The sequence below is a fragment of the Syngnathus typhle genome, linkage group LG21 (assembly GCF_033458585.1).
Source record: "Syngnathus typhle isolate RoL2023-S1 ecotype Sweden linkage group LG21, RoL_Styp_1.0, whole genome shotgun sequence".
Lineage (NCBI taxonomy): Eukaryota > Metazoa > Chordata > Actinopteri > Syngnathiformes > Syngnathidae > Syngnathus > Syngnathus typhle.
Genome location: NC_083758.1, coordinates 3895864 through 3956811, shown reverse-complemented (window position 1 = coordinate 3956811; position 60948 = coordinate 3895864). Strand labels below are relative to the sequence as shown.

Sequence of the window (60948 nt, the reverse complement as noted above, 5' to 3'; positions counted from 1 at the left end):
GCATGCTGAGCAACGTTTGCATTAATATTCAGATTGATCACATCCTATGATTTATCTCTTCACTGGTGGGGAGCATTGACACCGCGCACGAGTGGCCGCCCTGTTGTTTGATGAGCATGATAATTATCTCATCCATATGCCGCTCTTTCTCAAGCACCTGATCTGAACCCAACACGAGACAGAAGTCGAAACCGTCGTTTGCCGCAGACAAACCATCACTGACATTCTCTGTGTTCATTATTTGCTGCTGTTTGCCCCCCCCCCCCATTTTCTCCCCCTCATCTTCCTCATCTTCCTCATCTTTGCCATTCCTTCAGCTCCCCGCTCCTGGTTCCCCCACGCTCGTCTGCAACCCCCCACCCTGGCTCACTTGATTATGTGGAGCCAGAGTCGGGGAAAGTGTCACTATGGAAACAAGGGCAGAGGCAGCGAGGGCTCTCGATGGGAGAGAAGGAGCGCAGAAACCAAGAGATGGGCTGTGGAATTCACCAGCGGTCATTTGGACCGAAGATTTGGGAGGTAACAACTGAATTTTATTCACCACTGAGGCACAGCTGTGAGGTTTATTTTTATCCAAAGCACTTTGCTGAACCTTAAGTGCCTCACTCCTTTTTTTTTTTTTTTTTTTTAATCAAAGCACCATTTCTCAGCCCTTTAGACAGATTCTAACATCCTTTGCACTATATGCAATTCCCTTGCCGAATTATTACCAATATATCTAGCAGCAAGCATATTTTAATATGACTATATTACAAATTAAATACTTTTCCCATTTAATATAACAACATATATTCAGTCATAATGATACAAACCTGGACCCTCAAATATTATGTTTATAAATGAATAATATTGATTTGTATTATGATGAGAACAATGCAATGCAACAAAGCTGCTGAAACTAGTTTTCGAGTTTGAGGAGCAGGGCGGTGTCGGAAGGAGGAGAGAAAGGGGGGTGCGCGGGTAAGCAAGGGGAGGAGTAAAAAAAAAAAGTGGGGGGAGTGTTGGTGTAGGGGGAGTCGGATCGGAAGGAGGTTTGATAGTGAGACGCCAGCCGAGGCAGAGGCAAAGAGGAGGCGACGACGAAGGAGCAACATCTTCCCCCGAGCTGACAAGTTCGTCGCATCTCGACTTGCAGTAAAGACGTCCGCTCTGAGGTATGTATGACCTTCTTCCATTAATATCATAATATTACCAAGCATTACTATAGCTAGTCTTTTTATGGGTTTGATTTATGAAAATGTCAGCCGTTAACCTTTGAAGACTGATAGCATTTCATGACAGCAACACATTCCCGGCGGAAAACTTTGCATTGTGCCTTGAAACTTAACGTGCTTAACTTAAGCGTCTTTGGGTTCTTGAAAAGCGCTATACAAATATAATGAATTATTATTATTATTATTAACAATCCTGCAGTCATGACTAAGACCTGTTTCTTATTTGCATGCGCTAATATTACTCCAACTGATTGAATATACGTCATGCTTTTATTTGTTATCCTTCAATATGTACCTCCTCGGTTCAAATGAGAGAATCTTTGTGCAACCAACAGACCTTCTGTGTGGTCTCACTATCTCGCCACCACTCTCTTCATTAAAGTCACCCTAATGTTATCAGCCGTATCGATTCGCCGACCCGGTTTTGCAGGGAGGCAATCACCTTTATTTATTTCTTGTGCTCATGCTATTCCGCAGATTGCGATGCAATTGTTGAGTGGGCTACCGCCGTGTCTTAGCGCCGATGTCACCATGTCGTCATCGGACGACACACTCTTTTCATGACTTGAGAGTAGTGAAATTTTAAAAAAAAATACTTTATTGAAGATAGTTTTTCTATCTTGCCTTTACGTATTAATATCAGGCAATAAGGGGAACATCTGCATGATTAATGTAGCTAATTTGACGCGTTTGATTGACACGAGGTGGGAATATACGCCGGCAGCTGTTGCGGCGGTCCCGGCACGCCACGTTAACCGACCCGCGTATATCTGTCGCCCGCGGGCAGCATCTGCGTGCGAGTGGACCGGGGCGCGCAAAGAAAGTGGATGGAGATCAATGCGAGCAGCTGCTCGGCACACTTCAAACGCTGCTGTGTTGTCGGCGCTGACGGGCCCTCGCGCCGGGGAATCAAAGGCTAATGAGACAGTCATCGCACAAACGCACCCGGCAGACCGATGAATATTGATACGCGCCAAGAGTGGGATGGGAGTTAGGGAGTGTTTGCGCGCCGTGGGTGTGGGGTGGGTTTCGAAAATACGTTGCAAGGACTCACTGATGGGGTCCTTCGGGGCCTTATACATACGTTTTAGTTAGCGACGCAATCTGTCAATTTGACCCTGGGCAAGAGATTCAGGAGTTGATACCTGATTGGTAAAGTCAGATAGGTCAGTTGTTTGACCAATGTACTCGCCAAGATGTCTTCTGTCAGACAATCAGACTCTCTGATTTAAACGGTTTGACCAACAGGACTAAAAGAATCTGCTAAGAAATGATAGTCCAGAGTCTGGACTGTGAGTATTTAACAAGAGATGTTTGGTAATCCTTAAAAGTCTCAGGGTTAAAAAGATTGAATCAGCAGGATTATCAGAATCAGCTAAGAAGCGACGACAGTCCGGAGTCGTGACTGTCAGTCGCTTGATTTCCAAAGTTGCCTTCCATCAGGCAACCCGAAATTCATTCAGTCTGTTAAAATGAATCTTTGACGTCTATAGCTATCATAGCAGTGAATGAGTTAAGGTTGAACCTCCATGACTGTCGGAATCTGCCAAGACGTGACCATTCGGGACTGTCAGTTGCTTGACAAATGTACTTGCAAAGAAGTCTTCGATCAGGAAATCCTTAAGAGTCCTAAGATTAAAACGCTCCGACGACAGTTCAGTAACTCCGCTCGTTTTTATTGTCGTCATCCTCTTGTGCTTTCTGGCAGTCTTCGATTAGCCGAGAGCCAGAAGCGGATCTGCTTCATAGGTTTCATTTCCTTGTGAATGAACACAAGGCCAACGACGAGGTTGCGACTATCGATCGAAAAGTAATGTCGACTATCTCATCTCAGCCTACAGCCGTTGTCAGCAGCCAGAAAAACAAAACGACGTAAGGAGGACGGGGTACAACGGAGGGGAAGACTGATGAGGCAGGAAGACGGTCCACCGTACGTGGGCGACTGTGCCTCCATTTTGATTCTGCCTCGTAAATCAAGCCTCCCTCCCCTCCGGGGCCTATCTTCCATTCGCAGACCTTGGCGGCGGCGTGTTCGCCGGCCCGTGACGAGAAGGCGCGTCGTCCCGGCAGCTATCGATCGCGCGGGATGAGTTTGTCAGGGCGGGCGTTTCACCCGTCTGAGCGCGGTCACTGGAGTGTCCCGCCGTGTCCCCGGCGCTGTGTCTGTCTTTGGGCTACATGTTCTGTCTTAATGTCAAGTCAGTACAGCCGTCAACATCGTGTCAGGTCAAAATAAGATCTTTGCCCACTGAAATAAATCAAGTGCCAGGCGGCTTGTATGCTTTCGATTCACCCGTTAGCTTAGCATTACGATGAGAAACAGCTAGCATGTTTACTACATATTCAGTCTTTTGTAAACCAAGCAAAAAAACAACAACTTTGTATTTCTTTCCAACAGCGGGTGCCCCTTCCTCCATGAGCGTCGGTGAATGTATGACTCTGGTAAGTCCCGATAATATGTTGCGGTGCGCTATCGCGGTTTTTCAGGCATTAGCCGGGCCTATTTGTGAGGTCACAAGTGCAGAAATGTGTTAATAAATCTGCGTTTTTATGCAGATTAACGGTCCAGAAGCACCTGTTAGTCACAGTCCATTACCTTCCCTCTGTAGCTGGCGGTTATGGCGGCGAAGGCTGATATTTAAATCAAATGCAATTCCGTGTAATTTTTTAAAAGCAGTTGTAAAAGTTAAAACTAGCGCAGTAATGGATTTACAGTCCTATTCAAATACTAAAGGCCACCTCGCGGTAGGGAAAAAAAAAAGGTATCAGACTCCTTTAAAATGTAGTTGAATTATTCACCGGCGCGGCGTCCTTTTAAAAGCCGGCGATATGCGGTTGATATGCCGCTGTCATGCTGACTTCAAGGAGGAATAAATTCCAAATTCTTGACAGCTTGAAAATTAAGAGCCCCCTTGAATCTGATATTCCTGTCAGGTGGATTGGTGACAAGCTCAGACTCACAAATATTGCTTGCACACGCCCTCCAGCAATTTATTTTCCCGCACTACCACTGATGAATGACAGTGATTACGAGGAATATGCAATTGATTGCAGAGGGCATCAGACAATAACCGCACACGTTCTCTTTTGGGAAAGTAATATTAACTTCATGTTCTAAAAAGGAGTGGTGGGGGGAGACCCAATCAATTTCCCAGACATCCCGGAGAGACGCAAATCAAATGTATCAACGTCGAACGGCAGCGCCACTCTGTCCGTCGCCAGTGCCGGCACACACTCTTTGTCCTCGGGCGCTTTCACGGCCTTTCTTCATCTTGTTTCCCGAGCCCAGTTTGCGGAACTCAAACTGCAACCTCCCGGCCTGCTGAGAGCACTTGAAAGCAATTTTCTTTTAATCAAGTTCACTATAAAGGCCCTTTTGACGCCAGCCGCAGGAACACGACATTTTTTTTTTTTCCCCCCTCTCACACCAGCCACTGCACAGTATTGATTTCCAGATGAGCGTTTTATATAAAATACTGTGTACCGACGTAATGAGAATTCTCTTGAGCTTATTGCCCTCGCAGACCGATATGAAAATGAAGGCGTCTTGTATGAAAAGCAGACCATCTTTTTCGGCAATTGGATTGTACGAGACCTCATTTTTTCACATTTACAGGAAGCCCTGTTGCTGCAGCGATACCCGTCCTAACTCTTCAGTTTTCCATCCGAACCAGTTAAGTAGCATTTATTGTTAAAATGTCATCGCTCAAATTTCACTTTATATACAATCAAAGTCACAACCTTGGAAATTTCTATGACGTCCAATAAACGGGTGCTTCAATAACATCGCCATTTTGTCCAACAGGTCCAGACGTTGCTACGAAGCGCAAATAAAAGACGCGGAAACCTGTTAGAAGACTCCCCGAACACACAGGTGGGCGTGAACTATCCTTAAAGGCTCTTTAGAAAAAAAGAAAAACATCCCGGAAGGATGCAAAATGATCGATGGTAGTTTCGATGAGCCATTATAGAGCGTGAGCAGCATTTGACGTCTCGGTTGTGACAAGACAAACGATCCTTTACGGAATTTATTACGGTTTATAGCAAGAGTCTCTCGCTTCGCTATTCATTACGTCGTAAATCCCGGACTTCCGTTCAATACCGGTACGGGTGGGAAAACATGCATTTATTATTTATTTAGGTTCGATGTGCACAGTATACCAAAAGGTCATACTGGGAGGGTGAAAAAAAAAAAAACTGCAGCCAACACCCAGGACTTGGGGAGGGACATATTTTCTATGAATTTTAAAGTGGTACAAACTCAAACATCCAAGAATCTTTACTTTTCATTTCACTGGTGACCCCCCTCCAACTCTGCCGCTGCTGCTTGGGATCCCCAAGTGGGAAAGCTGCAGGGTAAATGCAAAAACTGAAAACGTAAACAAATTTATGCCAAGAGAGCTTTAGGAAAGAGACTCCACTGAGCTCATGGGGGGTGAAAGACAAAACTAATATTTATTTTAAAAAGTAAATCTTCACTGGGGAGGGAAAAAAAGCCAACAATACAGAGCTAATATCCACAAAAGTGCTCTGCAACCAAATAAAAGATGAGAGAGAAAAAATATCCCATCGCCGTGTAATATTCTTTAAGCTAATCGAAGTTGAAGCAGCAAAAGTGAAAATGTAATCCTCCGCACTTTTCCCCTCTTAATGAAATCCACCCAAGGAAACACAAAGCACTTAAGGCAGCCAAATAAAGGAAGGGAATAAAGAGCCAGAATATCTTTTAAATTGAGTATCACACTGCCTGTGAAGCAATCCTTGGGAAAACGTAAATCTATTCCACAGTTGCTGAAAGCTCAGTCAAAGTCAATAAAAACGGAATATTTGTTCACTCGGCGCCTTGATGCTACATTTCCTCCACTTTGCCTATTTCCATCTGCTATTTGTAATCTTTCTACTCCCTGTGGCTCAAACTATTTTCTTGCAGCTACTGGCATGAGTAATACTGGCTGACTGAGGGGATTCATTTGTCCACACGATGCCCTTAGGATTTAATAAAAAAAAAAACCCACATAATCCAAGATCCCCTTAGTTCACTATTTTAAGACATTTTGTATTATATTGAATTTTTAGTGAGATGATTCCGGTTCTGGTTCTGAGCTCAATACTTTGATGCCACGATCTCAGGGAAAGCCTTACCTGTTCCTCCTCAAGAGCTACCTCAGTACATTTTATATGCGGCGCTATAAATCGCTAGTCCAGCTTGAAGCCGGACATATATCCTCAGGTAGTTTACCCGAGGTTGTAACTTTTGAAGGAAATAGTGCATTACGGATCACAGCCCAGAATCCTGCGTTTTGACAGCGGCTTAATGACTGCGCCCGAGTTGAGCTCAGGTTGCATCATTGACTGCTGACCCTCGGCGGGCTGCTTACCGGGGACACCTTTCTGTCGGTGTTAATGAGATGACTCTGCTCCGTCTACGGGTCACGGTGATATTTACAGAAAGCGTTGTAGCGGCAAAGATCCGAGCCCCCCCCCCCCAACCCCACCCCCCTGCCTCATTTGCATAGCTTTCAGACTTCCTTTTCGCCGCGCTCCCTCCCGCGTGATCGACAGGCTCTTCGCACTTCTCTTGGGTTTGTGTCGCACATGTTAATTAAAGCCTCTAATTAGCTTTCTACCCACTAAAAGGCTGCATTAAATTTGAGATAGAATGGCAAATGATTCCTGGCATTAGCATAATTGTGTTTTTGAGGTGTAAAGATTTGGGCATTAGGGATGCTAGCTCACTATTTTCTTTCAATGGTTTTTGTCGTGTTCAGGACTCCAAACCCAAGGGGGGGTGGTTGGTTTGCTAGGCAGGTTGCATGGCTGCGGGACCCTACAGGGGCCAAAAACCACTAATGAGACCCGGTCCCCTCTGATGGAAGAGACACAGGAAAAACAAACGGGCGACTCGGTTCCCCCTCAGGTGTTCCTGCGCCTGCCGAAGCGGAACTGAATGATGGTGCCATGAGTGACTTTTGCAATCAAGAATAGTCAGAGGAGGGAAAAGGAGGAAGTTACTCGTGATTACTTGTACCCTTTGCTCGGTGCGTGCTGGGATTTAGTTCGACTAGTCAAAAGGAATGCTTTCTAGACTGCCAGTGAACTTTTTTACTTGATCGGAGAGGACACTTAGGCTCTCACTCAGTCAGCAGTCTGATGTTATGATGCTGATATGTGGATCAGTGGGATACAAAGTACAAAGGAAGGTGGTTTTTTTTTTTTTTCCTTCTTCTCCACCCGCTTGCCTTCAGCGCCTCATCAAACATCTAACTGGGGCCTCTCCTTATTCCGTTTCCTCACGGAATATATCAAACCCATCCAGCGCCTGTTGTGTTTTGCCGAGTTACTTTTTTAACTGTGGCAACGCTGATGATTGAGAAAATGGGATGTCACCGTCCATGGACTTCCTTGCCCGCTCATCTGTGGCGTCACGTATTTGGATTCATTATTGTCCGGCCGTCAAATAGTCTCACCATCCGGTTGGACCATCTCTTCACGGGCAAACTAGCTCTTTGCGGGTGGATTATTCAGGGGGAACTTGTCTTCCCGACGGCTCCCTACGGTGACCGTTTGGACTATGGATGATAACTGAGAGTGTTGTCATATAAGTTATTATGGAGACAGACAGATATACCATAATGCTGAAGATTCTCCGCTCTGGCCCTGAAAGTGCTCCAGGCATGAAAATCCATTAAGAGGCAGCAGAGGAAGGAAAGGGGAGAAATGATGTAAAGAGGAAGAGTGAAATTATCACCCGGTCCACGCTAGGACTCTTTTAATTTGATAAATCTCATTCCATTTCAGTCAAATCATTTCACTTTTTATAGACCATAGCCGGGCGCATAAGCACACGCCATCATATTCCGCAGGCCACAGATGAAATTATATGAAATGATTTTCTAGCGGCACACAAAAATATCTTTTTTCATGCTTTTAAGTGGGAGAGTAACCGAGCTGGAGAGCACAAAGAAAATGGAACAAGTAGAAGAAGAAGAAAAAAAAAAGGGCTAGGGAGAAGCGGACAACAGAGCCAGAGGAGTCGAAGAGATATTGAGGCTGCAGGCGGCAAACGACTCTGCTTGGATGTCAAACATTCATTATGTCTGTTTGACTGGCGCTTGTAGGCAGCCGAAAGACGGAGAGCTCAGCTCAGCCAGATGAAGAATCAAGGCTATCACCAAGGGATTTATTTAGACAACAAAAAGCCTTTCACCCATTGCGACCTAGATGTTTGGCAAAGTTTTGCCAAGTTTATTTCGCTGGTCTGAAAAGATTGATGCACTTGGAGTGGGTGTCAATGCGGCTGACTGCAATGTTCCTTCAATATCTAGTCTTGTGTTTACTTCTAGTTTTTTTTCTAGCAGACACTCAGCTTTTAAAAAAAAAAAAAACGACCTTTTGGAAATGTATTGCTCATAAGACAGAAGAACCAGTTTTGGAACTATTTGAAATACTAGCCTGATTCATAAAAACTCTGTCGCTGTCGAAACCTCGCCATTGATATTGAAGTCCCCTACGTGATCTTTGATTAACCAATCCAAAGTGTAAATAGATTAAGAGTAAATCAATTAACTCTACTAGACACCTCAAGTGCCTGAGAAGTGTCTTATTACTTCACCTCTTCTGAGTAAAGGTAAGTTAGCATGCTAATCAATTTCCGCCTATTCCTCCATCGACTATGACTACGTAATAAACTTCGTGGTGAATTTTTGGGAGGTGTTAGATAGGTACTAGAGTATAAATTAGCAGTATATGTTTTTTTTTTACATGTATACAAATACGAGGATTCGGCCCGACAGCGACGTACAATAAATTGAAATTACCTTTGACTATTAGTCTGAGTGCGGTTTTTAGATTTCTCAATATAATCTGCTTTTTTTTTTTTTACGGTTGCCATATCTGTCAACATATTCCACAAGTGAATCTAATAGCATCTCCAACAGGTATGAGCTTTACCCTAGATGCGTGATGTATTTTTAGAGAAGCTAAGAGGTGCTGATGGGCTTTCAAGGAAGAAAATGACTCCATGTGATTGCTGCCTTTACTCACACATTTATTTTTGCCTTCGCTCTAAAGGCAATAACAGGCGCGTGTGATCAGCAGACCTCCCATAATTACAGCGATGATCATTTCTCACCTTCCTCTTCTGTCTCCTCATTAAATGAGATGTTAACGTATCAAACAGTAGGTATGCCGCAGCCCCTCTATTGTTAATTGAACTAACAAATCGCCGTCATTTGCATAAACAGATTGGTCAATCGGGTGCGTGCAAACGAGACAACAGCAGATATATATATTTTTTTTTTAAAGTATCCACCGGCCGTTAAAGGCAGGGGGCCCCTTAATATCACCACCTAAATATGACAGGTACACACCGGGCGACGCACACACAAACCACGCGGCCTTGATTGAGTGTAAGTGTCTGCGTTGGCGGTCAAGGTCAGCTGATAATGGGAGAGATTGAGGACAGGGTGAGGCAGCGGCGGGGGGTTCGCCAGCCGTCTCAGGTAATGAGATTTACGACCCTGAGCTCTCACCCCCACCCCCTCCTCCTTCCCATCCACCGGCTAACATGATTTATAGATCTAATAGACGTCACAGCTCCCGCCTAAGATAGAGGCTTCATGTTATCACCGAGGCAAAGTCATCTGTTCAACAGGGTAAAAATATACGACAACTTTACCAAGATGTCGGTGTGGGCGTGTGTGTTTGCACTTTAAAGAGCACGTTAGCGTTGTCAGCATCATTTCTATTCATTGGGGGGGGGAAAAAAGAGCTTTCCCAATGATAGCTTCAAAGAATAACAGGTGCGGCTGTCGGAGTAGCTCGCTCGGTTAAAAATAGAGACATGACATTTATAACTACGATACGTTTTATCTCGCAGTTGTCTCTTAAGATCAATGGCAGGGTCTTCATTAGTTCATCTACCTCCCGATTGTGTTTCAGCACATAGAAACCTCGAAGGAATACTCTTTGTTTGATAGATGAAAAAGATGTATGACCTAAGGGAAGGGGGTAAAAATGTAAAAGTGTAATTAAAAACAGTCCAGGGAAAGTTAAAAAAAACAACAACACTCAAATAAAACGCGATTAGCTGCCACACAAAAATAATGAGATTACCCCGCCAGGCCGCCCTCCACGGCACTAACGCTCTAAATAAAATGGCATTCAATAGAAAACAACGCACAAACGCTATTGTTCCGGGGGAGCCGCGCAAGAAGCCAGACATGCGGCAAAAAAAATAAAAAAAATGGAAGGCATTGAACCGACTACTGATTTACCAAAACAACAGAGCCAATGCTTGCTGTCTGCTCAGCTCTTGTTTGCTTCTGCAAAAACAACAACAATATGGTGTCGGCCAGATTGCCTCCCAATAGATGCAGTGTTAATATTTGCGCTCGGCCTTCTGTACGTGTTGAAAAATATGGTCGATTGGATTTTGAGCACACGCTTACACACATAAACGCTTCCAATCCCCTCGGTTGTTTGCTCTTACGCAGCCTCCCATCTTTGCTTATTTTGAGAATTAAACCAATAACCCCCTCCCGCTAAGCTACAGCCTAGCGGTTATTGATGTGCCAGCCTTCTTATTGTCTGGAGTTTGTTCTGCTCATATTCACTGTGTCTGCCTTTGGGCCAGCATATAGTCACATTCAACAATATGGCATCGGAGGGCTCAGAGCCACACAAGCAGCTGTGGGATTCCAAGCAAGAACATGCTGTGGAAATCATATTCATGCCCTGATATGCGTTTCGCCTGCGAGTATTTTTGTGAATTCTTCAGCTGCTTGGAAACTGGGGTGATTATTTGTTTCATTTTGAGAGAGTACAAAAGAGAAAATGCTTCAGGGGACTAGGACATTGCTGATTGGAACGAGTCGGTTTAAGCTTCAAAATGTGAGACACAAAAGACGTTTACAATAAATGTGTTGCTCAGCAGTTCGGTTTAGAACGATGACATTGTACTGTATTGTACTGCATTGTAGCAATCCATACAGTCAAATATTATTCAGTAAAGCCCAACCCATCTGATTATTTTGTAGAGAAACCCCAATTACAGATTAATCGGCTGATCCATTCTAAGAACGCATACCAAATATATTAACTTAGTTTTTATTCGTCACTTCCAACTTATATAGGAATTAAAGTTAGCATTTGACAGTTTTACAATACAGTAATCCCTCGTTTATCGTGGATAATTGGTTCCAAAAACCACCGTGTTTCCTCAATTTAGATGTTTTATTTTGACTTTTAAATTTTTTTTTTTATTTTGGAAAAAAAATCCACGATGTAGTGAAGCCGCGATAAACGAAACACAAAGTAGCGAGGGATCACTTTTTGAACGGAGAGAAATTTGAAGAAAGGTTATTGTACCGGTGCTGCTTCTACGACTTTTACTCTTGCTCGACATTTTCTATTAATACGCGACAGTCGTGAGAAGGTAAAATCGGAACCAGCTGAGCACAGGCAAGACTGACATGACTGGCAGGTCGATGATTTAAAAGATAAGTACATTCGAGGATCTGGCACTCCAAATGTTTCACTCTTTTAAAACTTTGTTCTTCCATAGCAAACACCCGAAACCGGTCACGCAATCACGTTTTATCCCCTCTCGCATTTTATCTCATCTCGCATGTTGTCTCCTTGTGGGTGTTGCTCGCCGCATCTAGCCCGCTGGCGAGTTTGTCACTTTGATGGCAGGTGGGAGGAGAGGCGCGGTTGCGGGGCAAACCACGAAGCCCGCTTTGTCTTGGAAGGTCTAGATAGTGAAAAAACTACTCAAGGTGATAATCGTCCTTGTGTCGCCGCAAGTTAGATTTGATAGCTTCTTCCATCTGCAAGGAAGACACTAAATCGTGCCTGATTTCCCGGCGACGTAAAAGATTTCGAGCAGATCAATACAGAGTCACTCCCTCGTTCAATTCGAGCGCAGCGTCCTAAAACATCCCCCGTTTTGTTCCGGCACGGAGGAGAGCGAGTGTTGCCAGAGGGAGCTTAAAATGGCTGCTGAAAGTCAAAAGCACTGGATCTGAACCAAACCCAGCAGACGGTGGACAAGCGTGCGGTTGGATGGCTATGTTCGAAGGCGGCAGCTTGTTAGGACGGAAATGGATTAGCGAGCGGCACAATGGGAGTCTTAGGCGTGTCTGCGGTGTTGTGTTAAAGCCCTGCCTGTGTTGCGCTGGCTGCTGGACTCATTTATGCCCAGCGGTGCATGCGGCAAACCGCCACTCTCACACTGGGCTTTTCTAATTGCCACGGCTTTCTCCCGTCTTTTACCGCATCCATCAAAGAACCGAATTAACCTGCGGCGCCGCGCAATTGTTGAGTTTGTCACATGCCGGCGGTAGTGGAATTATTTTAGCGTACTTATTGATGCCTTGAGACAAATACTTTTTTTTTTTTTTAAGACAGTAAGCAGGTTCTGCGACCCCCTGCGGGTTCCGACTTGACATTCATAAGTCGCGGAAATAGCTCAAGCAAAGCTTTATCTCAAGGTCGCGTAAGCCAACAGCTTTCTACCGGGTGTTCTTTTAATGTCGCTGCAGTAGAATGGCACACTTGGAGATTTCGATTAGCCAATTGTACACCCTTCATACATGGATGGTTGGCGCTCAGGAAGTATGGTTCGGTCGGTCGCTCAATCGTTAGCTAAGTTTGACAAGTCAATATATATTTTTTCCCTTTACAATCAATCCCCTGCTTACAAAACTGCGGCGATAAAATAAACAAGCTCACTGAGATTTGCGCTTAAAATCAAATCCAGTTGTTGCTAATAAACTAGCGGAATGTCATTGCAGCAATTTTTACAATTTTTCAACAAAATATTATTGTTTAAAAGTAGTGAGCTGTTCAAGCCTGAATTATTATTATTGTTTTTTTAAATATCTTGTGACTTGACCATACTTTCTGAGAACCACCCACATAATTGTGAAAATTAGCAGTCCTGCTCAAAAAAGCTCATTTGTCTCACCAAAAATTCCTATATCGTATTAGCCTCGGATAAGTCACTTCAGGATAACCGAAAGAATGATGGCTAGCTTTGCTTTTGAAGAAGACACGGACTTACCTCTATCCATCCCTCCTTTATCTACAACCTGTTCTGTGCAGGGACAGCGCACGGGGGTTCACCTTGGACCGGCCGCCACGCTGTCACAGGGCTGCGGTTTGCAGATAAGCAGCCACGGGGCTTCTATCTTTCAGACTTTTGACAGGTCGCAGTTGGAAAAACACAAGTCTAAAAAAGCAAATTAACGATGTTTGAATCCCATTAAGCGGCTTAGACTCAGGCGCTTTGCATTGTACATTCCGGCTCAATGTCACACCGCCGTGGCTTAGCCGGGGACACTTGAATGCGGCCTAATCGTATTATTAACACCTTTTGCTCTTCCTGCTACGACGGCTTAAAGCGTCCGCCGTGACAAAAGCCTTATCGCGCACACTCATTCACACAGTCTGCAGGTAAACTGCGAGTATTTGAGGCGCTTCCTTTCTGCAGTCCCGCTTTAGCTTTCGGGAATGTGCCAGGAGACGCAAGAAAAAAAAAAAACATTTGAATGACGTCTGAGACCGAAAAAAAAAATCTATTAATACCCGCTAACCGTGTTTATATGTCTGGATGAATCGCAAACTAGCATATTAAAATTTTTTCACTCAGGTGATTTTTACGCGCCAACTCACCAGTTGTGTGCTAGCCTGGATAAATGAAGATTGACGTGCCCCCTAATGCCCTCTGCTGCGAACAAATAGATAATCAAGAATCCCGTTTTGACCCGCGCAGCTCCCCCCCCGATGGCGTCCGAGCACTCCGATGTCACTGACGGAGATTGATTTTGTGAGTGTTTGCAAGGGGATGACAGAAAACTGAATTTATTCCGCGGCTGTCACAGTATCAGCCACACTGTTTAAATATTCATTTCTCATGTTATAATGCAGTGGCACTGATATTATTCTGCCATCGCCTTCTTCTGCATATCCTGTTTTGCATTTTCCGGGCTTTTCACGACTTGTCACGCATGTGTCTCGAAGAATTGCAATCCCCCCCCTTTTTTTAAATCCTTCATATATTGTCTCCCTTCTATCGCGCCCGTCACGTTTAAGTTGCTATCGCAAACCGCTGACAGAAAGATTTAGCAGTTTGAAGCAGATTTAATAAAAGAGGTGTCTCGACTAAAATCGAGAAAATCGTGTTTACCGTCTGCTAGCTGAGATTGAGGGCGATGGTGAGGCGTAATGAAATAAAAGCCCGGGCGGGGAAATGGACTATTGGGGCAGGTCACGTCCGTCTGCGACGCACTTATCAGGTGGGGATTTTCTGGAAGTGTCACTCGCTGTAGGAAGCCTTCAAGGCCCCTCGGGGAAAAGGCGACGCTGGGCCGGTGACAGGGCTATCTGCCTCTGACAGCTCAAAGACCTAAAGCCGGATGGCTGGGACAGATAAGGCGGCATCAACACTGGACACACAAACACACACGAGCATCGCCGCACCAACAAACTGGCATTCACTTTGCATTAACAAATTGCCTCGCCGCTCGCTGATTGGTTTGGCCGGTTGGGGCGCGTGCGTGAGCGCAATCACACGCGTTCACACTCGCCGGGTCCCTGTCTGGCAGCCGGTGAGGCTTCCCATTAGTTGTGGTGCAGTGTGCAAAGTGAGGAGCGCTGGGGCGAGAGACATCAATTTGCTTCCTCTAATGCGCTCGCTGCCCCCACAAGACATATTGATTATTTCTTCCCCGCAAAGCGACAAATAGCAATTTCGGGGGTATAATGGAGATAGATGGTTGGTTTATAAGAAGCCCCCCCCACCCCACCCAAAGAAAAGTTGTAAGGGGAATCTATGATTCCACCACCCACTTTTTGTCCCCACCTGTTTTTTTTTTTTTTTCTTTCTTCATATCACACAAAGTGAAGAAATGTGAGCAAATAAATGAGGCAGCGCAGTGGTCAATACAAATCAAGAGAAGCGAGCAGAGGACAGATGTTGGCAAACTTATTTTTTTCCGGGGGTGCGCAGATGTCGAGGCGGTCCGGCAATGCAACATTTGATGCGAGCCCCCTCCAACGGGTGTCACCTCCTCCAGGCTTAATGGTGCTGCCGCAGAGAGCAGCTGGTGCCGCAGTGTTTGCTCTGCCTCAGCCTCTGCTTGATGCATCTACTTCATATCCCCCCCATGTTAGCGTCAGCGTGAATGAGCCGCATTGCCGCCTTATGCTGCAACATTCAATATTCCATTTTCGGGGAGAAAGCAAACCCTGAATTTGAATTTAAAAAGGATACGCTGTGTAAGAGTTGGGCAGATTTTCTCCAAACACAAATGCAAAGGTATTGGGGACTTGAAAAGGATGCCGATGCTAGACAGTAATACTCGAAAATCTGACATTTAGTCTCCCTTGCCAGTAGTTGGTGCTTTTCTGCAGCCATTTGACGCACCTGTGAATATTTTTTTTCACAATTATCTGTGTTAATTGAAAGTTTATGTATCATAAGTACTATTGGTATCGGTACTCGGTATCAGTACGATTGAGTACTTGAGTGAAAACTCATACTGGTAGTAGTCAAATTCAAGGAAATTCAGAATTCATTTTTGGATTGTTCTTGTGTACACAATTTGGCCACTGGGGGTCAGTATAACAAAGTCATGCAGATTATAAATGAAGAAGACTTTCATTTCTGTGCCAGTCATTGTAATATTATAATTGCGTTCAAATATCTATTGCGCAATTAAACTGATATAACCAAGCCACATAGATTCTATTCTATCCGTTTCCCATTATTTGTTAGCACAAAACTGGGTCGCTCATATCTGTGTTCCGTAATAGTCTCATCTACCGAGAGATGGGATGTCAAACCTATTGTAAGAAATATCTATTTCGCACGTGCAAAATGTCCACCCAGGATCAAAAATACAATTTGTAACCCGCTACTGGCGCGTTACCTTGGACAATCATCCGTTGGCAGTGAATGAAGTCAGCCATGACTATCCCCATCCACTGCAATTTAAAGTGTTCAGTGTCACGTTCAAGAGAGTGTCTCTGGAGGAGCCGGGGGGATCGAACAAGCAATCTTCCAATAACAAGATGGCCACTCTGCCACCTGAGCCATGGAGTGAAGGGGGGGGGGGGGGTGACTCACTATCACCTTGACTGGCATGAAGTGAATATGAAATGGAAAACATGTTTTTTTTCCTGCGATGTCTTTTCAAAAAGTTGGAGTCGGTTTACCTGCTGTCATTTATATTCCCAAAATGTTCTGATCGTTTATGAGATTTTTCTTTTTTTCTATCCCATTGCAGACAGCCCACACTGCGACAGCGTGAAGACTGATTTGTCGTCGCCTGCGGGCTATAAGAGCCCAGCGTGGCCCTCCCAACCTCCATGAGGTAAACGAGGTAACGCACCGCTCATCACGCCAAAGACCGACGGGGAATTGGTTTTGTCGCTTATACGGCTTTTTCCTGCCCCCCTTTTCGAAAAAAATGATGTCTGCAAGTGATAACTAGTAATGGACTTTCAGCCTCCTCAAACTTGCGACTCAGGGATTCCAATATGGCGGCAGTTTTTGTTGAGGTACAGCTTCAACCTCCTTAAATCGTTGCTTCCGTGAATATTTCATGCACACACACACACGCCGCCCCCTTCCTTTCCCCTTTTTTTTTTTTCAATTTTCATCTCTAAAGCCACTATCATTGTTTAGTCACCAGCAAATGTTCCAAATCACAGATGGAATTGTTGTTTAGAGCGTAACTATTAATAATTCAGTATTTTTTAGTACTGGTTTTACCGAGCGAAGGGTTGAAGCTGACGCCTCGCCTGCTGCGTGTCATATTCGCACACAACAAACACTTTTATGTTTTTGTGTTTGCACACAATGCCGCTTTGCCAAGGGAAAAAAATGAGTTGGTAAAAAAAAAGGGTGGAAGTTTTGCGGCTTTTAAAAGTTACTTCAAAGTTCTTGCTGATAACAATGAATATGATCTGAGTGTACAAATAGGCATTCATTTCCTCCCTTGTGACCATTTTGTCCAGCAATGATATGGGCTGTTGATTTCAAATATTTTTCAGCCTCATATAAGTGAATAAAGTGGGTATGACAGGCCTATTTGGGATTTTTTTTCTTAGCTGTAATGGATTACCGCTTTAATTGCATGCAACAAGCCTGCAGCGGGCCATTAAACATAGTAAATTATTTCCAAAGCTAGTTTGAAAAATGGCAAAAACTTTCACCATTCTACCGACGTTGATACCCCGCCTCCTCTGGCTGCCGTACTTTGTCAAATGAAGGCACGCCATTACAAAGCGGAACAGCGGCGCTAACTTGTTTTAGCGTAAGTGTAAACCGACACGCTTAATGAAATGGAATTCTTAAACACCCCGGCGGAGTAATAACGCGTCCCTCCCCAGAGATGGAGCTTAAATTATAGGAAGCAGTCCCGACAGAGAAAAGTGACATAGAAGCACATGCGGAATGAGCTTATTATCCATGTTACTGTCAACACAGCACAGCCCGGCTGTCAGTGATCACAACAGACGTGTTATATACGACAACGCCGTTAGAGGCACCGGAGCCTGATAAGAGGAATGATCCATACTGGTGATGAAACCAGACAGGTGAGATGGAGAGGAGAAAAAAAAAGGGAGGGGTCGAGGAGCAGCTGTTTGCGGGGGGTTGAATGTAGACAAATGGAAGGATGGAAGGGTGATGCAAGACTGACTCGTCAGGTGGAAACAAAAGGGGGGGATGCAGAAGTAAGCAAGAATAATGTTGTGGTGCTTTGGATGGAAGAGAAACGGGGGGAGGGAGGTGAGACGGCGGGATGAAGGGGCGCTGGGTATTATCCGCCATCGATTTACTCCAGTCAGGGTTGGCCGGACGGCTAATGAAGTGTGGGATCTTGGGGCTGCCGTGTGCGCTTGTCTGTGCCTTATAGCGTTTAGGATGCACGGTGGCATGATGCGGTACCTGTGTGGAGGTGTATCACGTGTGTGTGTGTGACAAGCAGATGCAAACCACCACATTTGCTGCATGTATGTAGAATAGAATAATAGATTTAAAATAATAATTTTAAGAATTTGAGTGTAAGGAATTAAGCCACAAGGGGGCAGTATGATACAATTGTGTCACAAAGACAAAAATGAAGAAGACTTTCCCAATCCACACTGCACTAATATTAGTTATTCTTTGCAGAGGATAAATAATACATCCATGATGGCGTTTTAATGGTGGGTTAGCATTAGGCGAGCTAGCAAAAGGCACATTTGAGCAAATTTGTTTTTCCAAACATTTAAATCAACACCTTTTTAATAACAAGTTTGACTCTGGCTCTGCAAATTCTCGAGTAATCAAGTCCAAAACAATTAACCCTCATCCACCACAGCATTTTCTTAATTTGCCACCAAATTAGAACAGAACTCCCTCTTGAGAGCCACAAATTCCCAATTACCCGAAAGTCCCAAATAAGAAACAAAAGGTAGAGAAGGGAAATCCCCCCCCCTCCCCCAAACATCTCGCTCCCATCCCAACGTAGCACCTCCATTCCTTATGTTGCCTCTCATTTCACATCCCCTTTTCCCTGGCCTCCACCCACTTCTCTCTCGGTCTAATCCTGTGCTCGACATGCTCCCTCTTTGTTCTGCGACCCTGACAAGCCATCTCATTCCCCTGCTCCGAGGACAGTCCCGGTGTGCTCGGGATAATGGAATGAAATGCTGGTGTGATAAAGCCCCAAGGATCTGGGGAGAAAACACGGGAGTGTGTCAAGCAGGGTGATAACACTCTATTCTCCCTCGCGTCTATCCGAGAAGCAGGGATTACAATTTTACAAGCGGGCTTTTGCTTATTTCCCGCCCCTTGTGCCAGGTTTACACAGGGAGGTGTCACAGCTATGGCAGAATACTCTCGTATCTGTCTCGGGCTAAGGCCTTTATTAATTTTGACGCCGGCTGCCTCGTGTTGGTGGACAGGCAATTTAAAGTCGCCATAGCGAAAGCTAACTGCTCCCAATGGAGGCGAGAACTCTGGAGGTGGTGGAGCTGGATAGTCTCCGTCATGTATTGTGTGGTAGATATCAAAATCCATAGCTCAGCTCACTTGTGCTGTCACATTGGCGACGACTAGTGATGTTATGATTGAATCGTCAGTATACTTCTGGCACCCATGAGACCAATTACTGCAGTTCTGGTCCTATAGATTAATATTGGCAATGCACCAATACGACTTTTTGGACTATGAGCACAATTACGTACATTTACGTCCCGATATTTGGTAATGGCATACGTCTTGTAGTTTTGATGATTATCAAGCTTGTACTGAATATGTCTTAAGTCTCGCTCGACTATCGCGCTTAGTTTACTCTTGGTTAAAAAAAAAAGGTTAAATTCATTTTTCAATTTATTATTTAACAACATTAATAAATGGAATTTAATTTGCTATTTTGTATTTAGCAACAAGCATTAAGCCAATGAGCAAGTTTTTCCTTTACGTATGAGCCACGTAAGATGATGTCATGGCCCAGATTCGGCCCCCAGGCTTTGAGTTTGACACCCGTGGCCAATGGCACTTTTGCTTATGTGTTAGCATTAAGTTTTGCTGCTCCAAGATATGGGTCGGCTAAAATATATTTGCAATTGTTATTTCTCGAAGGGATTTTACATTTTTTCCGACCGATACCAGTGTGAGTACTCTTAGCTCCTGAGTAGTCATTGATACCGATACCAAGTACCGACACCACTCGTACTCTTGATCCATGCATCCCTGTAAGATTCAATATTATTAAGCAGATTAGCCAGTAACTTGGACTGAACCAAGTGTAGTGCCCAATTCGGCTGGTTTATGTATTTTATTTTATGTCTGGCATCTCAAAAAGCCTCCCCAATAATAATTTGTCCAAGCTAGAATTTCGGTCTTTGTAACCTCCAAACAATTTTAAACTCAAGAGAAAAGTTGACCAAAAGTCCAACTTGAAGGTTTTCTAGCTCACACGGTTTGTGCTATCACACGGCCGGCCATCCACCTACTCTTGACCTCAATCTGTTAGCCATCCACACAGACAGAAAAGGCGGAGGGATTCCCGCTTTCAATCTCAGCTGCCACTTGGCCTCGCGACTTCACCTCCGCCTATCAAACCAAAACATTCAACGAGCTGACCTTGGCCACAAAAAGAGGAGAACTAGAGGAGAAAGGTGTGGGCTACCTCGCGGGAGAACCTCCCACCCTATAAATAGAAAAGGTGGCAATTAAGTGCCAATGTAATCGTCCCCGCGGTAAACCAGCCCTGAAAAAAATCCACCCTCATATCTCCGAGTCTTTATTCACCCGACTTCCTCATCATCGCTGGCTATTGGCTTAATTACGCCTCCGCCATCCCAGATAAGAGAGTGATAGCCTTATCACCACAGCTTATTTCCAGATCCATGAAATTAATAAAGTCCACCTCCCATCTCAGTTATGGGGGGCAAACTTATATGAGCTGTCACTGCTGAAGTAGTACTTGCAAAGAAACACAAAGAGAAATTCTTCCCTGGTCCATTTCAGACATCTTCTTTCGGGAAAATGACATGGAGGGTATAATTTTAGGTGAGGGTTTTTTTTTTTTGTGGCTCATTTGTCAGGCGCTCAGCAGTTATTAATTTCATTTCGGTAACTACTTCATTTTCCTTAATATGCACCTAGGGAGAACTGCTAATTTGCAGTCCTGGACTTTGTCGAAATTCTTTGTAAAATATGAAATATTGTGACAAAGCCCAGCCCGGGTTGTAAACTCCCAACTCCTGACTGACTCCTCACCTAATCAAAGAAAAGTGGACACTGAGCCAAATCCACCGCCAGCATCCCCCCCTCAAGTCCTCCAATTCTCCATGTTGGCTCCCGTAATCAGCGGGGAGACAGCTGGTTTCACCACGCTGTTCCACCTGCCGGCTCCTCTGAGTAAACGGCTGTGCTTCACCGACCAAATCCACTCCAAACCTCTCTCGGAGTCACACTCCAGCACACAGTTCTCTCGCACATCGATTTCGGGGGGGGGTGGAAAGGCTGGATGACGGGCGGGCACCCGTCACTGTAACGATGTTGGCAGAGGAATGAGACGAGCTCCCGCGAGCTTTGGGCCTGTCATTTATTTCTAAATGACGGCAGATGGTGGGCTTGGCGCTTGCACTATTCTCTCCTTGTCCCACGATGCACTTCTTTGATGGATGTGGTGAGCGGGAACGCCGTTGAGGAGACTGAGGCACATCTGCGCCGGTTGATAACGGGGGGCAAAGTGTGTCTGGGCTTTCTGGCCGTACACATAATGTTCATTCCCACTGACCGCTTGAGGACTCTATTCTAGTTTATTCGCTTCTGGAGCTTTGTTATGCAGACCTGCATTGACATGAACATCCAGGCCTGATGTTGCTCCCGCTTTTGTTTCCATGGCAGGACTGCTCAGAAAATCTGAATCACCTAAAAATATCCACGTTGAATGACGCAAATACGTACCTTTAAAGGTATTTGCCAATTTTTGACTCCACAATGGCAGTTCCACGCTTGCGTACTTTTTGTACCAAGTCGTCGGATTCATCCATCCTTCACTGAAGAAATAAACCGACACAATAGGCTTCACACCTTCAGGTCCAAAGGCACATTAAATTGAGCAATCACTGCCAAACAACACCCTTGCAAAGGTCATGTCAGCGTCATCATCCTAATCGTCAGCCACCGTCACTTTGGGTGATTTAGGGTTGCAGTAAAAGCATCACGAAGCGCCCAAGCGCATCCGGGCCCATAACCGTAACCGAGGCAACAGGGGTTGTCGGGGGCCGCCCGCCGCCGATGCATCTTTGGGATTCTCCGCGTGGTGTCAAGTCAGGCGTTAAGAGTCGATTTAGCTGCGGCATTGGGGAGGCTCACACATTAGCGGCAAGGAAATAGGAGCCAGCGAATACTTAGTGGATGATTGGCTCCGCAATAACACAACAACCCCCCCCCCCCCATCCCTCCCCCTTTGGCAGCCCGTCAAGCGGATGCCGTTACAAACAGTCGGCCATTAGCAGGCGGGGCAGCTTGGCGAAGCATGTCGCTGTTTCACGCCTTTACGCCACGGGGATGTTTTATGTCATCCATGATCATTTTTGGGGACGGCACACAATCAGGTGACAAAGTTAAAGATAAGTCTGAGCAAGGCCACTTTGATTTGACTACAAAGATAATTGCATTGGGCATGTCCGTTTTGACGACTAAAAAAATACCAGCAGTGATTTTGTAGCCACATACGTTTCATATTTTGACTTTATCAATTAACATTGGCCGTTCTTGATTTGATTTGTTAGCGGTGATGATACATCTGACTTGGCGCATCCCCGCGCAGCCACTCTCAACCCACCGTGGCACAGAGGTGAAATTTCCATTGCTGTCAAATGGAAATTGCATTTACCTAATGCTAATTTGTTTTCCCAATTATGTCTGTGGAGAATTGTAATTACTTCCTGGATTGCGTACCCTGGGAATGTGTTCCGCCATGTTGCGAGTGTTGCTTTCATGCGTAAGACTTCAGTGTTATGATTTGCTTTCTGGGCATAAGTAATCGAGTATGAGAATTATTTCTGCTCATGTGCGAAGCCAGAGCGTTAGAAAGCTGTGAGTAATTAATACAATATATTCTAATTTATAAGTTATATTCCAGTACTTAGCCCAACAAACCGTGTCACCGGTTGCGCGTGGGTTGTAATTGTCTCATTCTAATACGAATGGCTTTGCATTGCTTTAATTGATAGCCCTCCATGTTGAATACAAGGAGCTTTGTATGTTGATATCAGAAGCCGCGGCGTGTGACAAAGTGTTGGTAATCAACAACTTGAGGTGCGTACGTGTCCGATGGAGGCGTCGACTAGCACGCGTCGTATGCTAAAAGCGAGTCTTTTCTGTACAGCCCATGAAATGATGCAAAAACCCCTGGGGAGCATTTATGACTTTAACACACATCGCGCCCCCCCCCCCCTTCATGACTGGCACGTCATTAGCAGAACGCCACGCTCGTGCATCGCTTGCCAGACAGGCCACGCCACAGGCTGCATGCTAATTGTAGAGGCGTAGCCGGCGTGCGATGACCTTGTATGGTAAAAGGATGGAGGCTGATAAGTGGTTTTGTTTAGCGTCTGGTGGGCAGGGGGGGCCTCTTTGCGCTCAAACCGCCTTTGTCTTGACCTTGGGCGGCAAAGTCGGCGCACTCGAGATCATAAAGCCGGCGCCTCATTAAAAAATATGAAGCAATGTAGTGTGTATAATGGCTAATAGACACATCACATCACATTATATAATGCCCATGTAATGAGCAGAGCATCGTTGCGGCTATCACAACATATCTTTTTTTTTTTTGGCCGCACGCCATTAGGTCCGAGTCATATAACGCCAGTCAAATTTATACATTCACCTTTCAAAGCAATAATTTACCTCATGGCTGCTGTATAATAGATGTGAGGTCATCTTCTCAAAGGGCACGCAATTTCCACTAAACAGAAAAAGCCGCTTCATAATCCAGATAAAGCGGCAGGGTACCATTTTTAGACCCGCGGTGCACAATCTCGACTCTTTGAAGCGTCGAGCGTGTCGGGCTTTATCTGTAATTTTATCAGAACCTCTCCAGTCCCCAATAGCGCGACCTTTTTGGCAGCACGCTCGCTCTCTACGCTCGCCTCTGACAGGTTTTCCTCGCGCAGCTAAACCGTAAAATCCTCAGATTAACGTCCAATCAATGACAAAGCACGTACGGATGTGAGAAAGACGAGGCAGATGCAGAAGTCTTCGATAAAAGGTCAAACGTAGCTACAGTTGAGTGACGGGTGGCGGTACGCCTCGAATTACAGTTTTGCAATGGTTGACAGGTAAAATATAGCGTGCCACCGCTTAAACAAACAAAATCAAGTCCGTGCATTTAGAGAGCAAGGGCAAACTGTTTTTGCACCATTAGTTCTTCACTGACACGCATTGATAAAAAGACCTCGTCTCCATCTGTCCTCATTAAAAAGTCGTCATATTAAAAACAATCATTTCAGACCTTGGCTGATGAGCATTTTATTGCCTTCGAGAAATGTTGGAGTCAATACGAGAGAGACGGTGTGAGAGATTAAAAAAAACCTTCAACTGATAATGAAAGAAGCTTTTTCTATTGATTTTTTTTTGTAGACTGAGATATTTTTGGGGTAATTTAGCTACCTTACAGAAACATGATTATGTTCAGTCAATATGGCTGTTGAACAAAGCTAGCATTAGCAGTAGCCGCAATAGCTTTGTTGAACAGAGCTAGCATTAGCTGTAGCCACAATTTTGCTCACTGTGGTCTAATGACCATCACTGGAAAAACTAGACACAGTTGGAAGGGGCTTGCTGAAAAAATTTTTTTATCTTCAATCAGCTAGCTGTATCTACATTGTAGTCTGAAGGATTCTGCCATTTTAAATTCAACACAAATCTGTGACATAGATATTGTGATTTTCTGTTACAATCCAGATTTACTGAATGTTTTGTCATCACGGCGTAAACTACCTCAAACACGTGATGTTTTCTCATGCAAAGTTTCCGAGACTTGGTAGTAAGTCAATCCGCCCTGCGGGCCTGAAAGTTTTAATCTGCATGCAAAAGAGTCTGATTCACTTTTGACTTGTTGACATGCTGCTCCCTCAAATGCCAGAAGGAAGGTTTGCCTCTATGTGGGAGGTGAATCAATCCATCAATACGATAAAAGTTGCTTCTTCAACAACTCCAGTGTAGACAGAAGTTACGATCTTAAATCAAATGTGCTCCAGAAGATTCTGCCTGGTGTTCAGGTTTCTGATTGGCCGTCCATTTGTTAATGGTGCTTCCGCCAAAATAAAAGTCCTTACAATGTCAAGGGCACAAGGTTTTTAGTTTAAATGGACGCCCATTGATTCACAATAAACGACGCTATTAGCTAAGGTAGCACTTATGTTCGGGTTTTGGAAAACCAGATGCCGTACGCAGGCATGTTGAGCCTTTTTAAAAGCCCCTCGCTTGAAGTGCAAATGCTTTTGTTGCACATGATGCCATAATGCTACTTTAATGCCGCCATATGCCAGTGTTTGCAGGCTCCAACTCTGATTAAATCACTCGCCTGCATCGTGATGGAGGGGGTAAAAAGTCGAGCTGATTAATTAATTGCATTTTCCGCCCAAGTGGAGTAAAACTAAAAATAACAGCGTAGCTAATCCGTGAATAGAAGCAGGAGTGCGGCACAATCGCTAATCTATGAAGGCGGGAAAAGCTTGAATAATGAGAGGAAATGAAGCCAATTTCACATGTGCAAAGCGACACACAAACAGACGCCTCACGGGAATACGCCGAGACACCTGATTGGGCCCGGGGGACTCGATATCTCCGATTTAATTTCAGATAGCGAGTAAGCATATCCCGTTACAAGCCATTACAAGGGTTTAATGCTAGCTTCTGTTTATATCGACGTACGTCTTGGGAGTTAGCCATTTGAGAAGTGACATATTTTAAGGCGCATGTAAAATCTTTTAATATTCTCAAAAATTGAGTAAAGTTGTCCGAAAAATACGGTAATTAAGATTTTTTGCTTTTTAGGGTCCACATATAAAAGAGAAAGAATATAGAAAAGTCCCTTTGTTGACTCAGTTCTATTTTGGCTTTTATATTTAAGCAGAAAACTTCCCACTGTGACAAATGAACAGCGGCGTCCTACACTGTGGGCTGCTTGCAATCCACATCTAAAAACCGCCGCTATTGATCATTCCACAACCTGCTGGGAGAAAATGGGGAACGCAAAAATGCGCCAGTCAAAACGGGAACTATCAAACGTTGCCGAAGCACGAGGGGGCGGGAAAAGCGGGTAGCTTTAGGAGAAAATGATATTGGTGTAATACAGGTTGAAAATGTACATTCAGTGGGTGGAAGAATGCTCATTTGCAACTTTTCATACGCTGGCCACTTGGAACAGTTTTTGAGGTGTAATATAGGCCTGCCAAATCAGCAGTAGCCCCATTACTCATCCCCCTCTGTGCTGTCTCCTGACTGGGGGGGGGTGCTCCAGCGCTAATGCAGATTACAGCGATATATGAGGGCTATTTTGTTCGCCGCAGGGTGGAAACCATCCCAGGCAACCCCATCCTTCTCTTGATGCGCCACCTTACATCTGTTCAAACCACCCACCTATTCCAACTAAGCCCATGTGGAGATCCATCATAGCCTACTTCCTATCAGATCTAAATGCGTGTATTGTCCATCAATTATTCACCATGTGTATTAAAAATTGGGTCGACTTGTCAACTCGCTCGCTCCCTCAACTGCGGATACAACCACTGGGACTGGGACTAAATGTGACTCCGCCTACTGGTATCTTTTAGGACCTCTACTGTGGTGCAAATCCGCCATTTTGAGGTCTTTCAAGGTGTCTTCTGTCTCGATCCAGGTTTGTCCTCATCTGACGACTAAATAGCTCATTCATCATGTGATTGGGCTTTTACATCTTGACTTTTGAGCGATCTGCTTCTCAAACAGCCGCTCGGTCCGGCAGAGCAATCCATCATCCTTCAATGGGGATGTCACAGCTCATTGTGTGAGGTGTTCAAAGCCGCTAGCTAGCTCCCCCTCGAGATGATAACGTCAAAGCTAAACTTGCACCCGACCGAGGTTTTCATTGAGTTGTCACTGATTTCAAACGTGGGCGAGGGTTTCCAGCGGAGTCGGTACAACAAGTACTTGCTGCTCAACAAGGGATATAATTAGTCGGCGGGTAATGGCGGTTTTGAAACTGTTAGCCCTGGGTTTATCTCTGAAGTCGCAGTTTGAGCTCTGCGCCAAAAAGGCGTTACAGAGTTGTCTCACATTCACAGCTTGTCTTGAACACTAAGAAGGTCTTAACTGTTGTGTCTTTTTGTTGTTGTCACAGGATCCACCAGGATGGGACTTTGGCTGCCTCACATGAAGCTTGAACGTGGTCCTCTTGAGTTCTGTTTAGTCTTTTTTTAGTCCGATCATCTTGAGCAGAAACCAAACTAGTTTGATAAATCCAAATCACTTTCCAGCACACTTCTTCCCTCCCGTCTTCTGAGGGCCTCGCCGCGGCCGCTCTCCCGCGTGCCGACCCCCACCGCCGCCTCCCCCAACCCCTGCGCGGTCGCATTATTAAACTTGTATAAGGTCATTAGCATACAAAGCAGGGAACCTACAGCGTCGCAGTCATACATATTTATCCGGACGTGCCTCGCTCGCTCTGGCGCCGTAACCCCAAAAGCGTGTCCGGCTATCTATCGCCGGCGACGGCACATTTCGGCCACTCGCAAAGTGGATATTAGTCGAAGCATGCCCCAGTTTGAAGGGGGAGATATTTATCGGGAGGATATGCGCATTTGGGTTCATCGCCGCGCTTTGTTTCAAGCATAGCAAATGTAATTTCCACGCCAGCGTCTGATAATAAAATACATATTCATCTGCCGGCGCACATAATCAAGCAGGGACTTTGATACTACAAGTGTCACCTGTGGGTTAGCCACGCCCGAGTGGGAAAGCGGCTGCGCCTCGGCAAAATCCACTTTGCGCGCAACCACGCCATCATTGTCTGCTTGCTCTCCTGGGTATTACCCAACCCATTTGTTTTCCCGCTTTTTTCCCTCCCCAACCTCTTTTTCAACCTGATTGCGCAACCCCCTCCTTGTTTGTTGAATTCTCTTGCTAATAAGCCAAATCACAAAGAATATGCTTCATCTTTTGGGATTTTTTTATGTAAACATTTTAGCACGCTTGTGAGCACGCGACTATATAGAGCTTCGGAATATTTCCTTTGCATTCTTTATCTTGTTGCTAGGCAGAGTCAATGGGGCTCGTTTATAGCTGCCCCAACAGCCAATGACAGCACAGGAAACAAATCAAGGGACTAGGAACAATATGCTAGAATTCTGGATACTAACACAAGCTACTGGTGGCAACTGCTTCTTCCTCCCCCCTGCCCTCTCTCTTTTTTTCCTCCCTACGAGATTGCTGTTGTGTCTTATGGCTTTTTATTCCTACGTGATGGTCGATGGGTTCATGTAGGAGCAGAAGCCACTAAACACGCGGTGACTGCTCAGCGCGACGACGGAGGATTTTTTTGGGGGGGGGGTTGTACGTGCATAAGCCACAGAGATGAGATGCCTCATTGTTTTTATGTAAAATGGTCTGGAAAAATGCTCACACTGGTCCAATAAGAAAAAACTTTCCACTCAATTTCCATTTCTTACATAGTTTTAATACTTCCCCCGCCCCCCCCTAACTTATCCAACAGTGGCATTTATTCCCTTAAAGCTCCCCTTGAGCTGAGTTCACTTCCAAGCAATTAAGCGTAAAATTCAAATGACCTCCATCCCTGTTGGGTCTGCTTTGGCGCGTTGGGATTGGGTTTAAATGTCAACCGTCTATTCAACCACCCCCCCTCCCCCTCCGGACAATTTGGAGAAAGCCTAAACGTGCTGTTGTCGCAAGCCAAAAAAAGCCTGAATTATGAATCCATGTATATTACACCGGTTTGACACATGCTTCCAATTGTGTGACATTACTTCTGGACCGATGCAAGTTTGGATTAATATTCAAGAAGACATTGCAATAGCTACGCTCTGCCGGGGTTTAATGATTTATTCAGCGCAGCGAGTTGTTGTGATCTAATATTCTGTGGGCGGGATGGGAAGTTTCTTTCTCTTGCATTATCGGTTTAATTTAGTTTTCAGGATTCCGCTCCTACGCGTTTTTTTTTTCTATTTTATACACGCGGGGGTCTGAGAGAATTCCAAAGCAGAGGCGAAAAGGGTGGGGGTGGGGGGGTTTGTTCTCCTGGAAGGGAAAGGTGGGAACGCGAACATGTCTCGGGAAGTAAAAGGCGAGCGTGTTATTTGAAAACAGCACAAAAAAGATTGACTGCGGATGTCCTCGTGCTTCGCCCGCGGCCGCGCGCGCCTTCTGATCTAACGTAGAAAATGTCAAAAACAATCTGCGATATAAGACAAGCGCATTTCCACACACATACTTTCCGAAAGCTTGATCAAGTCGCGCGAGGTCACGCGACCCTCGACTTGAAACGACCGGCGACGACGTTGGAAATGGAAATTCCACGCGACAAATGCGTGTGATGTGTTTTGTGTACAGTATCAACACCCCCCGCAGGCTCCACTTTGATTTGCCTGTAATAAATAATGCTCTTTTGTGTTCTCCGCTTCATTTGTTCCCCGTTTGTAATGTCAGCGCTATTCAATAAAACATGAACAATGCCTTTTCAACCTGCTGCATATCTCCTGTTTCATTTGTCACTCAAACTTTTGTTTTTTTCCTCCCCCTTCCGCACAAACGTGTGTATACGGTTCGCCGGTTGTCTGCATTCAGCAGCTCTTTTTGTTTTTTTTTATATGAGAAGCACGCACAAGAAGTTTCCACGCTATTAAGACTGCATTTCAATCCGCCTGTCAACGCGATGATAGGTGCACTAAATCGACTTCAACTCGTGCCTCATTAAACAATAAAGAAGCCTTTAATCAGCACTACACGAATAGCCTGCAAAGTCGTGAGCCTTGAGAGGATTGTTTGAGCGCCCACACACCAGATGGACGTTTTCAGGAAGAATCGCCCTCGCCATTTTTTTTCTGATGAAATCAGAGGAAATCCGCAAGCGGACTACAAATTCCTCTGTTGAATAATTCTCAGTGATAGGCTTCTCCTTTGAGTGTTGGCTCCTCATTCCAATTACTGAAAGGCAAAGAGACCCTCGTGTTTGTCGGCACGTAAGCGATAATTGGATAATCCCTGAAATTTGGGCCACGGGACAGAATCGGTAATTAAAACGCAAAGACGGTCAAATATTGACAGGGGTGAAACCCCCGTCGACGTCACGGGTGACTCACACGAGCTGTTGGTGACGCACCCCGAGATCACCAATGTTCATATTACCGTATTTTCCGGCCTATAAGGCGCACCGGACTATAAGGCGCACCTTCAATGAATGGCCCATTTTAAAACTTTATCCTTATATAAGGCGCACCGGACTATAAGGCGCACCATTAATGCATCATGTCAGATTTTTAATCCAAATCAAATCATTCTCCATTTTATCTTTTTTATTTCAACTTCAGACGGAACAAATTACTTTATAATCATAAAATAATGATCCATAGTCTTTTTGAGTCATGATTCATAGTCTTCAGCGGGCCACTTATGATTGATTTCATGACACAATGCTTTGGGCCAGTTTAAATTTAGGAATTTGGTCCATATATAAGGCGCACCGGATTATAAGGCGCACTGTTGGTTTTTGAGAAAATTTTAGGTTTTTAGGTGCGCCTTATAGGGCGTAAAATACGGTAGTTTATCATTTGATATTGAACGCCATTTATATTGTCTATTCTCATCCGTATACCTTAGCAAAAATAGTTTAGCTATCGTTCCCAAACACTAGTCGGAAGATTCTATTTATGCCGACAAGTTATAGTGACAAGCAGAACAATTTAATGTGCCTCCACTAGATGGCATAACAGTGGGAAACAATTTGAAAAAGATAAAATAAAATTCTCATGCTGGATCCAAAATTAGAGTCTTTTTTTTTTTTTATAGCATGTCAATTTTTTTTCACAACAGCTAAGTGGCAACTCTTTTACGCAGTCACAATTGAGAACCGTACGAAAAATCCACCCCAGAGTTTTCCACAAAACAGCCATATTTTTATTAAACAAGAGAAAATAATTTCCTAGCGACATGAATAGTATTTTTGACCTTGCCGCATCAATCCTTATTAAAACAACACCAGTTATTAAAATATTGATATTTTGTGGCACTGCCATTATATCAACGACAATACAGAATCTAATGATAACAAATACTCGTTTCCCTTTCCCGAAAGAAACCCACTAACCATGAAAACGGATCGGCCTTAGTAATGACTCTCGGCCTGAAGCGCAACCATTGTGCCGGCTCGCTCCGCAGGCGTCCCGGTGTGACAGCCGCGTGCTGAGTCGCGCACATTTGTTCCACAGCTCACTTAAGAAAAGCTGCCACCGCCACACCACGCCGTGTCCACTTAATGAGACTGAAGCGTCAGCGTTCTGCCTGCAATTACAGTGCTTAGGACTCTTTAATGATATGTTAATAGCTTGGCTGTATTACCTCTCAGCTGCCCAAACAACATTAAATACCCCGTGGTTGATTAATCCGGTATCCACAAAAACATCCAATTAGAGGGAAAATGTTTGACTCCGCTCTTGCCAAACAACATGCAGCCAGGAATGATGGGCACTAAATTAAATGCGATGCGATGTTGGAGTGAAAACACAGTACGGAAGATGAGTGGGGTTTCGTTTTTTTGTTGTCATTATACAATAAAAGTATTACAAAACCTGGCAAGGAGAGTTAGAGGGAAGTATAGGAAAACAAAGCCGACCGATCGTGACAATGTTTAACGAGATGTCATCACGTGGACGCTTTACCTTCGACCCTTACAAATGAAGTGTCCCAAGACTTTTGGCCCGTCAACATGAACTTCCAAAGAGTTACTCTTCTGAAGGGTACGCTGCAAAATGCGCAGCTGTTACAAACCGCCGCGGGTCACCGCGGTCAGAGCCGTGACCTCGCCGTTGCGCAACAGTCTGTCGTCCCAGCAGGCCGCTGTGTGTGTACCGCTTCAAAGTTAGACGGATGGCAAAACTACCTCGATTAGTCCACCCCCTTTCCTCCTCCTACTCTTCTTCTTCAGCGTTAATTACCAGAGAAGAACTCCAAGCGTCTTCGCCACCTTTCAAAGCACTTCAAAACAAAAGCGTTTTTTCTCTCACCTCAACGATGCGTCAACTGCAATTAACGTGCAATGCAACCCCCCCAATGATTGCAGTCGAGTTCACGGAGTGATCCTGATTATTTATATGAAAACACCTGAAGGACCGATTCATTTTCCAGGAAACTCCTCTGGAGAGATTTGTTATATTCGACTAAGGAAGCCAATAAAAAATATGCAAACGAAAAATGTTTTGTCAACTATGCTTTTCATTCATTTCTAATTGTAAAGCGGCCAGAAGAGGGCGCCAGTGACTATTATCGGTATCGGCAATCTTTGTAAGACCTCGATAACTTGAAATATTCCGCCATTTCTACGAATATTCCTAATTGTGCGAAAGGTGTCAATAGCAAATGTAGCTTGTGCCTCCAAATAATCAATTTCTGGAGTTATATTTGTATTTCCACATCGCACATTTCTCCAATAATAAACTACTGTGACAAATAACTGTAATTAAAGTCCAATTCTGCGCAAAACATTTCACAATATTGCTCGAACATGAAACGTGACTGTATTTCAGAATTGTGCATTGGCTGGGATAAAAGTGAAAATTTGAAATGCAATCACATCTCAGACTAAACAATACAACGTGTCGGATTGATTGCGCGTGTAATAGCGGTCCGCTCATCAATCTTCGCCATAAAAGCCCCTTCGGAGCAGCGGGCTTTTAGCTCCATCTCGTCTCTTATCAGCTCTCATCAACAGGCCAGGAGAAAGAGGTTGCAAGGGCTCCTGCTCATTTGAGGCAAAAGGAAAAAAAAGGTATAGGGGGAGGAAGGTAGCCGGAGCATCCTTATCAAAGACCCCCGTGGGCTGGGCTAAAAATAGAAAGCAAAGGAGATTGGCATCGATTTGTGCTGCCGTTGACGGTCCGATTGACAGCGGCGCGGCGGCGGCTAGCTGTTGAGCCATCGAGGGAATCCGCCAGAGCGGCTATGATGAGATGAGATGGGCAGATAACTTCTGACAAGCTCCTCTGCCCGCCACCCGGCTCTAATCACACACACACAAATACACAAAGTGAAAAAGTAATTACCACACACACTCACGCACACACTTGAGCAAGTTAAGGGACGTTGGCTGGCTGAGCATCCCACCTGTCCACTGTCTCGTGCCAAGTCCGAACTCGTGCGCTCCCATACATACCAACGAGCTGCCGATGTCCCCGCGCGGCATCCAGCCCCGCTATCCTCCGGGCTCAGCTCGCCAGTAAACACCAAGCCGTCCTTAGAGGCCCTGTCAATGTCGCTGACCTTTGTTTTAGTGCTGTAAATGAACTCCTGGAGGTGATTAGTGTTATTACACTGTCTACTTTACTGCACCGCCATGTCACTCATGTCCCCGCTGGATTAACTTACTACTCGAGCGTGGAAGCAAATGATGTGCTAGCTCCGCGCCAGCATTGTTCAAGGTAGCCTGGCACCTTGGGAAATTCGCTCATTAGTGTGCATAGGTCGGGAAAGAGTTGCTATGATGGTCGGAAATGGATTAAACAATGGATGGATTTCAACAGAAATCCAAGTAACAATTTGGGTAATGATGCTGATAACCAGCGTCAACTCTAATTTTTGCAGTTCTTTGTAGCACGAGTAGTCGAAGCAATATTCAGATTGTGTTTGTGAAATATGAATTGAGCGGCAAAGTCCATCTTTGTTTTTCATTTCAAGGGGTGGCCATTTTGCTTCTTGCCGTTGACAAAAAATGAAATCAGTTGCTCATCTAAGATCCAATCACAAATGCAAATGTCACATGACCAAACTGAGAAAGCTTCTGTGAAGGGCCAAAATGGCTGTATTTTGCTAATTAATTCAGATTATACGAACAAAATTGATCAGATACTATATTATTATTTAGACGAGTGGGACTGCATTAAACATATCAATTTTTTTAGACATCTACCAAGAGAAGCTCCAACCCTCCAAACGTGGGAAAATCTTTTCTGCTTTAATTCCAGTCCTCCTCCCCAAACATGACTTTCTCATCTGCTGCAAAAGAGGTACATCTAAACTTAATTATTTATCGAGGTAATGTAGATTTCAGCACGCTGGGCATTTAATTGAGGCTGAACAGAACATTTGATCTGCAGTAATCCTCTCTAACACTCTCTCCCATCCTTCCTTCTTTGCTATAATTACACAACAAAGGCCAAATAACTATCATTCAAAATCTGCCATTTTTGTGCGTGTCTTAATTAGGTGATTTTCCGCAATCTGTTACAAGGGCTCAGGCAATCTGTCCGAGGAAACAGTCACTGTGCTCCAGCTAATGAGAAAACCAATGAAATGCTCGAGTGCCTGTTCAGACTTGTACGTTTCATGGGAGTATTGTCAGTCCACTACAGGTCACACTATTTCTTAGTTTGAGTCATGTCTTAAATGTTTAGAAACGGTGTTTGTCTCCCTCTAGTGGTAGAAAGGATGAAATGTCTTTCATTGAAAATCAATCTACACATTACAATATTGTCAATGAACAAACACCTAATCAAAATATATACTTATATAAACAACTCAACAATTTTATTTCAATATTGGGGTATTGGACAATTTAATTAAATCTATAGATTCTGGTCAACTCAATTTAATCTCCCTTTATGTAATCCACCATGCTTTAGTGTTTTTATTTGTGTTTGTTTTATGTTTTGTGAATATCTTGTGTACATCACAGTACAGTTTGTGGTATTATTTCTACCTTGTTATTCTCTGGTCTCTTCATCAAGGTCAGGTTTGAATCATATTGCCACCCAGCATCATAAAGCATTGCTTTCTTCTCTGTTTTATGACTACTTTATAACTTCAAGTCGTAGAAATATATATTCGTCATGGTAAACTTTTATTACTATTAATTAAAGTCAAAGTCTGCTTTATTGCCAATTTCTTCACATGCCAAGACACACAAAGAAATCGAAATTACGTTCTACTATCCCACGGTGACAAGACATAGTACACACTATACATACAAGTAAACAACACAAAAAATAAAAAGAAGACACAAACAATGAATAAATAAGAGTGATGAATAAATAATAAATAAACAAATAACTAATAACTATTGAAATCGACAATAAAAACTAATAAAAATGAAATTGAGAAGCGTGGGGCTCAAAGTTAATAACTGCAGTCTTGAAAAATTATTAACAAACTGTAAATCACAAAAACAGCGGGGAAATAATGAAATAATTTGAATTGTAACGATCTTTGAAAAATTACATGTGTGAATATAAAACTTTGTAAGACATATTATAAGATTACTTCAATTATATTATTTTTCAAGCGACGAGTCATAATTTAAAAAAACTACGTTCTGTAAAATATTTATTTCTGAAACCGAGGCCTGAATGACGGTGCCATAAACCGGAAGTGAATGCAAAGAAGGTTTCTACCACCTAACGTTATAAAGTACTTATTTATACAAGAACGAAAATAAATTCCGAACTTTACAAATATACCGTTCTGTTATTTTTTTTACAATTGACAAAATGTAAAACACAAAGATCAAATTCTGTTCAATTGTTTTAATCTGCTGAGGTCAAGTGTGACGTCAGCACAAACCAGAAGTGAATGTAAAAACATTTTCATCAACCTGCGTCATTTAGCAGTTATTTTGAATGAAAAAAAATGAATTCAAATGTGCATAAATTCTGTTCTGTGTTATGTTTTACTTTTTTAAAAACCCTTTTCCCCCATATCCGCTTGAAGTCAGTTTCAACGTCAGTCACACCGGAAGTAGTTGTAAAAGCGACATTGCCATCTAGCGTCACAAAGCTGCTATTACTGGTTCGTCCCGGTCTTCGTCAGCCAACCAGGAAAGGGGGTTTGCTGTGATCTGGACTGAGGCGGATGAGACCAGCAACCATTGTTCCGTTCTTCCTCTCCTCCCCCTTTTCTGCCAGGCTAAAAACAAGAGCCCGAAGCGGCTACCCGCTACCAAACGGAGCTAACGGCGCGAGCTGACATAGTTCGTCGGTTATTGTCACGCTTTTTGTGCCCCCACTCGACGTACTCCCAGCCCAAGTGGTGGGGTCCGCTCGGGTTTTGTCAGTCAGCTGCTAAATGGAAATAAAACGAGGAGCTGAAAATGGCAGCAGTCGAGGTGCGTCTTCTTTCATGTTACACAAAAACAGAAAAGGGTTCATTAACTAGCTTTGTTGCGAGTTTGCGGGTAACTAGGTGACGAGGCGTTCAAATTCCGGCTAGTGTATGTGTTTGCTAGTACCCAGCACGAATTAACATGTGAAGTGTGGCTCTTAAGCGTCATGCTCCTATTCTTGGGGCTACTACTATCGGTCTGATCAGCTGACCCTTGTCCTGTGGACGACATATTATGGGATGGATACTGTTGCCATGTGAACCAATACGCGAAGGGCCTGCGGGTGTGGACGAATCAGATTGCTTGCCACGATGGCCGGGATGCTACAGCTATATGATATTCATGATAATCATATTTCCTTTCAAATCTATTGCCACTAAAACTGGGAACCAGTCTGTCATACCATTGAAGTCATTTTTTGCACCCATTAAAAAAATTGATCAAAGTCCAAAACCAAATCAATAACGATTGTTTTTGTTGTCTTTTTCAGCGAACGACCTCCCCGTCCATTACCTCCGCCTCCTGGCACCGCCCTTGCAGCTGCTATCGGCTGCGATGTGGCGTGTGGTGCAACAGGGACTGGTGGACCACTACGGCATGCTGGAGGAGTTTGTTACCATGGTGACAGAGCTGGTCCCCGAGCTCATGACATACAGCCAGAGGGCTCAGCTCACTCTGGGACTCAGGGCCAGGGTCGGTAATAAAACGTCTCCCGGCACTTTATTCTTGCAACGGGGCGAATTGAATATGGTTGGATGGGTTTTGTGTGTGTGCGTGTGTTCAGCTGGTTTTAGAGTTGTGCCGAGGTGAGCAGCCGGTAGATATGCGCACCATGCAGCCTCATCTGGACCGAATCAAAGCTCCTGTCAGCACAGCCAAGGATCACCATGTGAGTAAAGCATCATCATTAAAAAAAATGTTTTAACCTTGCCTCAATGGAATTAGTTTTGTGCGTTGACAGAGCACCATTGACCTGGTGGAGGAGTCGGAGGTGAACTTTGTGGAGCTGGTGCACTCCTTACTGGAGGATCCGGTAGAGAGGAAGTACTTTTTTGAGGTGAGACCACACATCAACCATCTTCTTGAAGATATTCCAACACGGAAGCCATGTTCTCCTAGGAAATCTTTCCTGTGTACTTTGGGCCAAAGTATGACGCGGCGCTGGAGATGCTGGTGTGGGAGTTTATATCCCGACTGGAGGAGCTGCTCCCAGTCCCTGACTTCACACAGGTGCCTTTTTTTTTTTTTTTAGCATCAAAACACTGCACATGGGGTTCCTAATTGAGTGGCTTTCTATCGGAGCTCCTTGTTATTATTTTTGAAGGCACTGATTGTACCCTCTCTCCTCAGCTGTCAACTTTACTCGGAGACGCTCCGTCCTTCCTTAGCGACTGTTTACAATCCTTTTTCCCACCAGCGGACATGAAGGCTCTACTTGAACACCACAGAAACCTTGGGCATTTTGAGGAGAAAGGTCTTGTGGTGGTTTTGATCACTATAAAGTCTAGAAATTTAAAAAGAGGCTCTTGATGACTTTATATTCTTGTGTAGATCCGAGGTTTTTACCTATGGACGACTGCATCCTCACCTCCATGTCCCTTCCGCCCGGGACCAAAGCTGCCACGGACGCTACCTCCTACTTGCCCGCTCACAGAGACCCGAGGCCCTCTGAGCAGCACGCGCGGCCTGACGCGCCCGTCAACACGAGCACCCCGGAGACGGCGAGCAGAAGGCTTCGCGACTTAGCTCAGGAGGCCAGGAAGCAGAATTCCTGCGACGAAACCATCGACCTTACCACGTGCAACGACCCCGAGCCTGAACCCGAGGTGCTGCCGGCCGGCGAGCTCAGCCAAAGCTTCAGAGGCGGGCGGGCTCTCAGAAAGAGGAGGTTGAGCGGTGGTAGCGTGGAGACGCCGGCAAAGCAGAGGATGGAGTTGTCGTCGTTCTTGTAAGGGAACTATTAGTTGTGAGTGTTGCATGTCATTGAAGGGAATAAATTAAGATGACCTTTTTCTTTTGCAGAGAGTCTTCAAAGGATGACGAAAATTCTGGTGAATCTCCCCTCATCTCCATATGGGGAGATTACACAGGTTAGTACAGTGGTTATGAACTTAATTTTTGTTTTTTGTTATTTAGTGCTTCAAAAATAAGGACATTTCCAAGTGACCCCCAACTTTTGAATTTATTTCCCGTGTGAAGACGCTCAGGCAAGCGAGGCAAAGCTTCCCTGGACGGAGGAGGAGACGCTCCACCTGCTGGACATTTGGGGAAATGACTCTGTGCAGCGGGCCTTGAAGGGCTGCTTGAAAAACCGCCACATTTACGTCCAAATCGCCCAGAAGATGGCCGAGAGGGGCTTCAAGAGGACGGTGGAACAGTGTCAGACGCGTATGAAACGGCTGAAGAAAGGCTTCCGCCAGAATAAGTAAGTTGTCAGTTCTTCTCGCTGGCTCCTTGTTGCCATTCAACTAAAACGCCATCTTCTTTAGAGGGACCTCCAGAGTCGAGCATACGTTTTACGAGCACATGAAGCGGGTGCTGGGCTCGCCGGCCACCGCCGCTGCCGCCGCGCCCGATACGGCGTACGACATCGACGAGGGCATCGACGATGAAGAGTCTCAGGACGGCGATGAGGACTTGCAGATTGTGGGACAGACCAGTCAGGAAATGGGTACGGTGCCCCCATTTTGTCACAAAGAAAAACTGGACACTAAGATGAAATGTCCTTCTGCTGAAAGGAACGAGGAATGTGCCGTGGACGGAGCAGGAGACGCTTGCCCTCATCAACACTTGGGGCCAAGAGAAGATGCAGCAAGAGATGAGAGGAACCAACAGAACCATGCACATGTTCCCCATCATCTCCACCAAGATGGCCGCCCAGGGCTTCTCCAGGACGCCCGAGCAGTGCCAAACCAGGCTGAAAAGGCTCAAGTCCAGTTTCAGGCAGTGCTACGAAAACAAGTAACTGTGACTAAAAAAAAGAATTTTCTTTTTCATTGTATTGGAGCTCCTCGCACCTGACTCGTTTCTGTCTTCCGCAGCATGAAGGGACTGGAGCAAGTTCAGTGCAAGTTTTACAACGAGCTAGCGAGGTTTTTATTGAAAGAGAACCCATCGACGCCGCAGCCGAACGAGACCGAGACCGATGACAACGACTCGCCCTCCTGCTCCATTCAGGATGCCGGTACGATTAAAGACTCTCCATCGAAACATTTGAAATCTCACACATTTTTTTGTTTTGCACTTCAAAGTTAAATACAAATTGTACTTGAATTGTCTCACTTAACTTTACGCTGCCTGAACTTTTCATTCTATGAGTCCACCGTTTACCACTAGAGGGAGCCCTTGTACCACAAGTCACGTTTTCCCGCTTTATTTGTGCCCCCAGTGTCTTTTGTCAGCCTCCAGGAAGACAGGAAGAAAGTCCCCTGGGCTGACAAAGAGACCATCATCCTTCTGGAGCTCTGGGGAGAATCACAGGTAAGCTTTTCAGAACAATTTCACATTGTTATTTGTGTTTTACCTCTCATTTGTCCATAGATCCAGCAGAACACCAAAGGGTTCCCGCCCAACGCTCACATTTTCAACGATATATCAGAGAAGCTGTCTGTCCACGGCTTCACCCGCACTTCCGAGCAGTGCCATACCAGGATCAAACGGCTCAAGACCAACTACTGGCATTGTCGGGACAACATGAGGTGAAAAAACCAAACACAAAAAGACTTTTCAGCTCCTTCAAATATATCAAAGTTTGTCTTTGTTTTGTTGTTCGCAGCACACCTGGGAACGATAAGGTCAATTTCAAGTTCTTTGATTTGATGGAACAAATCCTGGACAAGCGTCCGTCCACCTCCACCGCCGGCATCACGGATCCCATCGAAATTTCGGAAGACTCCAACGGCGACTCTGTGACCGAAACAGGTAAAGAGGAGCATCCGGGTTCGACAGCGTCAACTCGAAAACCCTAAAATGTTTCGCCGCGTCCGTCAGAGGGAGAAGTGGGACTATCCGTCAGCTCGTGGTCGGACAAGGAGACGTCGGCGCTGATCAATATCTGGGGAGAAGAGGAAGTGCAGCGCTCGCTCACCGGTTTCGTCTCCAACGGGCACGTTTACGCCGAAATGTCCCGGCGGCTGCACGAGCTCGGCTACACCAAAACGCCGGAGCAGTGCCACGAGAAAGTCAAGACGCTGAAGAGTAACTTCCTCAAGGCTTACGAGGAGAAAAAGTTAGTGGCGTTGTTGCGTGTAGGCGGACCGAATTCATCGTCCGCTGAGTGAAGAGTTGTTGGTTTTAGATTCGGGAGGCGAGTAGACGACAAGTTCTACAACCAGATGGAGCAAGTGTTGGGCGCGGAGGTGGTACCGCCGCCGGACGAGTTGGACGAAAGCGAGCAGGACGCGGTGGCGCTGGACTCGCTGAATGTGCCGTGGGGCGAGCGGGAGACGGAGGCCCTGGTGGAGGTGTGGGCGGCCGACGACGTGCAGCACAGCCTGAAGACGTGCATCCGCAACGGCCACATCTTCGTGGACATCGCCGAGAGGCTGGCCGCCGCCGGCTACGCCCGCAGCGCCGAGCAGTGCCAGGCCAGGATCAAGCGGCTGAAGAAGACCTACAGGCGCTACTGCAACAGCCGCAGGTAAGCAACAATAAAAGAAAGACTTGACGAGTGTGTGTTATTGTTTTTCATTTTGAGTTTTATTTATTTGTTTTTCAGGAATGGTCGATCCGGAGCCTTTCGTTATTTCAACCTCCTCGCTCCGGTGCTGGGTGACAACTCCCTCTTCAACGACGCGGACACGTCCTCGTCTTCCGCATCTGTTTTCTTGAAACCCCTCGAAGAAACCTACGCAGACGTCTGTAGGTCCACTCGCCATGGAATCCATTTTGAGTCCGAACGTCTGCCAGGCTCTTCAGGTTCCTTCCCTCCGTTTCAGACGAGCAGCCGTCCACCAGCCACCTGGTGCCCGACGCGAACAGGAAGACGCCGTGGTCGGACAAGGAGACGCGTACGCTGCTGGAGATCTGGGGGGAGGACAACGTGCAGATGACGCTGAGGGTCTGCCTAAAGAACCGCCACGTCTTCGAGTTCATCTCGGAGCGGATGAGCAATAGAGGCTACTCCAGAACCACCGAGCAGTGCTACACCCGCATCAAGCGCCTTAAATATGGTTTCCTCCATGAAAAGTCAGTTTGGTGCTTTTTAGTGGAATATAGATTTGGAGTCTCGAATTTCTACAACACGCAGGTAGTGAAAATTCCAATTGGGTCTTTTGTTTACAGGCAGGACTTCAAGTTCTTCCGAGAAATGGAGGAAATCTTCAGTCGAGATTTAAAGTCGGACTCCTCGGTCGTGGGCATCCCGGCGCCAGAAGAGCCCGACGACGGCGCGTACGAGCCCATCAGAGGTGATGCCCCAAAAAAAATCTGTCAAAATTTGGAAAAAGAAGTACAGCAAGGTTTTATACGTCCAATGTATCCCATCCAGATTTTGTGGTTTCCCCGGGCAACCAATGGCTGTCGGACAACTCCAAGCACCCGTGGAGCGATGGCGAGACGGAGGTTCTGCTGAGCGTCTGGGGCAGTGAGGACGTCCAGGAGAACCTGAAGAGCTGCACCAAGAACAAGCACATCTTCATGCAGATCTCAGAGGCCCTGGCCAACCAGGGCTACCAGCGCACACCCGAGCAGTGCCAGACCCGAATCAAGCGGCTCAAGTACAGCTTCCGGCAGTTCCTTGACGGCAGGAGGTAAGCGTCGGACGCACGCGAGGTACTTCCTGGTTGGTCTACGCCAGGCTCTGATGCTGTCTCGTGTTTGCAGAGGAGACAAGCAGGAGTGCAAGTATTTTGACCAGCTGGTCAAGATATTTGGCGACAAGTACCTTGTAGCCGACCAGCAGCCCGACGATGCGGCTGAGGTCATAGGTGAGTCATTTTGGAGAAGATGTTCTCTTTTAGTTGTGTGCTGACACCGTTCTGTTGTATTTAACATTTAATCTGGAGCTGTTTTATGTAGTAAAACTTTGTATTTATGAGCACTTTTAATTTTACATGATCACAAAACCTAAATTTTTTTTTAAAAAACTACTTTTGCTGTGCTGCAGAGTCGTAAAGCGTGCTTTGCCGCCGTGCCATAACCTGGAGCCACAAGGAGGTCGAAGAGGAAGAATGTTCAAGGAGGACATTCATACTGAAGAAACTGTGACGTCATAGTCTGCGCTGATGCCATATTCGGGCACGTCCCGGACACTCCCCCCAAGCAAAGACGCTCCGAAAGGACGTGGACATGTGAGCGCGTCCTCACATAATGCTGGTCTTCCTTCCGGAACCACTGACGTTTTTTTCCAGACAAACGTCCACAGTTTTTTTTTTTGTACTTGACAACACTTTACTTGTCCAATCTATTACATTTCTACTTTACTTTATACACTTTTGTTGTACGTATACAATTTCAAGTGCTAAAGAGTGAGATGCATTCTCGTTTCTTAATCCCCTCAGACGTCTTAAGCAGAGTTCTATTTATTTAAAACATTGCTGTGTGATCCAAAGTTTTGTACCTAATTTATTTGATCTTGCTTTTCTTTTTTTTTTTACCATCTTGAGTTTTTCATGCTTGTGCGTATTATAATTTTTACCATTGGTGAAAAGCTTGTCTGATTCAGGATGTATTGCTGTAATTTGCCATCTTGGAATTTCACACTTTGTACAGGGGGATCATTTTAAATAAAGCACCCTAAAGGGAAATAAAACCTCATGACAGTGTCGCACAAAAAACGAATGACGCCATCTTGTGGCGAATTGGAACATTTACATTTATGGTACCTTTAAAAAAAATTATTAGAGAGCTCCAACAATGACTCTTAACAGTACTTTAAATTGTCCGAGTGACGTCACAGATCAACCAGCCAATCAGGAGCTGGGGTGAGGGCAGGTGGGGCACTTTTCAGTTTCAGTTAACCTTTGACCATGGTTTTTCACTAATAAAGTGGCCTGTTATTAGGTACACCCGGAAGTCGTGGTGTACCTAATGGAGTGTCCGAGTGACGTCACAGATCAACCAGCCAATCAGGAGGTGGGGCGCGGTGCTATACCTGGGGGGGGCGCGTGTGACCCTGGGGAACAGGCTTTTTTTTTGGCAGTACTAGAATAAAGTGTAATTGCGCGTTTACTACAGCAGGGGGCAGTGGCGCTCTCATTGTTACTTCTGTCACGTTTGCGACAGTGCAACATTTTACGACTTACAAGACAAGTTAGGATAGTCACGGTGGGGAGGGGGGGCGCGAATAGTTTTCTTCTTGCTAGGGGGGGGGCGTAACAGAAAATAATTGAGAAGCACTGGGTTAAATAAAGCTTAACCTAAAAAAAAAAAAAAAAAAAAAAAAAAAAGTGAACCCTGAACTTTGAACCCGCGGTGACCCCGCGGTGACCCCGTGGTGACCCCTGGGTGACCCCTGGGTGACCTTTGAACCCTGAACTTTCAACTCTAGTTAAAAATCGAAAATGTGCACATGACCCCGTGAACTTTGAACCGACCTTTGACCCCTGGGTGAACTTTGAACCGTAAACTTTGACCTTTGACCCCTAGCTAATTACGGTTTTTTTTTTTTTTTTTTTTTTTTTTTAAACCGGCATAGCAGAACGATCCATGGTCTTCAGATGCCGCGCTGTCGCCATCTCCTGGTCAGTTAGTGAAATGCTTTTGCTGATGTTTTTTTTTCTCTCAATTAAAACAAATCAATTAGCCAGTTGGTTTTCTTTATTTAATATCTATTATCAGACAAAACCAAATTGTGAATCAGTCACCTAGGCTATAGCAGAACAAACAATCCATGGTCTTCAGATGCCACGCTGTCGCCATCTCCTGGTCAGCTAGTGAAATGCTTTTGCTGTTTTTTTTTCCTCTCAATTAAAACAAATCAATCAGCCAGTTGGTTTTCTTTATTTAATCTCTGATATCAGACAAAACCAAATTGTGAATCAGTCACCTAGGCCAGTGCTTCTCAAATAGTGGGGCGCTATTCCTGGGGGGGCGCGTGTGACCCTGGGGAACAGGCTTTTTTTTTGGCAGTACTAGAATAAAGTGTAATTGCGCGTTTACTACAGCAGGGGGCAGTGGCGCTCTCATTGTTACTTCTGTCACGTTTGCGACAGTGCAACATTTTACGACTTACAAGACAAGTTAGGATAGTCACGGTGGGGAGGGGGGGCGCGAATAGTTTTCTTCTTGCTAGGGGGGGGCGTAACAGAAAATAATTGAGAAGCACTGACCTAATGACAGGCCACTTCATTAGGGAAAAACCATGGTCAAAGGTTAACTGAAAGTGAAAAGTGCCACACCCGCCCTCACCCCCACCTCCTGATTGGCTGTTTGAGCTGTGACGTCACTAGGACACTTCATTAGGTACACCACCACTTCCAGGTGTACCTAATGACAGGCCACTTCATTAGGGAAAAAACATGGTCAAAGGTTAACAGAAACTGAAAAGTGCCTTTACGCGACTGTCCTTTAACGTTTCCATTCTAAGATTAAAACACAAAGTAGGAGAGCAAAAATTATACACTTTGTAACAGCTGTTTATTTAGACAAACAAATGCATGCCAAAAATTGTGTTATCAGCAGCCATACAGTCACATTCCGCATTCAAACATAAATTTGAATTAGGATACACCAAACATCTTTTAATTTCTTTCTTTTTTTTTTTCGGGAGGGGGGGCTTGTCCAGCTCATCAACATCATTTGAAGGTAAGTGTCACACAAAACAATTAAAATACAACAAATAAATAGAAAAGTACAGAAATAAGAACATGCACATACTGTGTGCAACATTTAACGTGTTTTTCCATGCATAATGCGCAAAATTTAACAAATTTATTGTCCTAAAATCTGGGGTGCGCATTATGCATGGTTACAACAATTTTTGAAGAGAAGCTTCCTCGAAATAAAACTTGAAATCACACCTTTCTTCTTGTTTGTTGTCAATCGCGCATCGCATTCACCCATCCTGCCCAACACACTTAGTCAGTAAAATTCATAATTGACGACACATCGTTTGATGCGATGGTGCAATCCTTGATGGTGTGTTATTGTCAAATATTGTTTGTTTTTTAATCTTCATCGCAAACCGGATATCATCAGGCCGCCATTACAGATGCGCAGAATGGATGCGCAAGACACGTCAGCGATATAAAGAGCGAGAGTTCAGTTCTCTACCTAAATGCGTATTACAGGTAATATTTTATTACACAACACTTTGCCTTGTTCCTTTCTTCTCTGGTGTTCACTTCAAACACGCTCCATACGAACACAATGCTCTCGTATCAGACGCTTGCTCGATCACCTGCTCGTTTGCTGTCACAATGTACCCTACACAAATCCGAAACATTTCTTCGCTATTGAGTTTGCTAGCGCATGCGCAGTGATACTGACCGGCAGAATAACATCCGGTTGTTCCCAAAGATGATCTTTTTTTTCTGAAATGATTTTACGTTTACGGACTTAAGTAGGAGTCAAAATTTGGGTGCGTATTATACGTGGGTACAGGCCTTTTTCCAGCATCGACATGCCACTTTTAGGGTGCATATTATGCACGGGGGCGCATTATGCATGGAAAAAACCCAGTACATTCAAAATTGTATCTGTTTATCTGGGCATTTTTCTGCTGCATTTGTTAGAAATTCACAGCTCAAAAACATTTTCATAGTTTGTGTGTGTGTGTGTGTCTTACATGTTATTAAATGTTGCATGTCTATGTGGAAGAACAAAGAACCAAGAATTATATCAAATTATTCATATATTCATTCAACCTTACTATTATATTTATCCTTATTTTCTTGCTTTATAATACATTTTGTACTTTTGTCCTGAAAATGAAGTTGGTCATACATGGGCTCACTCAGTCTCCGCCGCCACCCAAGCCGTCAGCCTCATCTGAACAATGTAGTGTGTCTTTTATTCCCACACACAAATCTTGATGCTTAAGGTCCAAGCACTTGGAAAGTGGGTCTCAGTTCCTGATGTCCTCCAGTCCAGTATTACTATTAAGACACAAACATGCAACATTTTAAAACATGCTTTACGGTCATTTATTCCAGACATGCTTTTTTTTTTTTTTAAATGATAATTCACCAAATGACTCAATGTTAAGAATTACTTAACGTCACACTATCATGATATAACAACCAACAAAACAGGAGTGTGTTTAAAGTTAGATACACGTCACTTATGAATCCAAACAATTTTTCGTCTTTAATTTTGTTTCAGAAAACACGGAATACACCAAAAATATCCTCACAATACCATGAATAAATTGTGAACCATTATTACCTGTGATTGCTGACTTCGTGCTCGTCCACAAAAAACAAACCAAAGTTGTTTAGTTGAGTTGTTTAGACTTAAATGTTGAAATACAAACAAGCTAGCGTTCATTTATTTCCAAGAAGTCGGCTAAAGTTGGCATAATTTTGTGGTAACTTTTTAACGGTCGCTAAAAATTGACGTCAATGTGCACGATGCGGAACTTTGCCGTCGCATGAGTGACGCACTAAGAAAGAGGGCGTGGTCTGCTCCTTTTTTGAAATGGTGTCTTCCGGGACAATCGGAAATATTATAGCCAATAAGAAAACGTGGTGCCCGCTGGCGCTCCATTGCGTCAATGCAGGAGTTTTCCCTAAAACTTTAAAAAGTAGCAATAATATCAAAAGCAACAGATATGTTCAATGTTTATTACTGATACTATGTAATATAAATACAAGTCTATAAATGTGCAAAAATGCTTTTATCATAAGGTTCAATCTCATTAAAAGTGTTAGATTTTTTTAAATCACTTTTTTAAACAGTTAAAACTATGCAAACAAAGATTTTTATTTTCTTAGATTAAATAAATTAACCACGAATACAATACACTATAATTGAAATACGAATGATTTGTTTAAAGAAATGGGTTTACCAATGTCATTTTCAAAAATGAAAATGTAATTTAATTTGAGGAAAAAAGTTTGCCCACCCCAGCAATAAAAGCCAGGACTGTTTTGAAAGTTTAGGGATAATGTTTAAAAAAAAAAAAAAAATAGAACATAGAATAGTAACTTGATAGTAGTGGCATTTTGCAGCGGCAGATGATAAAAAAAAGTTTAAATCACAAAATAAAACAATTAATTCTGACAGCCCCCCGCAGTCTAATTATTCACATTACTTATTGCAAATTAATACGATGTAGGGTTGGCTAAATAATGACGTAATAAATCTCAACCCAACATTTGCCATGTATTTTCATTCTTTATTGTGTGGTCTGCAACGCGGGTGGGGGCAGCACTTGAATGCATCACCAGTGCCGCTCACCCACACACTACTGCCGCCGCTGCTGTTGAGAGCGTGTGCGTGTTGTGTCTATGTGTGTGTACGTGCGTGTACTGTGTGTGTCGTCCATTGTTGCTCGGCTCCATCTCAGCTGTACGGCGCAGGCCCGAAGTAGCGCAGCCGCTCTGAGGTAAGTACCCTACCGCGCAATCTCCATCTATTTCAACCCCGGCGCAGCCGCATCGCGAACCCGGCAGCATTGAGGGCGACCGATGTTCTCGTCGGGATGTTGACACGCGCTGTGATCGTGCAAGCTGCGCGGATCGTTTTTTCACTGTTTTATCATCGGAAGGGGGGAAACAAATATCAAAGACGAGAAGAGCTGTTGATAGGCGGCAGGCAGGCCGCTGCTAGCTTGTAGCTGCGGTTTTAGGCAATGTTATTGCGCGGGATGGATGCTAAACTCGCTCTCGTGCTACGACGGCCTTCGTTGCGTTCCCATCGATCACACATGCGATCGTGCTTGTGGAATGACAGCGTTATTACGACGCGCGGTCTTTGCATTTCTTTACATGTGCCCAAAGTGTGCAACGCCAAGTGGTTAGCACACTAGCCGGCGAGCTAAATGTAGGACAGTGCTAGCGTGCTTAGCTTAGCACGACAGAGGAGTGATTTTAACAGGCAAATCGTCGTGACCGATTGTTAGTTGCATTCAGTGCACTAATTCAGTATTCTTTTTATGAAAGCCAACGTTAGCCTGCTATGTGTTAAGTTTGTTTTAAATCTTAATTTGGCCTGCTTGCCTCTAATAATGCACGACCAAAACATTAGGGACACCTCATGAGAAAAGCTATAACAGTGTAAAAAGTCTTATGATGAGCTACTCATCTTCTCGTGTTGTAAAATCCGTTTCTAATAATCGAGCCTATTCAGAAGCATGCCAAGGGCAATGTTGTGCACTCCATGTTGTAATTGTAAGCTTGCATTTGTTTTCACTGTTCAATGTAATAAATGTTCACAATGATTTCATGCACCTTGAAGTGTGTCAATAAATATCCAGTACTGGTGTCATGTGCATGGTGACATGTGGGAGAAAGAATCCTCACTTTTGGAAAAACATCCCTTTTTAGGAAAACAACAACACTTGTTTGATGACCCAGTAGCATTGTCAAAGTGCAAGCTATTTTTTGAACACTGCTAAATAACAAACACAATGACTGACCTATAGTATCAATTGGCACATGTAAATCTGTGGAATATAAAATGCCACTAGTTTAAGGCTATAAAAGTACTTCTCAAAAAATTACTATCTGCTCTTCTCCATTTTGTAAAGTTACCATACTGGTTAGCCAGCTAGAGCCAAAGCTGCAGCCAAAGCTGATTGCAAACGTTTATTTCAAGACAGCATTATCGGAATACATCATCTTTACCTTGAATTTGTGATTGGTGGTCCTCTTCATATTGGCAGTGTCGAATCCAATGTAGAAGATGTTAGTTGTTGGTTCATCTATTAACCTTCCCCTTTCCATCATCAGCCATTGTAATCTGGATCCACCTGTGTAGACGAAGGCGTCAGTCATGGAGGATCACTCCGTTCACCCAGCGGAACAGATGACCACCATCGAGGCCAGCGCCGTCAGTCAGCAGGTTTTCCACTTGAAAAAGAAAGACCAAGAAGTCGGACAGGTTCAATATCTCGAGTTGGATGTACGACAGGTGCACGTGACCACCTTCACCGACGCGTCCATGATGAGCGCCGACGAGGATTCCACCTCCTCGCCGGACGACGATCCCTATGACGACACGGACATCCTCAACTCGGCCGGCAACGATGAGGTCACCGCCCATCTGGCCGCCGCAGGTTGTAATCGGGATTCGAGAAGAAAAAATCCAATTCAAAGTTTGAGCAGTTTATCAGCGAAAGTGATGACCGCCTAAAATGAACACTACCAGAAACTGATTGACTTGTTTGAAAGTGACCAGCAGGGAGCGCAATTGCATTATTCAATGTCGGCAAACCGCTGTTGTGATTTTCTTCCATTCCTCCACTCTCTGTAACTTTCAAACTGTATTTGCGCTTACATTCTTCTCCGCCATTTCCTCCCAGGTCCCGTCGGCATGGCCGCAGCTGCCGCCGTGGCGACGGGAAAGAAAAGGAAGAGGCCCCATATCTTTGAATCCAATCCATCTATCCGCAAAAGGCAGCAGACGCGTCTCCTCAGGTTAGCTGTTAAAAAAAAAAAAAAAAAAAAGAGTGACATGAGTGTTGAGGAACTAAATGTCAGGTTTGCTAACAGGAAGCTGAGGGCCACCTTAGATGAATACACCACACGTGTGGGCCAGCAGGCCATCGTGCTATGCATGTCCCCCAACAAACCCAACCCGGTCTTCAAAGTCTTTGGCGCTGCTCCGTTGGAGAATGTGGTGAGTGCACGATTCATCTCACGCCCCCAAAACAGTTGGCTTGCCTTACATGATCACGACGTCTGTTTTCGGTGTCGTCCAGGTGAGGAAATACAAAGGCATGATGCTGGAAGACCTGGAGAATGCTCTGGCCGAGCACGCCCCCGCTGGAGGGGAGCTGGCGTCGGAGCTGCCCCCCCTCACAATTGACGGCATCCCCGTCTCTGTAGACAAGATGACCCAGGTGGGGCGCCGCTCACGTATGACCCGGTCATGCCACATGTATAGAACATGAATCTAAAAAGACAGACCAAAACATAAAAGAAGCTCCAGGGTAGGCCAATCCGTGACGAGCAAAAAAATCTGCATATAATTGACACCTATCGATATACACAATTCTTTTAAAATGAACTTATTTTTTTATAAAAATCTAAATTCTTCAAAACCACTCATGGTATAAATAATCTATATGTATATTCATATATATTAATTTATATTTTAAAGATACTCAAAAATCTGCAATAGATTCCAGCACAAGCCTGCAGAGGGCAGCATTTGGCAACTTCACAGACCTCCACTACAATTCCATCTGGTTTTAGCCAGCCCTTTTCTCAAAGTATCATTACTCGTTGTTAAACACCCTCATGAGCACGAGATAGGTTCAGCCAGGTGAACAGTCACCTACTGGGTTCATTTCAACCACCCTCTCGTGGGAGCCCGTCTTGTTTACGCGCCACTCCCAGGGCAGCTGATGTTTCCTCCGATCCGTTGCCTGTGCGGCGCCCCCTCCGGGACCGTCTTGGTGTGTTTTTCTGTCGGAAGGATGAGATTAGCTGCACTAGCCTTAAAGGTTTTAGTGGCACATTTTGTAGAAGGTGAGGCTGAACCTTTAATTACACCCCCAAATGGACTCTGCAGCGTTTGTAGAAGGTTTTGGAAATGGAGGATTAACATGACACCGGGCCACTTAACTCACTCGCCACTGCAATCAGGCCATCTTGACACTTGCTATCAAGCCACCAACAAAATGGAGGAAAAGAAAGTGTCGGTTGATAACGCTTGGGGGATTTAATACGGACGCGACCAAATTTAGCCGGTGATGTCACGGCAAGCAGACACTGCAGCGATATAATCTCCCAGCGGCGATGCTCCCATATTACCAGGGCGCCGAGGACGTTGGCACTAAACCGCACTCCGCCCCCACCCCCGACCTGCCAAGCTAGGGAAGTGATGACGTGACGACGGATGGCTTAGCGGCGCCAACAAGCGCATTCGTAGGCTCAACAATGCAATCTGGACATGAAGGATGACTTTCTGTAAGATGTCCTCCGTGAGCCTAAGATTCACGCGCAAAATCTGAATCTACGTCTCTATTCGGTCGTCGTTAGAATACTCCGATACTACAACACCCGATACGTTCAACCAGGCCTTCATATACTGTATTATGCTGTCATCACTAAGTGTTCAAATGAAATACATTTTGCAAAGACTTAACAGTAATTGGTGACTTGACAATATTAACGTTAAAAGCCTTCAGCTGGATTCTATTTTAGTAGTCACCAAGGTCTGACTGACACCTCAGCCTGGTGCCACGTTCATAGATTAGTCTGTGGCTCGTTCCTCTTTTGAGAGCGTCTGTTCCTATTTTCAAGCCGTAACCACGCCGGTATGTTTCTGATCAATACGCGCCTCACTTTTTGTTTTTGCTCTTCAAGGGCGCGTCCGTGTCGTCCTCACTCATCCCGTTCGTCTACTTTGCCGCAGGCCCAGCTACGAGCGTTCATCCCGGAGATGCTGAAGTATTCGACGGGCCGAGGCAAGCCCGGCTGGGGTAAGGAGAGCTGCAAGCCCGTGTGGTGGCCCGAAGACATCCCCTGGGCCAACGTTCGCAGCGATGTCCGCTCTGAGGACCAGAAACAGAGGGTGAGAAAGGTCGTCGTCATGCGACAAAGTGATTCCGATAAATAATAATATTGAATTCACGATTAATAAACACGATTATTCACTGATTACACAATGACATTTTAATTGATTGACTAGTACTGGAGTCTAAACTTTTTTTTGTGCCCCCTGTAGGTGTCCTGGACGCAGGCGCTACGAACCATCGTAAAAAACTGCTACAAGCAGCACGGCCGAGAGGATCTGCTGTACGCCTTTGAGGAGCAGCAGATCACCACCACCACGACGCAGCACCACCTGGCGGCCGCGCAGAGCATCGCCCACTTGGTGCCCTCGCAGACGGTGGTGCAGACCATCAACAACCCCGACGGCACCGTGTCGCTCATCCAAGTGGGGACGGGACACACGGTGGCCACGCTGGCCGACGCATCGGAACTACCCGGCGTGACGGTTGCGCAGGTTAACTACTCCACGGTGGCGGACGGCGAGGTAAGCCAAACCGCCCCGGGCCGAATTCGACACGCCGACGCATTCTGATGAAAACGTCCGGCTAGGTGGAGCAAAACTGGGCAACCCTCCAGAGCGGCGAGATGACAATACAAACCACGCAGGCGTCGGAGGCCACGCAAGCGGTGGCGTCGCTAGCGGAAGCCGCCGTCGCCGCCAGCCACGAGATGCAGCAGGGAGCCACCGTCACCATGGCGATCAACAGGTAAGAAACGTGACCTGTTTAGATGTTTTTTTACTGCCCCCAGGTGGCCAAGGTGCACACACCTGATGGGGGCAGCACAATGTCTATTGAATTGAAACAAAAGCATGGCTATAATGTCTTTACCGTAATTTTCGGACTATAAGTCGCACCGGAGTATAAGTCGCACCAGCCATAAAATGCCCAAAAAAGTGAAAAAAAACATAAGTCGCCCCCCCCCACCCAAACTATGAAAAAAAACACGACTTGTAGTCCAAAAATGACGGTACTTTCTATTTAATTGTCATTACTACATGTAAAAAATTTTTTTTGATTTTTTTCTGTTTGTGTACGTCGTTAACCTAAGATGCTGGCATGTCAGCAGGTTTCCTGGTGTCAAGGTGACAATGTCACAAGTGGCTTTGTCCTTGTGGGGCTTGTTACCTGCACCCACCTGCGTCTTCGCACCCACCCCATCTACCTGCTCTAGCCTACGGAACATTTTGTTTCCATACTTTAATTTTTCCCAGCGCGCAAAACGTCTACATCAGTTCATACCCGCAACCGGCTCGTACCAATTCTGCCCGGCCGTGATCCGGTTAATGAAACAGCTTTGTTAGACGCCGCTGCACCTGCCACCTTTGGAGAGCTGTGACAGATTCTCCCTAAGTCCAGACTGACAAAGCCTCTTAGACTCCTGCCCCTACCCCCATCCCCCCTTACACACACACATTGGCCAAATAACCCCCACCAGACAGCATGTACCTCCAATTCTGCACATGTAAGCCTTATGTGTGCTTATTCCACATTGACTGATTAAAATCCGACAGCAATTTTTAACACACTCGTCGTGTGTTTTTGTGCGTAGCGAGGCGGCGGCCCACGCCGTGGCGACGCTGGCGGAAGCCACTCTTCAAGGCGGGGGCCAGATCGTGCTGGCCGAGACGGCGGCCGCTGTTGGGGCGCTAGCAGGTGTGCAGGACGCAACAGGTATTTTTGGTTTTCAAGTTCACTAAGTCATTTTTAGCTGGTTTTGCTTGGGCGTGGAACAACACACCTCCACACCAGTAGGTGGCAGTCATTAAAAAAAAAACACACTGATATACAATGGATACATTCCACACCCAAATCCCTCCACACACACTTTAAACAAGTCAAGTTAGCTTAATGCTAACATATGATGCAAAACCACATAGGCTAAAAAACAAGTAGCATAGATTCCGGTGATTACAAACTTCAAACATACATGAAGAGCATACAACAATACTTAGAGGTGCTTAAAATAAATAATAATATGAAGTGGTAATGCAGTAATTTATTACAATTTCAGCCCCGCTGTTACGTGGCAGCCAATTAGCGTGGCAAAGTTTTAAGCTTCCTTCCGCGGGTTCCTCCGAGGCTAATCTACTCCGTGCCGATGTGACAGATGGTGCCTGTTGGGCACACAACTTGTTGCGTTCCTCAATGTCTTTTTTTTAATGCTGTGTGACATGTATCAGTGCAGTGGGAGTTCACCAGCACAAATTTGTCATAACCGTAAAATTGCCACGATTTTGGATTTTTTATTTTTTTTTGAAGTTGTGGTACTGATACTCCTCTATATAAATTAAATGAGGCTTCAAAAGCATAAAAAATATATCACAACCATTTTTAACACGCAAAAAATATTTCTGAAGCTGGACTGGGTTTTTTCCACACCGCAACGATGAGGCGCTCTAAAGTTTCAACCATGCCCGAAAAATCAGGAATATTGAAATGTTAAAAAAAACCTGTTTAAAATGTAAAACATACTTAGAAATTCAACTCTCTGGGTGTTTAAGTAATATATATTTTTATATTTCAATGGCCAATTAATCAATATGACAAATGAGCTTTCAATGCTTAAGTCAGTCAATCAAAGTAAAGTTCCCTCGAGGGCTGGTCCGACCCGCTCTCCCCTCGATCCCTTCTAAAGAGCTTTGATCCACTCCATTACGAGTCCATGTCTTATCACGAGGACCAGCTGTCAATCCGCACTTACATGTAAACTTTAGTGTTTATTTTGAAGCTCGTCGACCACTCGGCGTCTGATTTGAGAGAATAAGTCACTTTTGGTTTCAAAGAGATTGCTTGCAAATAGAGCCGCACCGGTCGGTCCTTCTGCCCGCTATTGACCTTAGCGAGCTAATCACTGGAGTGGAGGACGCCGCTTGAAGTGCGCCGCTCGCTGATTGGCGCCCGCACCCACGCGCTCGTGCGGCCCTTTTAACGTCTTAGCGACCACGTCGTGGAGTGGGCTCGACAACGGGCCGAGTCGAACACCATAAGCCCTTCTCCACTCTGTCACCGGCGAGTGGGCTTAGCCAGAGTGGGTCCGACAATTAGCCCTCGGGATTTGAGCTTTTTTAACTTGGGGAAAAACAATTGCGGACGACGGTGCGTGCGGGTTTTGGCTTGATGACACCGACAGATTGGAGGGTGGAGCGAGAGGCCACGTGACGGCGGCGGTAATCCCTGCGGGCGCTCACAGCTGTGTTGGGGGAGAACGTCAATCGCGCCATTGTTCTGAATAAATTCTGGAATATTTTCTCTGCTTCTAGGTCTGGTCCAGATTCCAGTCAGCATGTACCAGACGGTGGTGACCAGCCTGGCGCAAGGCAACAGGCCCGTGCAGGTGGCCATGGCGCCGGTAGCCACACGCATAAACAGCACCATGACACTGGACGGACAGGCGGTAGAGGTGGTGACGCTGGAGCAATGATCCACCCGGAAGAGCAAGCCCTACAATTATCAATTCTGTACAAATCCGTGTCTAAATTCACGTTCGGACGGAAGGGGAGTTACACGTGACGCATCCTTGTTGTTTACTTTGTAAAGTGTGTTTTTGTTTTGCTTAGGTATTTATATGCTATTTCAAAAATGCCTGGAAATGAACCAAAAAGGCATCACCGATACCTGCACTCCTTTTTATCAACTTCACTTGACAATGATATATTACTTAAATCAAATCACTGTACTCAGGAAGTACATCAGCTATTTTTTTTTTTTTTTTTTAAAGGAAGGCTGTAATGGTTTTCCTAAGCAGACTACTTTCTTCCCCCCCTACCCACACAACTGTGCCATCCTTAATTTCCAACTTTTCATGTTGTCAAAAAACATTTTGTTTACTATCCGTGTGTAAATTGGCTTTGTCAGGATATACATTGTAGTATGTTGTACAGATTGCGTAATGACTCTTCACAGGAGGCATTTGTGTTTATGAGCAAGGTGAATAAAAGTGACTTGACCTTTGCCATATTTATTGAACCTTCTGTAATTTATCACACGCTTACCGAGAACTATAAAAATTTACAGTATGAGTAATTTGTGTAGGAGGGGTGGCTCAAAATAAATGCTAATGTGTGCTAATAGTTCATTTATATGTACTCAATGAAATGTGTCAAATTTAATTTGTTAAAATATACAGACAGTAGTCAGAGAAAGAAAATTACTTAGAAAATAATTAAATTGAAACCACAATTTTGTGTATAAGTAGCATTTTTTTTAGTCAATAATTGCCATCAATAATTTGGTCAGGTGGATTGCAAGGCTTCTGACTGCACAGTAATTTAAGAACTTTTATTCTGTTGCCCTTCTCCTTTCCGTAAAAGCGTTCTAACCTCCACGTTCTCCTATCCCAGTAGCCTCCCTGCCGTGACAGACAGGGCCGTGATTACATCATAAGCCGCCCCAACCTCCTCTGCTTTAAAGCCTGGGATTTGCTCGGACAGGGCCTTCTGTTGCTCACACACACACAAGGAGAGAGACGGAGGGGGAGAGAGAGCGAGGTGCACGGGCCTTAATCTATCAGGCATCATCCTACATCCCTCGTCCTCCAGATTAAAACCCTAGGCCGGGTTGCGCTGATGAAACCCGTTTTCCTGACTCGCTGCTCGTAAAAGAGTTTTCAGGACGTCTTACTGGGCGTGTGTTTTCTTGGAAAAGGCCTCGCACCTCCTGGGGCTTCTCCTGCCACTTAGCTAAGTGCAGGAAATCTTTCGACCATCCCGACCGACTTGAATGTCTTTCATTTGTAGCGTTTCTCGTCACTGCAGGTACACTTATGGATAAAAGTGTTCCGGCTTTTGACTCGGGCCTGGATGTCATTTCTAAAAACAAATGCATCCAATATGTGCAGTGAAGGTGCTGCGTGTGGGATTAGAGCATCCAAAGGGAAGAAGCTATTGATTGCCGGGGCTGGACGGGGTCCTTGTAGTCGGGGAGCTGCGCACGTGGGTGCACTCCAGAGCAGAGCTTTAATCTTCACTAATCGTTTCTTAATACGTGCATCCCGGGCCCTGCACGCAGGCAAGAACACAAGCTGGTGGCCAGACAAGGCCAGGAGAGGAGACATCATCTCCTGCAGTTTTCATATTCTGAAGCAATTTACTACATTTTGGAACAACCAAATTATTTTACGGCAATTCATAATGTTTTTGTGCATCGAGGTGGACCTTCAAAAGTATTGGGACAAATTACATTGCAGGGTAAAATCCAAAGATATCTATTGTACAAAAAATATTAACTGGTTTTATAAATAACTTGTGTAGAACAAAAGTGGTCTAAAATGACGGAAACCACAAGTCCTTAGTTTTTGTCTTCTGCTGCATTTGTGTCATGTCCGAGTGATTCTTCTTAGCCACTTCAGAGTAGTTCCTTTTGATTCTCATGAGTAATCCATTTGATCTACCTGGAATCATTAGCAGGTGTGTCCCAATACTTTTGTCTGCAGAACAGACTTGGCTGTCCAGACAGTGCGTAACCATAATCTCATTGCACTAATGCCGGTAACGACGGCGGCACACTGTCTCACCGCCTAGCCTGTGTGGATAAATGTGAGATATGGAGGAAGGAGGAGGACAAGGGTGGGGCGGGGCGGGGTTGGGATTTTGTAGGGGGTGAAAAATGCGGCTGTAACTCGAGCCGCGCGGCCCATCTGGAGTAATGGCCCACAATGCACTTGGATGCAGAGAGGGATACAATGAATCAGTCTTTTTTTTTCTTTTCCAAGTGTTTATTGTACACAATACAATCATCACTGCGTTGCTAACAATCCAAATAATATTAGCCGAATGGGAAGTGGAGCCTATAAAGCTTGGGATTTATACACAGGCAGATAAAGAAGGTTTAATCCGCACATCCCGCTGTCACCTACATTAACAGAGCCTGACCCAGATCTATGCTTGTACTATAGGTCCTTCAACTGTTCATGGCGCTGACCACCGTGACAGCTTTGAGAAAGCCACTCTTTTCTTTGGAAAGGAGGCGGAGGGGGTTGAGGAGGGCGGGGAAGGCCGCAATGAAAGGGGAAGGGTAAGATGACACCGTACCCTTGGCCGATTATGCCACAGAGCTAACAGAGGCAAGAAGCAGGGGGCCACGCTGCTGTTTGATCACGTTGTACTCGCATGTACTCATTAAAAAGGTTCAATTTCCTATCCTTCGCCTATCTCGTGTAACCATGGAAACCATACGCATGCCACACACTTAGGTGTGTTGCATTGGAGCAGAATTTTGCAGAGAAATTGCGTATTCTCCGACATTAACAGAATATTACAAATCAAAAAAATATTGACAATTTTTGTTTTAAAACTATGTTTTCTAATTCTGATACGGTGGTGCCTTCAGATACAATTTGTAACCACCCATGTTCTTAACCCAAAACATGTTTTCCCATTGAAATGATTGGAGATGTCCTTAATCTGTTCCAGTGCCCTCAAAAAAACCAATCCAAATTCTTGCATCATGTTTTACAATTTAAAAATGTACTTTAAAATATTTTCTTTATGAAACATACAGTAATAACAAATAGAATACGAATTAAACACTTGGTACAACAAAATTCATTGTGAATCATTCAAGCGGGTTTAACTTGGCCACTGGGGGCAGTAAATTACAGTCACAAGTACACAAATGAAGACTTTCACCACTACACTAAGCGACTCAGCAAGCTGCAGTAATGAGTAATTCTACACAGAGGATGAAACAAATATGCTTAAGAATTAGTAATTTGTTCAAATATCTGTTGTTTAAAGGGTTACAATACAATATGCGATTTACGTAAACATTTTTTATTTCAAATTATTTTAAATCCCACCCTAATTGTCTGATTTTTCCTTACATTATTTTGTCAGAACAGACTTTGAATTTTAGTTGGTACTGTTCCAACTATAATGACAAAATAATGACTTCATTTAACCATCTCAGAGATTCTACTTGAAAAACAAAGTTGTCGTTTTTTACCTTCACTGCTCTTGTGTTGCGCGTTGTGTTCACTGTCCTCCTGGAAAGCAGGGGGCTATGAGGCTGTGGTGTGCAGGGGAAGAACCCAGCGTCACCTCGCCCTTCACCACCAACAGCCACTCACTCATTTGACAGGGACTGGAGGGAGCAACAGCAGGAAGGTTATGGGGGGTGGTCTTGGTTTTCTCTCTTGCAGGTGGAGCTCTCGAGCAATAGTTGGCAAGTCTAGAACCACCGGATCCTTCTAGCTCACCAGTGTGAGTTCTACCATTGCCAAACACCACCAGAAAGCTGCCTGAAGAGGGAATCAGCCTTGTGAGTCCGTCAAAATACGTCAAAAGTGTGGCACATCTGTCTTTTCCCATATTGGCACTACACATAATTGCTCAAAGCATATATACAGAAGCAAAAATGTGCTAGTGCCAAAACGGGCACAAGAAGGAAGCGGAGAGCTTGGTGCTGTTGTCATGGAGACGCCTTGAGAAGAGATGCCCACCTGAGTACACGGCCAGCCAAAGTGGTTCTTTCTCTGCTCTGTTTATGGCCCTATGGTAATTCACTGATAGTCAGCTCTCACAGTGAATTCTACCAGTGCCATACACAGAACAGGAGTCAATGTCAAGACCGCTGGGAGGAGGCCCGGACTGCTGCAAACAACCTGGAGAGAAGAGGGGAACACATGATGGGCAGAATCAGCAAAGTCCAACTATCACAGGACACCATTTTGGACTTGCAGATTACTGAAGGCCTTCACATTTGATTTCATGAACAGCTTTATTATTGTTAAACCATTTTAAATCTAAATGTTTGGCTAAACTTGAGTACAGTATTTTTATAAAAATGATTTAAAAGAGCATATCTTGAAGGACATTGATCAAATTGTTAGCCTAATAGCTAGCGCATGGAAAATGTGAAATGCAATTTTTAGCAAGCACATTGGTAGTTTTAAGTTCAACAGGGACTTGGGTAATTCTGCTACGGAGCTGACAAATTGTTAAAAATAAAAGGTAAAAAAGACCCAAAAACAAGTCTCCTAGTGGTTACGAGATTTATAGGGACTACGAGCTACGCCCTTCCAGCAAGGCTTTTCGTAAAACATTTTATTCGATTGTGTTCCATCGGTCGAATTACCTTCAAGCAGTTAAAACGTCATCTACCGACCGAGCCCAGAAAATGGCCGCCCTCGCGGTCAACCGAGGACACTGCGGCAAGTGCATGGTAAAAAAAAAAAGGCGAATGCGCATTGGACTATGGTTGCCATTTTTGGCTACGCAAGACCTGCAAGTGATGTTGCTCTCCTAACTTGAGGATGTCATTGCCAGGGTCCCAGACACCCTAGACGCCCCACCCTTTTGCGTGGCGGCCATTATCTGGCTCACCCTGGGCCCACTTCATTGATCCCCGGCCATCCAAACTGCGTGCTAAGTGATTCCTCAGACGCCCCAAATGGCTCCCATCGCCATTTCCTGAACTCAATCAATAGCACTAAAAAGGAGGCACAGAGAAGAACCACTGGTCCTGTTTGGCTATTTCTTAATGATCTTAAATTTGTTTGGGATAGGGTATACATTACTAAAGAAATCAAGTTGGTATATTTTTATGACGTAATGTCCAAAGGTTGCCTCTAATTATAAATATAAAACCCTTTTACAAATATTTTTTTCTACATGGATAAATTGAACAAGTAAAATACACTGTAACGGTATCTCTCACTCGTTAATTTGCTAGGTTTTTTTTCTTTTTTTTTCGTGTCATCCTTAATTGAAGGTGCTCCAAAGCCCCTTCTTCGCTTAATCGCATTTGTTCCCCAGAACACACCAATGCTTATTTCTGGAGGATTTATAGCTCGTGTCATGCAACGTTGCCTTAAAGTAGAAACTTGGAAGAAAACACAAACGGTGGGGCTTTAAATCGACTTTCTTTCTTGTTTCCGACGCATTCAAGTTTGCTATGCGACGAAATAAATTTTTAAATGAACCAACCATTTATATTGTGCATACGTACAAACGACATGAGCGTTAAGAGCAGTGCTCCGGTGCAGGTGCAAAAACAGGTGCAACGCAATTGATTTTTATTTTTTCGTTTTTTCAAAGATAAAAAATAGCGACAAAATAACAACAAAACATCCACAATTTGATTTATAACTACATCGTTGCGATGGCATAACAATTTTTGTCAACTTTTACGACTCATTTTTATTTAAAATTTTGTATTTCAAGAAATTCAACGTCGTATTTTTTTTATTTAAGTTTTAGGCCTTTTTACAGATATATAAATATATATAATGAATATCATAATAAAAACAGAC

General features: G+C 44.7%; 2 protein-coding genes and 3 long non-coding RNA genes across 7 annotated transcripts in view; 3 read left to right on the top strand and 2 right to left on the bottom strand.

Moving 5' to 3' along the window:
* Positions 1-324: 324 nt before the first annotated feature.
* LOC133145428 (uncharacterized) lies at positions 325-29447 on the top strand. The gene is made up of 6 exons (XR_009710913.1): positions 325-1154; positions 3613-3656; positions 4831-4887; positions 5020-5088; positions 16505-16600; positions 27113-29447. It is a non-coding gene; the product is annotated as an uncharacterized LOC133145428 (long non-coding RNA).
* A 6317-nt stretch (positions 29448-35764) lies between these two features.
* On the top strand, positions 35765-42847 carry zgc:113263 (uncharacterized protein LOC503753 homolog). Its single transcript, XM_061269086.1, has 23 exons — positions 35765-36094; positions 36582-36784; positions 36876-36980; positions 37053-37148; positions 37211-37321; positions 37442-37565; positions 37643-38039; positions 38114-38181; positions 38291-38516; positions 38581-38762; positions 38830-39052; positions 39133-39275; positions 39480-39571; positions 39632-39789; positions 39867-40012; positions 40082-40319; positions 40389-40730; positions 40809-40951; positions 41029-41278; positions 41375-41499; positions 41580-41841; positions 41915-42018; positions 42198-42847. The coding sequence occupies exons 1-23, from the start codon at positions 36055-36057 to the stop codon at positions 42203-42205; spliced, it is 3786 nt and encodes a 1261-aa protein (XP_061125070.1). The 5' UTR covers positions 35765-36054; the 3' UTR covers positions 42206-42847.
* Positions 42848-44646: 1799 nt separating this feature from the next.
* On the bottom strand, positions 44647-46621 carry LOC133145606 (uncharacterized). The gene is made up of 2 exons (XR_009710952.1): positions 46418-46621; positions 44647-46128 (listed from the first exon to the last, which is right to left on the bottom strand). It is a non-coding gene; the product is annotated as an uncharacterized LOC133145606 (long non-coding RNA).
* A 788-nt stretch (positions 46622-47409) lies between these two features.
* Positions 47410-55655, top strand: nrf1 (nuclear respiratory factor 1). Of its 3 annotated transcripts, none has more exons than XM_061269061.1 (11): positions 47410-47579; positions 48925-49024; positions 49106-49250; positions 49497-49611; positions 49687-49813; positions 49896-50036; positions 51557-51715; positions 51869-52180; positions 52246-52403; positions 53248-53369; positions 54959-55655. In XM_061269061.1, the coding sequence occupies exons 2-11, from the start codon at positions 48968-48970 to the stop codon at positions 55117-55119; spliced, it is 1497 nt and encodes a 498-aa protein (XP_061125045.1). In that variant the 5' UTR covers positions 47410-47579; positions 48925-48967; the 3' UTR covers positions 55120-55655. The 3 variants fall into 3 exon arrangements, with proteins under 3 accessions (XP_061125045.1, XP_061125042.1, XP_061125043.1); XM_061269059.1 differs by having other exon boundaries at positions 47411-47579; positions 48925-49036; XM_061269058.1 differs by having other exon boundaries at positions 48925-49250.
* A 1793-nt stretch (positions 55656-57448) lies between these two features.
* LOC133145584 (uncharacterized) overlaps positions 57449-60948 on the bottom strand; it is a 3671-nt gene continuing 171 nt past the window's right edge. Inside the window, exons 2-3 of the long non-coding RNA XR_009710941.1 lie at positions 59137-59298; positions 57449-58778 (exon numbers count right to left, since the gene is read on the bottom strand). This is a non-coding gene — a long non-coding RNA (uncharacterized LOC133145584). The remainder of the gene's footprint in view (positions 58779-59136; positions 59299-60948) is intronic.

Bases quoted from the DNA above. Each gene is read 5' to 3' on its own strand.
- zgc:113263 (XM_061269086.1), top strand. From the start codon at position 36,055: ATGGAAATAAAACGAGGAGCTGAAAATGGCAGCAGTCGAG. The intron at 39,572-39,631 runs GTAAGCTTTTCA...ATTTGTCCATAG, and splicing joins AGCTCTGGGGAGAATCACAG to ATCCAGCAGAACACCAAAGG. The intron at 40,731-40,808 runs GTAAGCAACAAT...TTTGTTTTTCAG, and splicing joins CGCTACTGCAACAGCCGCAG to GAATGGTCGATCCGGAGCCT.
- nrf1 (XM_061269058.1), top strand. From the start codon at position 48,968: ATGGAGGATCACTCCGTTCACCCAGCGGAACAGATGACCACCATCGAG. The intron at 51,716-51,868 runs GTGAGAAAGGTC...TGCCCCCTGTAG, and splicing joins CTGAGGACCAGAAACAGAGG to GTGTCCTGGACGCAGGCGCT. The intron at 53,370-54,958 runs GTATTTTTGGTT...CTCTGCTTCTAG, and splicing joins AGGTGTGCAGGACGCAACAG to GTCTGGTCCAGATTCCAGTC.